The sequence below is a fragment of the Lineus longissimus genome, chromosome 19 (genome assembly GCF_910592395.1).
Source record: "Lineus longissimus chromosome 19, tnLinLong1.2, whole genome shotgun sequence".
In the NCBI taxonomy this organism is placed as follows: Eukaryota; Metazoa; Nemertea; class Pilidiophora; order Heteronemertea; family Lineidae; genus Lineus; species Lineus longissimus.
In genome coordinates this window covers 9,263,967-9,336,055 of record NC_088326.1, presented here as the reverse complement: position 1 = coordinate 9,336,055, position 72,089 = coordinate 9,263,967, and the positions used below count along the sequence as shown (strand labels likewise).

Genomic DNA, 72,089 nt, shown 5'->3' with positions numbered 1-72,089 from the left:
GGTGAATACCTACATGTAGTGCAAAGTGGTTCATGGTATCAAAATAGGTACCGTGCAAATGACTTATAATTTTTTAAAGAGGACGGTGATAAAACCTTTTGCTTCGTGAATAATTCTTTGTATCCTCTTAGGCATGTAAGGGAGTTGGGAGTGTCCTCCTAGGCATTTCATAAGTACAGTTTTTAGTGGCAATTTTAAGATGGCTTCTTGAATAAGCTCCCTGATAACTTGTTGACTATTATTTCAAAACGTCTGATAGATTCTCTGAAACATTCTGTATTATTATATCTTTCAGATATTATTCATTGTCATACAGATTGCGTCGTACCAGGATAAACAATACGCAACTTGATGCAGTTGTCCACACCATCTGTTCCTTCAATAGACATCTCGGCTACAGATTAGTTCACGCCAGGCTTGTAAGCGAGAATATCTATGTTTCTCGGCAGCGAGTTAGAGATAGTATGCTTCGAGTTGACCCGACATCGGTGGCATTAAGGTGATGTCATTCAATAAGGAGGCGTTCACACAGGGTTGCGGGACCAAATTCCCTTTGGCATATAGATGGGAACCATAAGTTGATTAGGTATGTACCATCACCAAGTCCATTAACTTTTCAATTTCCGTTGAAAAGAGAACCATTGTCTGGTAAAGACATTTTTGGTATGTATTTTGGGTGTGACTCGAGGATAGTTCATTTCGAAAAAGGGACTTGTTTGATTCTTGATATAACACCTGGGCAGCCACCTTGAAAAGGGTTTCTGTCAATTTGAAGTAGAACCATTTGTCAGGTGAACAAAAAAGCTCTTCGGTGGCTTGTTCACTGTGAAACACAAACTTGACTCAATTCATTTGCATCAAGCCCGCACACCGTGCGATTTATCTATGTGAAAACATCGAATTGAAGTTCCAAGTTAGCACAGGCTATCATGTCAGCCATTTGTGCCACATCTCACTCTGTATCAAAGAGGAGCATTTGACATTGGAGAGGGAAAGAATCAATCACAGCTGAAAAAATGCAATCGAAAGAAAGTAGGCCATGCCCACCGGCCAAACTGCATTTTTCCTGGTAAGCTGTTGGAGTTGAATCCCATAGGAATAGGAGCAGGAGTAAGGCCCTCTGCACACTGTAAACCTGTCCTTACAGTGCTGTATGGCCTCCACCGATTCCATAAGGACAAGGCATTAATATCCGAACAGACTTGCACAACAGTAAGTATATTGGCTTTGCCCCTCCCTCTCTCGTACATTTCACTTTGGCTGCCCATTATAAGTAAACCCCCCCCCCCCCCAACACCACCCCTACGCCCCAATTTTAATTAGTCCGTTAGTGCCTAGGGTCTTTGACTTTCGCAGTCGGGGACGCAATGAACCTTTGATGCATAGACCTGGGACTCATAAAATCTGGGACACAGAGAGGCGGTGGACGAACCTTGATTCACCAGCTTCTCTGAGGACTACTGTTCAAATGTTTCCCGATAGACCAGGGTTAAATTGTAAAGTCTGATGATAACCAGTAGACTGGCATTATTGATATCGGATCATCAACCAAAAAATTAAAACTTAAATATTGATGCAATAATAATATCAGATTTCGATTGTAAACATTTTAGGTTTTTCTCACATGCTCTGTCCTCCTTTTAGGTGTTACAAACCTTTCATAAAGCCAAAGCATATAAAGGCAGTCTAATGCTGTGTACAACACTGCAGACACTCCGATCCAACCAAAACTTGAACTATGATGCAAGGCCTGCGAGTTTAAGGAACTTTCCAGTGAGACAAAATGAATCGTGTCAAGAATCTGTGCATCAATCACCAGGTATTACTATTATTTCACTGTAAGGGAGAAATATTGGCTCGAATATAGTGGCACACTTGAAATCAACTATGTCAGATAGAACACAGACAGAGATAAAGTTCCAAGAGCTACTTGAATCATTCCGGTCAGATTGCCTACCGTTGTGTATGAAGAACATGAATGTAATTCATAACTTTTTCTGTGGAATATGGAATAATGGAGTGTTGAGTGGAGTATAAGGAATATGGTCCACAACTCGCACCCAATTCCATCAACAATAGTCACTGCCATCCCCAAGAGGTCAGCAGTTAACACATTTCAGCCAATTCCAACAGTTTTTGTGGATATCAGTGGCGAGAATGTGTAGAAGTATCATGGAAATTGGAAAATGAGCAAAAAAAGAAAATTCTCAAATTCAACCCCCCCCCGTCCTACAGGGCTTTTGAGTGAAAATGCCAAAAAAGGAAATTTGATTGTTTTGCATGTTATTTCCATTTTAGGAGGTGTCAGGCACACAGCACGCTGGGTGGCAGGGTACCAAGCTTTCACTATTTTTTTTATTTCAGCAGGCGAATTCAGGAGAAAAGTAGCTGCCATAATCCACTGTGCGTGAAAGTTGAGCACTTAACATTAGAGCAAGAACGGGTCAATCAAAGTAGAAAGAAGTGCAATGCCAAGAAAGTTTGTGCAGGCCATGGCCACCGGACTAAATGCATTTTTCCTGGTAAGCTATGTGTTAAAGTTGAAAGAAAATATCATTATATTGAATTGACATTTGAAAGTTTTCTTACCGCGATGGCAAGTAGGCCTACAACCCGCATGGAGACGACTCGCGCCCCAGGAGTATGGACAGGTCACAACGATGGGACACGACGGCAAAAGACATATACCAGACATTAATAACCGTACTGCCAAGAATGTGAACTGACTATGGGTCAACATGAAAGAAGAGACTGATGAGATAGAAATACCAGATGAGACCATTCAGCATGATCACGAGAGTTTCGTTGTTCAGACAACCAAACTGATGGATGTACTCAATGACATTAACAGGGCCATAGTGAATATCAGTTCAACTGTCTCCCGAATAAGCAAGGTGTATGTTGTTTAGTTACTATGGTGTGTGAAAACTGTGGTTTTGAGTCGAAATTGTACAAACTTTGGAGGACACAGACACCAGCAAGCGCGGCCAAAAAGCCGCCCTTCCAATGTTGCATTACAGATTGCGTTGCAGGACACAGTGACCGGCAATGACAGTATGAGTTACATACTAAGCATGATGGGAATCCCCTCCCCCCCCCCCCCCCCCTGTAAGAGTACTATGCCAAAGCAGGCAAATAAAGTTGGCAAAGAAACAGTTAAAAAGAATGTGGCTGATATGGCAGACATACGCGAGAACTTGAAAAGGATATTGCGGCAAAGAAACCAGGACAAAACAGGAATCAACGTTCAAGCCAACGGACGCTATAATAGTTTATAGGGCCTACATGTGGAACACTTGACTGCAGACCGTGATTCTAGTTCAATTCGATGTTTTCACAAAGATAAATCGCACGGTGTGTGGGCTTGATGCAAATGAATCGAGTCAAATTTGTGTTTCACAGTGAACAAGCCACCGAAGAGCTTTTTTGTTGCATCGGTCAGCCTTTGAATGAAGTTCCAAGTTAGCACAGGCTATCATGTCAGCCATTTGTGCCACATCTCACTCTGTATCAAAGTAGAGCATTTGACATTGGAGAGAGAAAGAATCAATCAAAGCAAAAAGGACAGTAGGCTTTGCCCAACGGCCAAACTGCATTTTTCCTGGTAAGCTGTTGGAGTTGAATCCCATAGGAATAGGAGCAGGAGTAAGGCCCTCTGCACACTGTAAACCTGTCCTTACAGTGCTGTATGGGCTCCACCGATTCCATAAGGCAGTCTAATGCTCTGTACAACACTGCAGACACTCCGATCCAACCAAATCTTGAACTATGATGCAAGGCCTGCGAGTTTAAGGAACCTTCCAGTGAGATAAAATGAATCGTGTCAAGAATCTGTGCATCAATCACCAGGTATTCCTATTATTTCACTGTAAGGGAGAAATATTGGCTCGAATATAGTGGCACACTTGAAATCAACTATGTCAGATAGAACACAGACAGAGATAAAGTTCCAAGAGCTACTTGAATCATTCCGGTCAGATTGCCTACCGTTGTGTATGAAGAACATGAATGTAATTCATAACTTTTTCTGTGTAATATGGAATAATGGAGTGTTGAGTGGAGTATAAGGAATATGGTCCACAACTCGCACCCAATTCCATCAACAATAGTCACTGCCATCCCCAAGAGGTCAGCAGTTGCCACTGATATCCACAAAAACGGTTGGAATTGGCTGAAATGTGTTGAGAATGTGTAGAAGTATCATGGAAATTGGAAAATGAGGAAAAAAAGAAAATTCTCAAATTCAACCCCCACCCCCGTCCTACAGGGCTTTTGAGTGAAAATGCCAAAAAAGGAAATTTGATTGTTTTGCATGTTATTTCCATTTTAGGAGGTGTCAGGCACACAGCACGCTGGGTGGCAGGGTACCAAGCTTTCACTATTTTTTTTATTTCAGCAGGCGAATTCAGGAGAAAAGTAGCTGCCATAATCCACTGTGCGTGAAAGTTGAGCACTTAACATTAGAGCGAGAACGGGTCAATCAAAGTAGAAAGAAGTGCAATGCCAAGAAAGTTTGTGCAGGCCATGGCCACCGGACTAAATGCATTTTTCCTGGTAAGCTATGTGTTAAAGTTGAAAGAAAATATCATTATATTGAATTGACATTTGAAAGTTTTCTTGTGTCCTTCAAAGTTTGTACAATTTCGACTCAAAACCACAGACACCAGCAAGCGCGGCCAAAAAGCCGCCCTTCCAATGTTGCATTACAGATTGCGTTGCAGGACACAGTGACCGGCAATGACAGTATGAGTTACATACTAAGCATGATGGGAATCCCCTCCCCCCCCCCCCCCCCCCTGTAAGAGTACTATGCCAAAGCAGGCAAATAAAGTTGGCAAAGAAACAGTTAAAACGAATGTGGCTGATATGGCAGACATACGCGAGAACTTGAAAAGGATATTGCGGCTAAGAAACCAGGACAAAACAGGAATCAACGTTCAAGCCAACGGACGCTATAATAGTTTATAGGGCCTACATGTGGAACACTTGACTGCAGACCGTGATTCTAGTTCATTCAAAGGCTAACCGATGCAACAAAAAATCTCTTCGGTGGCTTGTTCACTGTGAAACACAAATTTGACTCGATTCATTTGCATCAAGCCCACACACCGTGCGATTTATCTATGTGAAAACATCGAATTGAAGTTCCAAGTTAGCACAGGCTATCATGTCAGCCATTTGTGCCACATCTCACTCTGTATCAAAGTAGAGCATTTGACATTGGAGAGAGAAAGAATCAATCAAGCAATGAAACGGCCAGGGGCCATTGTGCTCACCGTATACATCTTTTAGTAGGCAGGATCATGCTTAGTTTAGAGGTGAATATGGTGAACACAATCAGGCATGAAGCCTTTTTTTAGATGTGTATTGATGTCAAGTAATAAGACAGGGCAGTAAGTTTATGATCCAACCAATAATTGTCTATGACATCAACAAGATCAATATCGTGTGATTGCTAAGAGTCCCTGCAATGAAAAATTCATCGAAAAAAAGTCATTAATAAGCGAGATATTGCACGTCCTACTTTTTCAGTTTTGACCCCCTGGTGGCCAAATCAAGAATCAGATCAGGCCAAAATTCGGTGTCAGAGATTATCTGATGTAGGGGGTTACATGTACCAACTTTCAAGTTCATAGCTTCAGCAGTTAAGAAACGTGCCATAGTTACACTCTAATGGCCAATTTACGCCATTTGACTCTGTGACCTAGAAAAGGAGGTCAAATCCAAAAATCGTAGGACATGTGGTGTATCCTTGCTAGAAGTCCCTGCCATAAAAATTTTATGGAAAACAATTCACTCAAATAAGCAAGATATTGCACTTCTTCCTTTTTCCATTATGGCCCCCTGGTGGCCGAATAAAGAATCAGATCAGGCCATAATTCGGCATCAAAGGTTATCTGATGCAGGGGGTTATATGCACCAAGTTTCAAGTTCATAGCTTTACTGGTTAAGAAACGTGCCATAGTTTACACTCTAACGGCCCAATCCCAATCCCACGCCCTCGGTACCCTTCAACGATTGTTTGACTTTAACGGAACATGAGAGGCGGAGTTACAAGCAAGTCAACCTGAAGCGAGGTTTAACCTGGGATGATGATTACGAAAGACATGGGATTTACCTAACGAAACCATCGGTTCCTCATCACCTGCCTGCCTACCAGGATAGACATCTCCCTGGGGACTAGATCGGGTATATAACAGACGAATCAGGGAGCTCCTGTCATAAAACTGACAACATGGCAACCTTTAAGAGCGACGTAAGATATCAAGCGCTTGTTTGGAGTATTCCAAGATTGGCAGAGCATTGGAACGAGACGGAGTTAAAACCGAGTGGTAAAGATAACAAACTCGGGGAGTGGATAGTCCGAGAGGGGATCAAGGATGAACATTGTTTGTATAGAGACGCTGTAACCTGTTTCAACAAGTTGGATATTATTGCCTACTACCATCCACGTGACGAGGACCAAATATACGATGAATGTAACGAGTTTCCACACAGCCACATCCACTTTATTGTCCGAATCAACGGGCGCCCTGACAATTGTCGGCCTCTGGCTCGGGTTAAGCGCCTTGCATCTGATATGCTCGGCTATAGTAAGGCGGCTCCCTGCACGTCTCCAAAGGGCCTATTACAGTATTGCGAACAGGAGCCTCGAGTGTTTTCTGGAACAAGGTCTCAGGGTTGGCTTAACAGAAGAGACGAAGCCATCAGCGACTTCAACGGGATGTCAAACGCCAAAGCTAAGCAGAAAGAACGAGAGATGCGACGTAACGGATGGGCTGATGACGTCACCAAACAGGAACTTCAGGCTAGTCCTGTTAAAGCCTGGAGCATGCTGAACGGGGACGCCAAACGTAAGTTTACGAACGAGGAGTGTATCGCAATGCTTCTGGAGTTCGTACGTAGGAAGCACTGCTTCGATCGTGAAGAATTCATGAGGTATCTAAGCGGGGAGTATACACTACCGTATCATACGAGGACCAACTTGAAACGTGTCTATGCTAGGAGTAACTTTGAACAAGTGTTCAACAAGGCCGTGGACATTGTCTGTGAGGAACAAAGGAATGTACCTTTCGCAAAGAGGATTAACGATGCAGATTCATCTGGGATTTACGCCGATAATGAGAAGTACCTGTCCATTGAAACGTCTATCACCGTCGTGGAGAAGATCTTGGAGGCCTGGGGAGTTCCTCGCCAGGAGTTCTTGGCCAAGGTGTTTGGAATACTATGCAAGATTAAACCGAAAAGAAACTGTCTCGTGTTCGAAGGGGAGAGTAACGCGGGAAAGTCTTACTTGGTAAGGTCCCTTCTACCGTTGTACCTTAACTTGTACGGGGAGGTTCATCCCCATTTGGCCAACCAGTTCTGCTTTATGGACTGTATCAAGAAGGGGTTGGTCATTGCCGAAGAGTTTGTCATAACACCAGAGTTGTGCGATATGACGAAGCTTCTGTTTGAGGGCACGCAGTTCAAGACTGCGGTTAAGTTTAAGAAAGATGCCATGGTAGACCCTACTCCGGTCATAGTGACCACCAATAGGCCTATAGATAGTTGGCTTGCCGGGGAGGATAGAACAGCTATCCATAACCGTTGTTACTACATCCAGTGTAAGGTTTGCGATTACTTGAGAGATATAAAGAAACCATTGAACCCAGGCGTATGGTACCATCTGTATAACTGTTATGAGGCCGAACTGTTCTTGCGTGATACAGAGTCCGATGATGAAGAAATAGAAAACTTGTTTAATACTCAGAAAGAGGGAGAGAGGTTGTTGCAGGCCTATGATTCCGATGAAGATAGGTTACAGGTACTTAAAGATTGTCGTGATGTTGCAGATGCCGAGGAGCTCGAAGCCCTTAGAGAGGCAGAGGAGCTTGATGCCATTAGAGAGATGGAGAACATGGGGACGACTCCCGATGAGCTCGAACATCTTGCTAAGCAGGCCCGTGAAAGAGATGACTCTGATACAGATACTGTTGTATTGTCACCTATGCAGGCCTATAACGAGGAGAGCCCCATCTCGTGTTCCCAAATGTACAAGGTGCCTGGTGCCCCAAAGAGGGTGAGGCCCAAGTTGAAGAAGCTTCGTTTTGATTGTGACCCTTGCTTCAAACCAAAGGTGTTAGACTACGGTACTGTGAAGTCTCCAACAAAAAAAAGTACAAGAACTAGATGTATTAACGAGATACAAAGGCCATGTAATGGTAAATTCAGTAGACAGTAGATTATTGTTCCAGATTAAGAGAGAGGTTAACAAACATATGTATAGACGTAATGACCTCTGTACTTTAATATTTTGAGTGTATAACTTGTCTGGTGTTGGTGCTATTGGTAGAACTGTAGACATGTAGTAGAAGAGCTGGTCTCTAGTCCTAGACATTGTAATCTCTTAGATTTTCTCAGAAATAAAAGATTGCTTGGTAGTTGTGCCTAAACTATCATAAAAATGTTTGTACGATTTATTCATGACTGACGGCCACAGGAGGCCCGAGTTGAAGATGGATGACATTCCTTGCTCGAGGACTTCAATCCCTGAAAGTTTCAAGTCAATCGGCCCAAGGGTTGCGGAGTTATTCACGAAAGTTCGCCGCCCCAATGCATTTAAGCTTTTTAAGGTTTAGTTGATCACTCCCGAGGCGGTGGCTAAGCTGGTTCTCTATGAAGGAGGGGTCGTAGCCCTTTATTTTTTTTTTGGTTGAGTATCGGACCCTTAGGACACTAGACCCTGAAGGGCTCAAGTCAATCGGCCCAAGGGGTTCTGAGATATTTACTTGATTTCACCGCCCGTAACGGTTAAGCCCTTTAACTTTTGATTACACTCCATAAGCGGTGCACGGATTGGAAGAGCGGCCCTTACCTTAGGAGTGTACACTCCCCTTGCAATAAATTAGAAGATGAATGGACTTTCTTTAGGGCCTGCACCCTGCACTGCCTGCCTATTGGAGTGACCTTGACCTTGACCTTGGCCCAGTGCGGAAAATGGAGACAATGGAATTGTTATGCAGAAACCATTAAAACAATGGAATTCTTCAGACAGTGGAATTGTTGAACTGTGTAATTGTTGTTCAATGTAATTGGTGAGTCCGAGCTTGACATGTAATCTGTCAGGTAGTTTTGACATCGGGGGAGTATACCCCCCGTAACACAAACTACCCAGATTACATAACAGGATCGGATGAAACCAATGGAATTGAACAACAATGGAACTGTTCAACAATGTAACTGTCTGAAGAATGGAATTGTTTTAATGGTTTCTGCATAACAATGGAATTACAAATGGAAGTCACTTTGCAGACAATGGCAACCACGAGACCTCCCGCAAGAGAAGCATCTGCCACTGCTAACGACGTAGACTATCTGGTCGATGATGAATACATGAACTCCACTTTTGATGACGATCACACGAAAATTTCCTCTTCATATGATGTGATTATGATCAAACTCTTTGGATGCTTTGCAGACAATGGCAACCATGAGACCTACCGCAAGAGAAGCATCTGCCACTGCTAACGACGTTGACTATCCGGTCGATGATGAATACATGAACTCCACTTTTGATAACGATCACACGAAGATTTTCTCTTCATATGATGAAGGAACCTGGTTTGACGATGTTGGATCTTCGTGGGATACCAGTGCATCCCTATCCTCTCACCAACCCAGGGTACCGCCTCGAAAGCGAAAGCTGTCACCATCCCCATCAACATGCGCGACCAGTCATGACAGTAGATCCTCATCACTGCAGGCCACTGCAACTTCCCCTGGATCGACCCCGTTGCGCGGAGTCTCGCCCTTGCTTTCTTCCATCAGTTCGTCTGTGCAAGACCAACTTCTCAAAGTCGAGCAGGAACGGGATTGATAAAGAACGACTCGAGCTTGACAGGAATCGGGCCCGGGATACATCAAGGATCGCCACTCTACTTGAAACACTTGTCCTTCTTCATCAAGAAAAATCTGACGGAGGTTCCAGGTACACGGAATTGCAGAACGTAGTACCAGTGTCGGAGCGCGAGATGCCTCCTACAGGTCGCCAGAACATATTTGATCACATCTCATCATTGTAGATCAATCATAATCCGTTGTATTGCGACTGATGCTTGGTATAAGCTATATTGCTGCAGTGATTATGATCCTCATAACTGGTATTTCTTTTCGAATTCTAGATCATCCATGATGAAAGTTAGTCAGTAATACATTTTGTAAGTTTTATTGAACTTTTACTGCATAATTTGCATCTTACAATATCGTAATACATGTACAGGTAATGTATGTACTGAATGTGTTTAGGCCGAATAAGGTTGTACCATTACTAGCACGAATGTCTTAGAGACAAGTTTTGTTTATATGGAAATATCTTGTTTTTACTGAATTCTGGCAAGAATCAAAAACCATTTTTGTGGGGTGGAAACAGTACATCCCTTCCAAACGTGCACGGTTTGGGATAAAGTCGCTCGAGATATGCAAGTCCAGCTCAGCCTACATCTTGGACTTCTTTGTTTACACAGGGGCGGGTACGGTGTGATCCAGGGCTTGATGAGGACCTACCAATGGGTTCAAAAGTAATCCTGACACTTGGTCGGCAGTTCTTCAACAAAGGTTACTGTATCAATATGGACAACTTTTTTAGCTCACCTGGTCTTTATAATGAACTTTGTGCAAGAAGCACTGATGCTGTTGGAACCATCAGGCCTAACCGCAAAGGTCTACCCAAAGACTTTCTGAAGCAGAAACTTCGTAAGGGAGAGATCAAAGCTGTGAATAGTGAGAAGCTGATGCTTCTGAAGTGGAGATACAAGAAGGACGTCCACATGCTCAGCACCATCCATGATGCCAGAACCAGGCAAGTAGCAAGAGCAGATCCAAATAAGCCACCAGTAACGAAACCACAAGTGTGCTGCGATTACAATGATACCATGGGTGGTGTTGACCTGAGTGACGCCTTCTTGTCTGCCTACCCAAGTTCCCGGAAAAGGTTGAAAAAGTATTATATCAAGCAGTTCCGTCATATCCTGGATATGGCTGTACTGAATGCCCATATCTTGTTCAAGAAGAAGGGAGGAACCAGTCCAAGACTAAGCTTCATTCTGTCACTGGTGGATAGGGTAGTTGGGAAGTACAAGGTGCAACAGAGAGAGAAGAGAGTGGGGCGTCCGTCCCATAGTGACACTTCGTTGCGCCTCACTGAACGTCACTTCCTTACCCGCATCCCCCCCAACACCCAAGGAGGAGTACCCTCAAAGGAAATGTCATGTCTGCCTATCAAAAGGCACCAGGAGAGACTCAAGTTACATGTGTAACAAGTGTGACAAGGCTTTGTGCGTTACTCCATGCTTTAAAATCTACCCAACCTCGCTAAGTTGTGCCGAGTTGTGCAGGACTGATATAGTTCCTCCCATCCCCCTGGATCATGTCTCTCACCCCCCAGTAAAATTTATTGCACAAAGAGATGTCGAAGAAAGTAGTATGTACACTCTTCTGTCCCAAAAAGGAGACCAATTGTAAAATTGAATTATAGTAGGGAGTTCAAGGCCTAATGCATTGCAACCGGCGAACGACTGCAAAACACCAAATTTTCACACTTAAACCACCCCAATTTTCTCCACTTTAATGATAATATACTTGTTTTAAAAACATATTCATAAATAGAAATATGTGTCTTTTATTCAAATATACTAACGAAATTGTCATTAAAGAATGTTAATGACGCTAAAACTGACTTTTGTTGGACGTTTCTTTCGTTGTTTACAAAATTCTGCGTCGCGACGGAAAGAGGGGTTCCCCACTTCGGAGATCCCATCCGGCCGGTTCCTGATTGGCAATCACTGGGAAACTCTGTCAGAATGACGTATGAGGAAGGCTCCAAATAAGGTAATATCCGTCTTTCCTGGAAATTTAATGACAGCTGACCTTCGACCTTTTTCCAACTTTGGATCCCAAAATTCGCTAAAGTCACGATGTTTTCATCAAAGACGCATATCTCATAGGAAGAGGATATTATTCACGAAGAAAATGAGACCATTTTTGTAAATAAATTCGACTGGGAACCGGCCGTATCGAAGAATTTGTTCCAACTAGGTCACTGCGAAATTAACATATCCAACGCGATCGCGTCAACATGGCGGCGCGTTGATATTTTTCGAACTGTCATGTTAACATTTCCGGAGATATCGGCCGCTTGTGGCTGGCAACCTGCCGAAATTTGTTCAATTGTGGAACAACCAGCATGTATAGGTTCGTAACTCTTTATTCATATATCCTTGTAGTCCTCTATGTCTCTTTAATCAGCTAAAAATCTTCGTCAAAACGGATTCAACTAGATTGACGGGGGGATAAGTAATGAGTGGCACAGCCGCTAACGGGATTTTCCAGAATATTCCCAGCCAAAAGGCTGTACGCCTCGTTTTCGTTTGCTGATCCGTTTAAGGGTTGCACCCCCGCCGTGCATAGTTCAACGATATTAGATTAATACAGCGTATCCCAAAAAATTTCAACCCAAAATATAATGAGTTTTTAAAAGCTGCCTTTGATGGAGTGTTCATTGAAAATAGACTAACTGATCTTGTATATTGTTTCATATTCTACATTTTCTGACTTTTTTGTTTGTTTTTCTAGGTGATTTTTTGTACCAAGGCCACAGTGTGGTTGATTTGGATGACGCTGCTGTGGGAGATGGTGAAGTTGCAGCTGATGATAGTGATAGTGATGGTTAGTATTTATGTCTTAATACTTAGGCACACTCTGACATTGTTCAGTTCAAGTAGGAGGCAATTTATTAGGTTAAACTTTATATTATGCAAAGGCTCATCAGCTACTACAGGGTGTTACCACTACCAGCCTCAAAGAGGTCCAATTGTTTTCCAGTTGGAGAAAGATCAGATGGTGATGCAGTTGTGATGGTTCAAGATGGTGATGGTGATATGCATGTAGGCATCAACTATGGGTTCATATACCTTTGTCTTGAAGCCATAGAAGAGAAGGGACTTCCCCAGGCTGTCTTGCGAGACATCCTCCGATGTTCAGGATTATTGGGAAGTGTAGAAAATCTTAATCTGTCAAGTCTTGTGCGGTCAACAAGGAGATGTTTCAAGAGATCTTCAGTTGAAGAACTTAGAAAGCTGCCTCCACAGCTCAATGCCTTTTCAGTTGGGCCCCTGTGTATGGAGGCTGGTATCAGCCTCCAATGGCTGATGAACTCAAATGAGCCTCTCCTGACTAAGCCTAAACTAACAAATGGACTTCTTCTCGAACTGAACAATGTCAGAGTCTGCCTAACTAAGACAATAAAGGACCTTGCAACATGGGTAGGGAGAATAGTAGGTGTCAACTCCCCTAATGTGAACAGTTTGAACAGTCAAATCAAGGCTATTTATTCTCAGAAGGAAAAGTTACGCCATAAGCCTGTGCAGCAAAAGGAGTTCCTTGAGAAGCTTTACAAATTACCTTGTAATAAAACAAGCCTTTTGCAAGTTCCACTGTCACTGTCAGTGCTTTGTACCAAGGTATTGTCAGATACTAGGCCTAGTTCTCATGTACATGTAGATGGTCAGCAATTAGGCCTACCTCTTAATTATGACTATGAGGTTTCTTCAAAAATGAGAGAAATGAGAAACTTAGAAAGGCAACTTGTCTATTCGACTAGCAAAGTCAAAGATAGAAGTTATGATCCAAAAAATGTTGATAGACGCCTTGCCAGGAGGGACAAGATCATTTCTGAACAGACACAAACCATCAATGTATACCATGAGTGCTTTACATTGGCCGATGAAATCCTGATAGAACAGCGCGAGAGGATTAACCAACTGGTACATGAAAAAAAGAATGCTCAAAAGCTTTACAGCAAGTGGCGCAACCTGCATCTTGATGACAACCAAGCTAGTTCCTGTTCAAGCCATGACGATCTCCCCAGTAGAGTTTCCGAACTTGAGGTAGAAAATGATATGTTACAAGAGCAGTTGAAACAGTTGAATGATGAGCTTGTCGCAACCAAGTGTAAGGAAACTGATGGGCCTGGTGGTGCATACAGTGCATCTGTACGAGAAGTCTATTACAAGCTTTTGGGGATGGGCCTTGCGATCAGTAAATGTTCAGATGCATTCAAGGTTGTGAGTGAGTTCCATGGAAAGAAGGTTCCGACTCTACCAAGTAAATCTACAATATCCAATTTCCAAACTGAGGCTCAAATCCATTCAGAAATGCAAGTTGCTGAAACCCTCTTGAAATCCCCAGACTCCACTCTTCATCTTGATGGAACGAAGAAGAATTTTATAGAATATGGAAGCTTCCAGGTGACAACTCTCGACAAGGATCTCGAAGCACAAAAAACCTACTCATTAGGAATTAAAGAGATGGTATCTGGCCACGCTGACTCCTACTTGAACACCTTCAAGGACTTTCTGAGTGACATGGCTGAGACCCTTGCAGATGAAGAGACTGAAAGGGAAACTATTGCAGCTAAGCTGCTCTCATGCATCCGAAATATGATGACAGACAGGCACGTTGTGAACAAGTGCTTGGGAAAGAAGCTACAGGATATGAAACTTGCCATGTTTGAGGAATTCTTGGAGGGCTTCCAGGGCAAGAGCGAACTTGAAAAGGCCAAAGATGTCGCGCTGAACGTCTTCTTCTGCGGCCTCCACGTGATTGGCAATATGGGAACGTATGCTGCGAAGGCTTTGAAAGCAGATGAGAAGAACTTTGTCAATTTCCCCAAACCTAAGTTCACCTTCAAAACTGGGAATGCTCGATCCTTCGACTTTATGTACCAGGTGTCCCAAGCATTCACCTCAGGTGGTAACAAGAAGGCTGGCTGTGCTCTTGAGTGGGAGGCCTTCCTCTTGAGCAGGGGTCGCATGAATCATATCGTCCCATTTCTACACCATCGGTTCAACGTCATGTTTGATGTCGCTGCAGCTTGTTATTACCATCGCCAGGACATCCATGACTTTCTGAGTGGGCCATGTCCTCTTAATAACAAGCTGATCCAGGCTGTTCGAGAGAACATGGACTTAGATGACATTCATTCCACGTTACGGGCGTTGGGGATATTTGGTGTTCTCGTGTCAAGCCCCCTATGGCGGAGGATAGAGGAGAAACAGAAGTCGGTTCTCTTGCTCAATGACATGTGGGCCGAGTTGAAAGAGGCAGTGGCAGAATGGAAGACAGATGCGAGCCCTCTCCTTCAGCAAAGAACAGTGTTCCAGCCAAGGTCAATCAAGGTGGACAACTTATATCGATGCCTCTTCGAGGAGGAGTTTCAACCTGAAAGTGGAACGAAAAGGTGCTTACAAGAAATCTGTAAAGAAATCGACATCCTATTGCAGCGTCAACTTGAGGACCAGCTGCCGGGTGGCAGTCACCACAACCCATCGGACGAACTTCTTGCCCAGTCAGCTTCTTGTCCAACCCATAACAAGGCCAGTGAAAAGGACTTTTCAGACCTTGACAGAATTGTCAACCGTGCTCCACAAAAAAGTACCTCGTCAATTAGTGGGAACATTACATTTGTCAATAACAAAACTGGTGACTATATTTCGAAGCTCACTTCAGAGGAAAAGGAGAAGAGAATGTGCCGGGCCCGTAAACTCCGTCCAAAGCGTCAAAAGGCAGCATCTGAAAGTAGGAAGAAGATTCGTAGGTCACTGTTCATGGCTCAGAATCAAAGAAGAGAGGCCAAGGAAAAGAAACAGAAGGATGTTGATGACGTTATTAAACGGATAGACTCATCAGGTGGTTCTTGGGCAAGTGGTACCTTATTGGATCGGTTGGGTGAAATTGGACCAGATGAGAGTTTGCAACTGGCTGCAGTACGGGATCAGGTCGCTTTCCACAAACTGGTATTGAAGACTCCAGGAGCTAGATTGCTACCAGCCAAAATATCCATCAATGCAGCTTTGAAGCGCCTCCAGAAAATACTTGGGGATACAACAGCAGTACCCACCACTACAAAGAAACGCCCCAGGAAACAGCCGCAGCTACTGACAGCCGATTCCAGCTCTAGCTCCGATTCAGAGGTGGACATATCAGATGTCGACTATGACAACATTCCCTCAAGTTCTACAGATGACACCGGCAGTGATGTTGACCTAGATGAATCGTTCCATTTCACCACAGACATGATCGGTACCACAGTGGCTGTCAGCTATGATGATCCTCCGAAGTTCTTCATTGGTAATATAAGCGTAGTCCAATCAGGTTCAGCAGACGGCACTGCAAAGTCTGCTAAGGTGAATTTTCTGGAGCAAGTGAAAATGACCAACAAATTCAAAAGAACAAGTCTTGTTGAAGAAGTCTCAGATGAGTTTGTAATCGCCCACAGCTTTGACATCTTGGCGATGAGTATGTATAGTGATAGGTTCTGGCACTTGGAAGAAGGGGTGTTTAAAAGTCTCTGTCAGAAATTTAAGGCGTATGCCAAGAAATACTTTTGAACATTTCATGCAATGTACTAGTATTGTAATTGTTTGGTGATACGGTCTAGCATGTTTGTAATTCAAATGAATGTTCAGAAGTTAAAAAGTTAACAAAAGTTTAGTGAAAAACCTATCGTTTGTTTTTATTTGAATAACTTGCCCCCCCTAGAACTAGCAAATTACCCACAAGGGGGCACTTAAATGTGTTAATGGACCCCACAGACATATTCAGCATGAAAAGTTACCCTCAAGGACCAAGTTTCATGAAGCTGGTGACCTTAGTTTGGAAGATGTTAAGCTTTTTCTGTATAAGAGTTGTTGCCGGGTGGCGCCTAGTTACCAAATTCGCCACCAGGGGGCACTTTTAGGGGGAATCCGCCATCACGGATAGATTCAGCATGAAAAGATACCCCCAGGAACAAAATTTCATGAAGCTCTAGTGGTCTTAGTTCGGAAGATGTTAAGCTTTTTCTGAAAGAGTTGTTGCCGGGTGGCGCCTAGTTACCAAATTCGCCACCAGGGGGCACTTTTAGGGGAAATCCACCATCACGGATAGATTCAGCATGAAAAGATACCCCTAGGAACTAAATTTCATGAAGCTAGTGGTCTTAGTTTGGAAGATATCAAGCTTTTTCTGTATAAGTTATCGTTAGGGGCGCCTTGTTACCAAAATTCGCCACCAGGGGGCACTTTTTAGCGGAAATCCGCCATCGCGGATAGATTCAGCATGAAAAGTTACCCCAAGACCCCGAGTTTCATTGCAGTAGTTTAGGAGGTATTGATATGGTGGACTTTTTTGTACCTTATTTTTGAGAGTTTTGCAAGATCTCTAAATTACCATCATTAAGACATCATTACATGCAATTAGACGGTGCTTCCTAAAGACAACAGTTCACCGAATATATTGCTAATTACCGAACTAAAAACGCCATAAAAAACTAACCACTCAACCAATTTCAAAAATTTTTGCACCAATATCTTTGTTTTGATGTGCTCTATGCTGCAAATGACTTTAAACACACTCTTTCTGAAATTCTAATTAGGCCTTGAACTCCCTAATTATAGTTTTCAAAAATTCATCAAATTTTCAAAAATTCGTCAAAAATGTGTAAAAAGGGACTCAAAATACAATATATAAAAATAAATTAAATTTATTTTTATATATAATATTATTTATAAAGAAATAGTGAAATTTTCACTATTTCTTTCATTATTTCACACTTAGAACAAAGGAAGAACATATATTTGACATACAAAATGCAACAGAACATGTATAGGAGAAATAAAAACAGTGCTATCCAATCAGGAATAAAAATGTCCAAAAATTACGTTTTTGGTCATATTAATTACACAATAGGGGATAGTTAACGTTTTAAAAACTACACGCTTAACGGGTTAAACGTCGCCAACGCAAGAAGTACCGACAACAACAGGGACAACTCTTCACTCTGTGGGATGCATACTTGGCAGGAACGAAAACGGCAAAGCAGTTACTTCGAAAATGTGCACACCTTGTCCGAATATGGACAGTCATGAATATTGAACATTATTTGTAGATAACTGACATTGTCATAATATCTAATCTCCGTCCGTACCGCCACCAAGTCTGACTCAATGACCTACTTTACAGTTGCATTACCTCAACCACTTCCAGGAGCTATGTTTATCTTTAAGCGCAACATCAAGTAATTTTTTGTCCTTTCTTGTGTTTTTCAGTCAGATGTCTGTTTTGGGATGGTTCCTTCATCAGTTAGGAGTAAGATTCTGACCAAAGACAAGTTACGAAAAGACAAGATGAGGACAAAGGAGAAGAAGTTGAGAGAGAAAGGGAGTGGCAGGAGGTGCCATAGAGCATCGAAAGCAGCAACGAGATCAATGTTCAAGAAGGGACACGTGCGGAGCGGAGGTGTCGAGATGGTGAGCGACGATGAACAAGAAGTAGGCCTACAACCCGCATGGAGACGACTCACGCCCCAGGAGTATGGACAGGTCACAACGATGGGACACGACGGCAAAAGACATATACCAGACATTAATAACCGTACTGCCAAGAATGTGAACTTACTATGGGTCAACATGAAAGAAGAGACTGATGAGATAAAAATACCAGATGAGACCATTCAGCATGATCACGAGAGTTTTGTGGTTCAGACAACCAAACTGATGGATGGACTCAATGATGTTAACAGGGCCATAGTGAATATCAGGTCAACTGTCTCCCGAATATGGAGAGGTACAGAAGCAAGGTGTATGATATTTAGTTACTATGGTGTGTGAAAACTGTGGTTTTAAGTCGAAATTGTACAAACTTTGGAGGACACAGACACCGGCAAGCGCGGCCAAAAAGCCGCCCTTCCAATGATGCATTACAGATTGCGTTGCAGGACACAATGATCGGCAATGACAGTATGAGTTACATACTAAGCATGATGGGAATCCCGACCCCCCCCCCCCCCCCCCCCCGTACGAGGACCATGCAAAAGCAGGCAAATAAAGTTGGCAAAGCAACAGTTAAAATGAATGTGGCTGATATGGCAGACATACGCGAGAACATGAAAACGATATTGCGGCTAAGAAACCAGGACGAAACAGGAATCAACGTTCAAGCCGACGGACGCTATAATAGTTTATAGGGCCTACATGTGGAACACTTGACTGCAGACCGTGATTTTAGTGCATTCAAAGGCTAACCAATGCAACGGTGGCTTGTTCACTGTGAAACGAAAACTTGACTCGATTCATTTACACCAAGCCCACACACCGTGCGATTTATCTATGTGAAAACATCGAATTGAGGTTCCAAGTTAGCACAGGCTATCATGTCAGCCATTTGTGCCACATCTCACTCTATATCAAAGTGGAGCATTTGACATTTGAGAGGGAAAGAATCAATCACAGCAGAAAAAATGCAATAGAAAGAAAGTAGGCCATGCCCACAGGCCAAACTGCATTTTTCCAGGCAAGCTGTTGAAGTTGAATCCCATAGGAATAGGAGCAGGAGTAAGGCCCTCTGCACACTGTAAATCTGTCCTTACAGTGCTGTATGGGCTCAACCGATTCCATAAGGACAAGACATTAATATCTGAACAGACTTGCACAACAGTAAGTATATTGGCTTTGCCCCTCCCTCTCTCGTACATTTCACTTTGGCTGCCCATTATAACTAACCGAACCCCCCCCCCCACCACTACCACCACCACCACAACCACCACCACCACCCCTACGCCCCAATTTTAATTAGTCTGTTAGTGCCGAGGGTCTTTGACTTTTGCAGTCGGGGACGCAATGAACCTTTGATGCATTCAGGAGAAAAGTATCAGAAATGAGAGCGAGAATGCTAGCAAAGACGAAAAGTGACGGTTTTTGTTTGGGCTAGACAAAATTAGAGGGGGGTAACATACGGTTTTGTTAAAGTAAGTTTTTTGGACAAGCCGGTCACAATGACAGCACACCGTGCGATGTTTTTATGTGAGAATGATGAATTGCAATTCAAAACTAGTGCAGGCTATAATACCCTAGTTGAGTTATCAACGATACCCCGGTTGGGGTATTTTTGCGTCGTTGGCTTTAATTTGCTCAGTCTGACCCTAGAACATTTTCATTCGTTGAATCAGTGGAGCCAACATCACCAAACCAAAAGGAAAGAAAGAAAAGATCCACAAGGAGCACCCACACAGTCAGGCACCATCTAACAAGTCACGGTCCACAGTTGGAGGGTATGTCTGAGGGGAGGACCGTCGTCGCAGGGACCACACATACTCCAGTGATCCAGTCAAATCTACGTCGTCACAGGGACCAACTGTCAGGAAAAAGGGACCAAAGAAATATCAAATGAAACGGCCAGGGGCCATTGTGCTCACCGTATAGATATTTGGTGCTTTGTAATTCATCCAGATTAAGAAACATTGTACATGTATAGTATATAGGTCAAACCAAAGTCGGTATGACATGTGATGTATCGTTGCTTGGAGTAAGTACCATAAGAATATCATCAAAAACAAGTCAATAATAAACGAGATATTGCACTTTTTACCTATTTTAGTTTTGGCCTCCTGGTGGCCGAGTTGAGTACCAGATCAGATCGAAATTCGGTGTCCGAGGTTACATGACGTAGGGAGTCATGTGTATCAAATTTCAAGTTCGAAGCTTTAGTGGTTAAGAAACGTGCCATAGTTACAATCAAACGACAAATTTACGCCATTTGACCTCTGTGACCTTGAAAAGCAGGTCAGATCAAAAACTCATATGATATGTGATGTATCCTTGCTAGGAGAACCTACCATAAAAATGTTATTGAAAACGAATCACTAAAAATAAGCAAGATATTGCACTTCTTACTTTTTCCATTATGGCCCCCTGGTGGCCGAATAAAGAATCAGATCGAGCCAAAATTTGGCATCAGAGGTTATCTGATGTAGGGGGTTATATGCACCAAGTTTCAAGTTCATAGCTTTACTGGTTAAGAAACGTGCCATAGTTTACACTCTAACGGCCAATTTACGCCATATGACCTCTGTTACCTTGAAAAGTAGGTCAAATTGAAAACCCGTAAGATATGTGATGTATTCTTCCTAAGGGTACCTACCATAAAAATTTTATCGAAAACAAGTCACTTATAAGCGAGATATCACACTTTTTAGATTTCCACTTTTGGCCCCCTGGTGGCAAAGTTGAGAATCAGATCAAACTGAAATTCAGCACCAGAGGCTATGTGATATAGGGGGTTATATGTACCAAGTTTCAAGTTCATAGCTTTAGTGGTTAAGAAACGTGCCATAGTTTACCCTCTAACGGCCAATTTACGCCATATGACCTCTGTGACCTTGAAAAGTAGGTCAAATTGAAAACCCGTAAGATATATGATGTATTCTTCCTAAGGGTACCTACCATAAAAATTTTATCGAAAACAAGTCACTTATAAGCGAGATATCACACTTTTTAGATATCCACATTTGGCCCCCTGGTGGCAAAGTTGAGAATCAGATCAAACTGAAATTCAGCACCAGAGGCTATGTGATATAGGGGGTTATATGTACCAAGTTTCAAGTTCATAGCTTTAGTGGTTAAGAAACGTGCCATAGTTTACACTCTAATGGCCAATTTACGCCATATGACCTCTGTGACCTTGAAAAGTAGGTCAAATTAAAAACCCGTATGATATAAGATGTATATTTGCTATGAGTACCTACAACAAAAGTTTCATCGAAAACAAGTCACTAATAAGCGAGATATCACACTTTTTAGATATCCACATTTGGCCCCCTGGTGGCCAAGTAGAGAATCAGATCGGACAGAAATTTAGTGTCACGGGTCATCTGACCTAGGGGGTCATGTGTACAAAGTTTTAAGTTCATAGGCCTAGCGGTTAAGAAACGTGCCACTGTTTTTGAACTAGGATACGACGGACGACGACGACGACGACGACGACGACGACGACGACGACGACGACGACGACGACGACGACGACGACGACGACGACGGACGACGACGGACGACGGACACTGCGGTATTGTATAGACTCCCCTACGGTGAGCCAACAAAAAAGTAAGTTGGTTTAAAATGTATGCATCAGCCAAGAAGGGGTTAATTCGTTAAATACTAGCATGGGGTGGGATTAGCTTAATAAGCCTGGGTCTTTTGAACATTTTGTAACACAACAATAGCATGTGCCTACCTTGACCAGCCCCCATATGCAAATTAAGTATACATGCAGGGTATGATGTGTGCCCAATACACAGTCCTCTGGCCAGGCAACGCTGCCGACTCTTGTTTATGGCACTGGGCTCCAGGGTCAAATGTTCCAAATTCACACACAGCGAATTGTGGCTTATTTTCATTATTCTTAATATGGTGAGAATAAGTTCACGGACACGGTTGTTTTCGATCTCATAAATATTTGGAGTGATCAATCCATTCAGTGGTATGGGCGGTTATTACCGCAAATAAAGACAAACCAAAGCAAAGACACTTGTGTAGCATATCAAGGACACGTAGATTGATACTCCTATGTGTGCCACATCAAACGCATCTGGAATGCATGTTTTGTTTTTGTTTGATATAGCATAGATAAAACTAGACCGCAACCTCTCTAGGATGGACAGTTGTTTTCATGAGCCATACACAGCACAGATAAGACATGACCGCAATACCTCTCTGGACCATACACCACGTCAAAGATAACGATGCGAAGTCAACAGACGGCGCCACCGTCTTGGGAAAAGTAAAAAGTTGAAGGAGGTTGACACAGTTTTCTAACTTATCTCTATCCATGGTTATGATATACTAGTATGATTAATGATGTTGAAAAGAAAGGGGATCTCAAAATACGACAGTATACTACGAATAGATGCAATAGTGACATAACAACACATGTACATTTTCCCGCTAGTCGCTTATATCAACAAAAACCTGAAGTTGTCGATGTCGTCTTTACTTTTCACAAGACGGTGGCGCCGTCTGTTGACTTCGCATCGTAAGATCGTCTTTGATGTGGCACACATAGGAGTAACAATCTACGTGTCCTTGATATGCTACACAAGTGTCTTTGCTTTGGTTTGTCTTTATTTGCGGTAATAACCGCCCATATAGGGTCGATACTATGCTGACCATATTTTGATATCTCTGTCATTGCCTTTAGAACTTAGTCAAGATTCGAACTCTTATGCCATGTATGAAGAGGTATGATTTTCCCAGTCATTGTGGGTTGCACTTGTTGGTCTTGAGGACCTAAAAGGGCTAATTGCAAATCTTTGTTGAAAATTGCAAAATTAAAAAATAAATTGTTCTATATGTTTAGTCTAATGCTCTCATCAAAATAGAGTTTGAATAAAAAAAAATTGTTGTGCCATTTGGCCTCTAGGCCCATAGCAACGCCCTTGACAACCATTTAATTACATTCCATATCAGCCATGTTGCCTATGTCACACCATTAGAAAACAAACCGCACGTGCTTCAGTCATTGAGCATTAACACCTTCGGTGCTACATGACGGAGATCTCCGCGACCCCATCACGTATACGCTTGGGCGCTATATGACGGAGATCTCCGCCAAGATTCAAATCTCCCGCCCAGTGATGACGAAAGCAATCTCCCCTCCACTATGTCATCTGCTACGGTTCCACCGAGATCACACAATAGGCTGGAGTTATTTTTAGCCCCGCAGACGATCCATGTGATATATAGAATTGAATATAATGGGGAACACAAAGAAACTCGATATTTTTGCAAAAAGTGCCAAGTTCCACTACACAAGGGAAAATGCTTTGAGGCCTACCACTCAAACAAACAATACTATGATTAGGACTAAGGACAGAAGAAACAACACAGAAAGTTTCAGGTAGATATCTTTATTATTTCTATTTTTATTAATTCTTTGAAAAACGGTAAAAAGTGGCGTAACCTTAGCAAACAGGCGAAAATTAGGAAAAACGCTCAGCACCTAAGGTGTTAAGAAGAGGACATGGCATCTATGAGTGCTTACCCTAAAGACCATGATGCTGGTCGTAGGTGTAAGATTACGGGTGCTCTCAATTAAACAGGCTCATACATCAATTCCCCACCAATGATAAGAAAAGGGCAAGGAAATGGACTGTTTTTATACAAACTAAAAGGAAGGATTTTGTTCCTAATAGTGATCCAAGATGTGACTTTTTATGCAGCTGGCATTTTGAGAAAGAGTCATTCACCAACCTTATGCAGTTTCAACTTGTATTTGGAGATAGGTAAGTACAGTCAAATTACCACCTACCTGAAAGTGTTATCCTTTCTGAAGGGCCTAGCTATGGTTAGAATGATTGTATAGTGCAAATAAATGCACAGCACACATACGCCAGCCAGATTCTGTCTCAATCCCCTCTGTGGCTACCAAAGCACACATTTTCGACGCCCTACTTACAGATCTATGGCCATGCAAGCCTGTCTCTTATCTGTTGTCTAAACTAAGTCACATTTTTGCTGACTGACGAGTCTGCTTAAAGGAAATGTCGCATGAGATCCACTCTGGTACACTAGGCCTATACCAAAATCAAAGTATTGATATTTTAATGCTCATTTAGGCATCTTTGTAATCAATGTAGGTAAGGCCCAATTTGTGGGCCACAGTGCCTGAATGATGATGATGATGATGTAACTGTTAGTACCAATATACTAGGCATATCTGTGAAAAGGCAAATAACTCATTCATCAAGCAGTGCAAAAATAAGAAATAATTTGTGTTAGTAGTCAACATTGACTGTAGAAGGTAGTGGTATATTTTGCAGGCTGCTCTTGACTAATGATGCAATTCCTAACATCCATGAGCCGGCGCCTCCTGATCAGGACAGGAAGTTTGAACCCCAGACGAAGGCTGCATTCTCAATGATTTCAACACCCACAGCAAGCTCTTTCCGGCCCGTTATAAGAAAGTGTAACGGCTAGCAATCCGTTGAAGCATGATACATGTACTTTTAAGTTTCCAGATTCCTCATTGACAGAAGTGTCTTTCAATGAGTCATCTCTTTGAACTACCGCCTAAACAACAACATCCTGCCTGTTTACCAGTTTGGTACATATGTATGCTACCTCAATAACTTAGTCCTATATCAATTGATTTTGTTTTCTCGACTTACAGTACCATGTCTCTAATTGACTTTGATTTTAGGGTATTCCGAATTTCTGCCTTTAAATGGTATATGATTTAGATTAAATAACTTTCGATTAGTTTTCTTGACACGTGGAAAGGAATTTCTTTGTCTAATGCGCATTTTGCCATAAGATTTGTTTCGAGAAGAATACATTTCTTCTACTCTGACAAAACTTTCGATTTTTGATACTTTCCCGTGTTTACCCAAAGGCAGCAACGAGGTTTATACTAATGTTAATATCAAAGATTCTTTCGATCTATTTTGTGTAATGATATTTTATGTTGGAACTTCGTAAAACAAGTTTTAGATCCTGAATTTGGGTCGGATGACCTGACCTGTTAAGAACAATGGTGTCGGACAGCAATTCTTGTGAAAAGCTATGTTTTATATCATTTCTATTGGTTAAAGTCGTATATCAGACCAAAACCCGACTACCATCTATCTTCCACACACAGGAAAGTGATGTTATTGCATTTTATCAGATGGTATTGTTCATTTATGATTCCAAGGCGATTTTTCGGAAATGGTTGATTTATCTGATGGAAATTCCTCCTCCCCGAGAAATCTCAATGCCGCCCTAGAAATAGCATGAATATAGGTCAATATGTAAATGAGAGCCGTGACGCGTTGCAGGGAATCAGGTTTTCAAAATGGCGTCGATGTTTAGTGAAATCAATTGGAGCTCGGACGAATATAACGAATTTGACGAGTTAGACAGTGCAGAATTGGATGAGAACCAACAAGTTGCTGAGCTTGGGATATCTCCGTACCAGTATGAGCCAGAGACAGATGAAAGTGGAGAGGAATCTGCTGACGAGTCGGAAATGGATCAGGATGAGGATGACGAGCCCCCGTTAGAATTGGATAATTGGCAAGTAAAGTAGGCCCTAAACACTCTGCCTCTGTGGCTCTGGACAGCTCACAATCACACACTGATCCTTCAGATTCCCTCACATCGCGACATCCCGTACATAGCTGCTGGCTAGCTATATTGTACCCTTTTGTGGAATCATTTATTTCCTTTGTTGTCGATATGACGGTGTAGGCCTAGCCTAATACTAAATATACACCATGTACACATGCATTGCATCTGTGCATGCATGCCATAACATGCACGCAACGAACAGCCAACACATCATGACATGTCATCTCATGATCGTGATGGTAGGCCCCATAAATCATGTTTAAGCTACACACTGGTTAAAGGACCCCTGCAAATGAATTCAATAAAGAAAGTTGATTGTTTTTAATCATGTCAGAACTTGTTTTTATTTACATTAATTACTATAGGCTATGCATGCGCATAGAGATGACAAGGCTATGCATGCGCATAGAGATGACATGTTTGCTTACATCAGAAACATTGTCTATCATTCCAGGTGCTCCTGTGGCAAATGCCAGATTCTGCCTTCGAGGACAGAGTGTGTATGCTGTAGAGAGGCTATACGGGTAAAGGATATGGTTGACGTTGGTTGTGTCACAGATCATACAGGCTTCGATGCCATTTGCCTGCACACTGGCGTGTTGAATGTTGCTTGGTTGGCATACAAACAACAGTATGGACGTAACGCCTATGAAGGACCTGAACACAAGAAGTTGCGACATATAGCATATCATCAGTTTGTGCGATGGTCTCACGGATATCTCGGCAAGGACATTAGACATTAGAGTTGTAGTGCCAGCATGTGTAGTGTGCAAGATACGTGCTTTCTATCCACCACCTGGTATCGAGGAGAACATGAACTTCGAGGGTTTTCATCATGTTGATGAGTGATGTTAGTCCGATCGTCATCGCGGTGGAAGTAGTTACAGCACCTAACAAAAGGAAATCACATGACCACTTGGCATTGTGCCCAAAAGTCTAACTCCTGGTATGATATGAACGCTAATTTGGCCCAGTGACATTATCTTTAGTAGCGTTTATGCGACTTCATCTGCTGTATTGCTTCTGCTTTTGTAGGGCGTTCAAATCTTGAGCACACTGGGGCTGGGTCCTCGGAGATGATGTAGTCCTTTCCGCTGATGACCAACCTTTTCACCTCCACAGAAAGTTTGTGTGCATAACCTACATACAGAAGTTGAAATTATGTATTGATGATAATGCAATAATTTAATCATACATGTACATTATACGAGTTGCTATTGCTTGTTTATTTATTTACATAGTAATTGAAGCCATCATGGCATAGTGTAGGGCCTTTGGTGGACACTATGCTGTATGGCAAGGATGAGATCAGGCCTCTCCACTGCACAGATACCTTTACACACTTTTTTTTTGAAGCCTATTTTGGGCACCCCATTTCAGCATAATTTGGGCACATTTTGCCGCTTTTTGGCGCAGTCATGCATAACCTGAAGGATAATGCCTCGATGGTCATAGCCCTTAAGCGCCGACCGCGCTTTGTCGGCGCGGTTTTTACAGCAGTTCCATGTATTGCTATCAGATGGCCTAAACTGAAATTGTTGTATAAGATATTGAATTCATTTGTTTTCTTTGATTAAGTTTACAACTTGTTTCATGGATGTTTTGGTTGCATTTAATTGTGTTCACTCGTGTGTCGCGTGGCATAGGCTACTTGTCGCCATGTATGAGTCATCGATAGGCCTATCCTTTTGCATCCGGTTGGCTTCATTTAACCGAGCATGCTGGAAATATGTTAATCGCCCCCCTCTCTCTGAAGACAGGGTCGCCCTCTTTTATTGTAATAGTATAATAGTTTGGAACATGAAGTGGATATTGATATGTCATTTAATTCTTAGCACAGCTTTTATTTAGAAATTTGTATCAATTGTATCGATATTTTACTTAGTGTGTATACAACATTGTGTCGTTACAGTTTTTACGACGTAACAGCAAACGACTTAACAGCAAAAGGCTGTTTAACCAACATCCAATAAAGATGCTGTGCCAGTAGATACAACCTAAAACTCATTGACTTGTCGTTCATGATTGGAGACAACGGGCTACAGTTAAAACTCGCCTACCAAAAGATCTTCTCGCCAGAGGAGAAAACGTAAAGAACGACTACCAATCGAAACTCGCCAGGAGTGTGAGTGATGATGGAAGAAAACGATTTGACGTCTGTCGCGTGCCTGGTGTAATGATGCTTTAACTTCCTCCACGTGCCGGTCAACCTTCATTACAGACGTGGCCTAGCAAAACAAGATCACGGACATGCCGTGGAAATAGATGTTAGGATCTACGGTTGTTGATGAGAGCAGCGGACAGTATTGGAGTTGCGTATTTATACGACATTGCAGCAGCACGTCTTCAGAACGAAAGGAACACAGAAGTTAGAGACACTTAATGTTTATTATGACATCCAAAGACAGTCTTCACGATTTGATAACTTGATGAACATTGTGCTTGGACTAACATGCGAACTCTTGCTACATATTGAAACATGCGTATGCATCTCGCTGTAGAGAGCTTTACCTGCACAGTATCTAGGTCACCGCCTTCCAATACAAATCTGAGGGATTTGCAGCGTTTTTGTCACAAAATCTTCATTATCTCAGAAAGGGTTAATGGCATAGAGCCAGTTACGGTGGCAAACTACACAGAATCTTCTTGTGCAGACATCATGTGCTGGCCTTGTGGAATTCCATTCATAAACTTCCTCGTAAAACCACCAAGTAGGAACACGTGTCATGTACCAAATTACATACAAATCACCCAGGTCAGGCCATTTTCGTCTGATCTTGGATGGGTTTAGACATGCTCTTGATAAGGTGTTTAAAACAATGGATCCAGTTACGGTGTATAACAATTCTCCAGAGTTCAAGCTGTCAGCTCGTATTTAGTATGTGACACTTTGGATGAGAAATCACCGGCAGCATGAAGTTCCAACACGTGGTCACTTGGCTTTTCTCAGTCATCTTTTTAGCCTACAACAAGGCAGTCCCATTTTTGCCATTTCCTCTGATTTCAGAATACATATTTGAGAAAGGTGAGTGAGATTAATCGATTTTTCTGATTTCTGAAATTTTCTTCTGCTTGTAAAAATGTAAGTTTGTATGTCTCTGTACTTTATATGCTAAAACACCCCCATTTTCTTTTGGTTTTGTTGAATAGGAGTCTGCAGCTTCATAATTTGACAGGGCCAGATCATTAAAGGGACTATATGTCATCAAAGACACTTCTTTCTATAGTCTTTGATTTGATGAACCATTGGGCCAAGAGAGGGAAGTTTGGGAATTATAAATAGTAGGTCTAGACGGGACCCATAGGGCTCCCATGGAAAATGTTTTTTAGTGCACTTAGTGTGGGTATTGTTTCTTTTATAGGGATGCCCATCGTTCTACGACCAAGGGCTAGGGTCAATTACAGTGAAGAATCTGTATCCTTGAGGCATCTTAGAGTGACCACACCCAAATGGCCGATCTCCAAGCTTTGGGATATACGCATAATCCAAGAAAGGGATAGTGATGCTGGGAAGGAGGTTTTAGTCCATTACGTTGGTTGGGACAACAGTTTCAACGAGTGGAAAAAGGAGTCCGACATAGTTATAAGGCCACAATCCGTTACCAAGGCAGATGCATTTGAACTTCTAAAATCGCAGGTGACTGCTCAAATAAAAGAGCACTTGCAGGGGCAAAGAAAGAAGGACTCGGCGGTGGAAATTCGTATTGGGTGTCAAGAAGAAACGGCACTACCGTTTCTCCAAGTTGGAATTGACTCTGGTGTCAGAAATGAGCTAAATTTGAACAATGCGCATGACTTCGACACCCTCCTTGGTTCTGATTGGCACTACTGTGTGACAAATCCAGCTGGGGACTTTAACTACATAGTTCCAAATACCCTTCGCTTCTGCCTTCATGAGAGGAAACAACTGAAATATTTCGATCTTGACTGTAGGGAACATTCACTTCACAGAGGATTTTGCCTAGTGATAAAATTTGTCTGGGCATCAGGAACACGGGCCACTCTTCCGGCTTTCAAGGAGGGACTCAACTACTGACAAAAAATAGGTCTAAATCATGAACATGATGGGATCTCTCTCAGGGATGTTGTTCCTCCGGGCTATCTTGAACTTGACATTCACAACAGTATTTGCATTTCCAACAAATGACAATTACTATGGATCAGCTAATGAAGGCCGGTTTATTGATATCTGCGCATTTGATATCCCTGTGAATATGTTTTGTCAGTATGAAATGTCTGATGGGCAAGCGAATGAATCAGTGGCAAGCAAAGTTTCTGAGAATCTGTGCAGAAAACATCGACTTGATTTCGCTCACCTAGACTTGCCAGCAACAGAAAAAATATCAGTGAGCTATTTGAAAAAAATGCATTCAACGTATAAAAGGGTGAAAAGGGCTGGTGGCTTGCAATTTAGAAAACTGATAGGTGGTTGGAAAGAGAAAGAATACAAGTTTGTGTTGAAATTTAAGAGGGGCACACCAGTAAAACGCAAATTACAGGCAGACATTGATAGGGAAATGGTCAAACGTCAACGTGTTGAGGAACTGCATGCACGAGCAATGAAAAGAGAAAAAGAGAGCCAAATGATGAAGAAAAGAGCAAAAATTTTCAACCTTTCAGTGTGAAGGTCAAAACGTCCAAGGGTATTGAAGAAATAATTTTAGATGCAGAAGCAATGACAGCCAACGACCAAGTAGAAATGACTGATAGGGATATTGATGATATTAACATGATTTTATATGTCAAGGATTCGTTTAATGTCTCCAACCGTGCTCTCCAAGAAATAATTGGTGCATCTAAGTCTCCGATTAGAGCTCATAAGGTGTTTAAAAGAATCAAAGAACTGAACAATAGCTTTGACATAAAACCTGCTCCAGAGCCCATTGTTGGGGTGCAACAGTCTATCACAGAACGACTGAAGGAGGTGGTAACGCAGGTGAAAGAGACAAAGTCTCTTCCCCAAAAACTGCGAGTCAAATTGTCAGGTGATGGTACCAACGTTGGTAAACGCTTGCACTTGGTTACCTTCTCGTTCAGCCTTCTGGAAGAAGACTCTTGCATGAGCTACAGTGGACATCATATTTTGGCCATTTTCAAATGCCATGAAACATACAAAGAACTGAAAGTTGCTCTCCAGGACATATATGAAGAAAGTAAGAATCTGCATTCTATTGAAGTTGATGGTGTGACCTATGACATTGATTTTTATGTAGGGGGCGATATGAAATTTTTGAACTGCGTTACTGGCATAGATGCATGCAACTCAAAGCACTGTTGTTTGTGGTGCAAATGCCCCAGTGACTTACGATATGACATGGAGAAAGACTGGTCAATGATGGTCGGTGGGAACGGGGCAAGAAGTGTTGAGGAAATATCACTCATGGCATCCAAGAAAACTGGCAATCGGTTCAATTGCTCCCATGAACCAATTTTTGATTTCATACCAATCCAAAATATTGTTCCAGACACATTACACCTGTTCATTAGAATTGCTGATCAGCTATTCAACCACTTGTTATTTGAATTACGGAGATTAGACAACATAGAAAAAATTGTCCCTTCGAAATTTCAGAAGGACAAATGCCATAATATTTTGAAATTGGAAAAGTTTCTGAAAAACGAACTGAAAATCCCCGACTTCAGCTTCTACATTTCTAGAGGAGGTCTACTTGAACATGGAACCATCACTGGGCCAGATCACTGGAAAATCTTCCACAACATCAATTTAGATAATTTTATCCCTGACCATCCACAGCTAAATGATATCAAATGGTTGTGGGCAAGCTTTAAAGACTTAATGATGGAAATTTCCTCAGGTGTATCTGATTTCAAGGCTTTTGATGTGAAATGCAAGGCATGGGTCACAAAGTTTGCTGATGCTTACCAAACAAAAAATGTCACACCTTACATGCATGTTTTGGCATTTCATGTCAGTGAAGCCTTTGAACTCCATGGTAATATCCATCACTTTAATCAACAGGGCTTAGAAAAACTCAACGACAGGGTAACAGTTTGGTATTTTCGTGGTTCGAATCATGGAGACATGGCCCTAAAACAAGTTATGAGCAAACAAAATAGACTTGAGAAGTTGTCACAGACATGTAAACGGGAACTGAAATTCCAAGCGTGTGGATCTTGTGGGAAGGCCGGGCATAATAAACGTTCCTGCATCCAACAAGACCCTGAACCACCCAGCAACCCTGAGTCTGACAACTCACAAGTCTAAATTATTGCCCAATACTGTTAAATTTGTAACACTGAATAAAAACTGCAATAATTTCTGCCAAAATCGTAGACGAACTGAACATGTAGCATCCATTACAATATATCATTGATCATTATTATTCAATATGTTGTAATTTGATTTTACATATTGATGGGTCTGTAAGAGTAGAGGTAACAAATCGATCCGTCCCTACTATATTCCCACTTTAAAATTACGAGAGTTACAGGCATCAATGTTTCAACTGCTATCCTTCCCCTCAGTGTAATGCTATGATAAAGTGTAGATAATTGATATTTATCTACTCTATTCCTTAAAACCTTTTTGTTTCATAAAACCTTTAAAATGTCTCATTTACATCAGCAGCGCAAGGCCGAACTTGAAGCTGAGATACAGTAGATAAGAAGTGTAATAGGGAAGTTGGACAAAGGGATTGCGACTGCAACAAAGGTGAGTGAGTATAAACAGCGGCTTCGAAGATCAGGCCGGATCCAGAAGTTGAGTGAAAAGGCTGTTTAACCAACATCCAATAAAGATGCTGTGCCAGTGGATACAACCTAAAACTCATTGACTTGTCGTTCATGATTGGGGACAACGGGCTACATGGAGGCTTGATTGTAAGCGTGATATGACCAATAAATTAACCCATATCTAATCTCCCTGCCGCAATCAAGTCTGACTCAATGACCTACTTAACACTTCCACAACCTCAACCACTTCCAGGAGCTATGTTTATCTTTAAGCGCAACATCAACATCCACCCAGAAGTAATTTTTTGTCCTTTCTTGTGTCTTTTCAGTCTGTTGCAGGAACCATCCCAAAACAGACATCTGTTAGGAGTAATATTCTAACCAAAGACAAGTTATGAAAAGACCAGATGAGGACAAAGGAGAAGAAGTTGAGAGAGAGAGGGAGTGGCAGGAGGTGCCATAGAGCATCAAAGGAGCAACAAGATCAATGTTCAAGGGGGGACACATGCAGAGCGGAAGTGTCGAGATGGTGAGCGACGATGAACCAGAAGTGGGCCTACAACCCGCATGGAGACGACTCACGCCCTAGGAGTATGGACAGGTCACAACGATGGGACACGACGGCAAAAGACATATACCAGACATTAATAACCGTACTGCCAAGAACAAGAACTGACTATGGGTCAACATGAAAGAAGAGACATCATCAGAGACCATTCAGCATGATCACGAGAGTTTCGTTGTTCAGACAACCAAACTGATGGATGTACTCAATGACATTAACAGGGCCATAGTGGATATCAGTTCAACTGTCTCCCGAATAAGCAAGGTGTATGTTGTTCAGTTACTATGGTGTGTGAAAACTGTGGTTTTGAGTCGAAATTGTACAAACTTTGGAGGACACAGACACCAGCAAGCGCGGCCAAAAAGCCGCCCTTCCAATGTTGCATTACAGATTGCGTTGCAGGACACAGTGACCGGCAATGACAGTATGAGTTACATACTAAGCATGATGGAAATCCCCTCCCCCCCCCCCCCCCGTAAGAGTACCATGCCAAAGCAGGCAAATAAAGTTGGCAAAGAAACAGTTAAAACGAATGTGGCTGATATGGCAGACATACGCGAGAACTTGAAATGAATGTGGCTGATATGGCAGACATACGCGAGAACATGAAAAGGATATTGTGGCTAAGAAACCAGGACGAAACAGGAATCAACGTTCAAGCCGACGGACGCTATAATAGTTTATAGGGCCTACATGTGGAACACTTGACTGCAGACCGTGATTCTAGTTCATTCAAAGGCTAACCGATGCAACAAAAAATCTCTTCGGTGGCTTGTTCACTGTGAAACACAAACTTGACTCCTGGCAAGCTGTTGAAATTGAATCCCATAGGAATAGGAGCAGGAGTAAGGCCCTCTGCACACTGTAAACCTGTCCTTACAGTGCTGTATGGGCTCCACCGATTCCATAAGGACAAGACATTAATATCCGAACAGACTTGCACAACAGTAAGTATATTGGCTTTGCCCCTCCCTCTCTCATACATTTCACTTTGGCTGCCCATTATAAGTAACCGAAACCCCCCCCCCCCCACCACCACCACCACCACCCCTACGCCCCAATTTTAATTAGTCTGTTAGTGCCGAGGATCTTTGACTTTCGCAGTCGGGGACGCAATGAACCTTTGATGCATTCAGGAGAAAAGTATCAGAATTGAGAGCGAGAATGCTAGCAAAGACGAAAAGTGACGGTTTTTGTTTGAATTGGGATGGGGCTAGACAAAATAAGAGGGGGTCACATGCGGTTTTGTTAAAGTTAGCTTTTTGAACAAGCCGGTCACAATGACAGCACACCGTGCGATGTTTTTATGTGAGAATTATGAATTGCAATTCAAAACTAGTGCAGGCTATAATACCCGAGTCAAGTTATCAACGATACCCCGGTTGGGGTATTTTTGCGTCGTTGGCTTTAATTTGCTCAGTCTGACCCTAGAACATTTTTATTGGTTGAATGAGTGGAGCCAACATCACCAAACCAAAAGGAAAGAAAGAAAAGATCCACAAGGAGCACCCATACAGTCAGGCGCCATCTAACGAGTCACGGTCCACAGTCGGAGGGTATGTCTGAGGGGAGGACCGTCACCGCAGGGACCACACATACTCCAGTGATCCAGTCCAATCAGCGTCGTCACAGGGACCAACTGTCAGGAAAAAGGGACCAAAGAAATATCAAACAAAAAAGTAAGTTGGTTTGAAATGTATGCATCAGCCAGGAAGGGGTTAATTCGTTAAAAACTAGCATGGGGTGGGATTAGCTTAATAAGCCTGGGTCTTTTGAACATTTTGTAACACAACAATAGCATGTGCCTATCTTGACCAGCCTCCATATGCAAATTAAGAATACATGCAGGGTATGATGTGTGCCCAATACACAGTCCTCTGGCCAGGCATCGCTGCCGACTCTTGTTTATGGCACTGGGCTCCAGGGTCAAATGTTTCAAATTCACACACAGCGAATTGTGACAAAGAATGTGAGACATCACCCTGGGGGTCAGTGACCCCAGTATTCAAAATGTACAGCAACCTGTGTACACGAAAATTCTTAGACTTCTTTGCATTTGGCAGTTTGGCACTCATTTCTCCATATATCATACACCCCAGCTTCCGTTTGGCCCCCCAAGTTCATATCCGGCATTCACGATTCTTACCAACCCGGCTACGGGCCTTTATTCTTTCCTTGTACGTGTGTTTCCAAGCTTCATCGGCCATTTTATCTACTGTTGTGTCCCTGTGGGAGACAAAATTCATGGGCGTACGGTCCAACTGAATGTACCTAATAGGGACAACACCGGTGATTATTTGCAATGCATTTTCTATTAAACTTAAAAATCTGCCAAAAATAGGATACCGTGTTTTTTAACAAACCGCCACAAGGGGTTAATATCCAAGGTCTGGGACATCCCTCACTGCAATGGCGTATAGGGTTCACCACAAAAATCTAGAGAAAATCCTATTTTTGTAAAACAGTTCTCAGATTCTCACTTTCTGGTGCTGCCCTCCTGAAAATACCCGGGGAACCATAGAACTGAAATCAATATTTTATGAAAGGTTGAATACTAGTCTATAATTCAAATCAATATTTTTCTTGATTACCTTGGTATTAACCCACGCCATCCCAGGGTCAACTTTTTGTTTTAAAGACCGACCCCGGGTATAAAAGGCTCTTCACCTGTCACTGATCCAGTGCTCAACTGATATCATTGCTCCCAGGACCTCCAACGGTCAAGATTAAAATATCCCACATAACTTTGGCATCAGGCCTCAGAATTTCCTGGAAACTGTCAGTCAAATCTATGAATGCCTCAGCAACAACATTCTCAAAGTTCAAGTCCTATCTCCCAGCCAATAAGGAGAAATTAGAAGCTTTCAGGGCCTGCCCCTCTATTTTTTGAATATGATTGGCACTATGGAGGCGGGGCAAGTAGATAGCCAGAACGAATCAGGGGCAATGTCAGCCTGGCTAGGTAACATCAGAGGGAAAGCTATATAGGCCACATGCTGTGAGCACTCAAGTTTATCACTGCATATGTCAAGTGCAATTAGTTTATTGAAGCATAGGTTTGGCCGGGTATTATAGTCTGGTAGAATTAGAATTCTCTGAATAAAATATTGAAATATTACAGGATTAGGTTTACATGTAGATTTATTTTCAAATATTACTGCACACCAAAATAGTATATCGTACATTTTATTTCAACAATGCAGGAGAAAAAGCATTTTCTAAATATCAGAAAATGAAGGATATATATTACCTCAGACATTGAATTGTTTGTTGTGTTTCATTCGACTTTATCAATCAAAGCACAATTTATAGTTTCCCTTGGTTTCTTCCAGACAAGGTTAATCCACAAAGTAAAATAACACATTGATTTATACTAGTATTCCTAAAATCCGAATTGAAAAACTTTTAGTGTACAGTGTCCATTACGCATGTTATGATCACATCCTCAAGCTCTATTCCCACTTGTGTCCCATGTAGGGGACTTTTTCTGGGTTGGGATACCACTTTCGTACAAGTTCAATGCAGAATTTGGCATGATGTCCCGCCGATGGGTTACAAATGTCTTTCCCCTGGCACGTCTTTGTTGCAGTGCCAATGTTTTTTTCTCTTGGTACCTTGGATCATTCCACACATCTCGATGCAACATCATTGTCCAGAATTTTCGGTAGGTCGATTTTCTGGAACTAGAATGGAGATAATCCGGTTCTGCATTAATGGTTTCCCACCACAATTGTTTGTTGGTTTCATCAGTGATGCATGGACTGCAAAAACACTGGGGACATTCAGTCTGATTGTAGTCCTGGTTTATTCGGAAACCAGGATTTTCCGGAGCATCATCAGTGGCATCATTGGCATCCACATTTGCTGCTGGGGCAATCTCAACGTTGATATCACTGAATTGCATATATCCTCTTATTTTTTCTTCTTCCTCAGTAGTGACGAGAATCGCAAATACATGACGATCTTTTGAAGAAGCATGGGCTGGGGCAATCTCAACGTTGATATCAAAGAATTGCATGAATCCTCTGATCATTTTTTCCTCCTCAGCAGTGACTATAATTGCAAATACATGCCGATTTTCTGTATTATCTGTGTCTATATTTTCTAAAGATGCATGGGCTGGGGAAATCTCAACGTTGATATCACTGAATTGCATGAATCCTCTGATCATTTCTTCCTCCTCAGCAGTGACTATAATTGCAAATACATGACGATTTTCTGTATTATCTGTATCCTCTGTATCAGTGTCTCTATTTTCTGAAGAAGCACGGGACGCTTGTTCCATTGACGAGTCCATGATTTCATTTTCTCTTTCATCAAAGCTGCTATCCATTTTACTTGGACTGTGTTACTGCACAGGAAGAACTGATGGTAGGCACATAGCAACACTAGATATAGTACTCACAATCTGTCCCAAATAAGGCCGATTATCTTGCCAATGTTTCAGGGCTTCCTGTAACTAGGCTGCCCTTCTGCAAGCATCATTTATCTGTTTATCCTGTCCATCCTGTCCATGAGAAAACTACAGTCCAACAGCAAAGCATATACTAGTATATTCATTCATACAGTTTATTCTCACGAGGTAACTTCGAGGTATCATAATGGCTGAAAAAAGTGTGCGTCCAAAAAGTTTCAAAATTGAAATCCCAGGGAATAATAATATAAAAGAGTCCATTCGAAAGAAGATGCAGCTAGTACGTGATTTTTTGGTGACGGAGACTGAACGCCCAGTGAACAATGCGATGATCATTGAAAATGCCTTGGACTTTTGGCTAAATCATCATTTGGAAGAGGACAGAACAACAGCAACTCCTACTTACCAGCCTGTCGAAAGGAACGATTTGAAGCAAGAACTGTTTGTGTGTAGCAAGGATGCGCTTCAAAAAGTCATTGAAATGTCGGAACGCCATGGACGGTTATGCAACGCAGGACTTTCTATAATCGAGACACATTATCTTGGGCATGCAGTCAAAACTAAAGTTCGATGTGGAAGACGGCACGGTCATCACAAATATGAGTGGATATCCTCGTCGTGCCTTCCTGACAATAGACTTTTGGTGAATACAAGAATGGCACATGGGTTCTTTTCGAGTGGTCTTCTACCAGTTATGTACAGACGTTTTGTGGATACTTGCAGCATTGATAAGTCTCGCGTTTTCCTTCTGACAGACAACCAAAGATTGTACTTCTTCCCTAGTTCAGAGGAAGAGGAGAAGAAAAGTACCCACCAGGCACTTTTGGAGGAGATCGGGAGCTACGACTACGTAACTGTTCCGAATGACGATGGTGAGGAGGAGGAGTATCATCCAGGCATAAACATTGCAACTGATGCTCGCCATGGATGGCGAAAAAATGCCAAGGATACGAGTGTGGTTGGGATGGGTGAGAAAACCCAAAAAGTGCTCCGATGTGAGCATGTGACAAAGAGAGACGATCCTGTTACGCGAAGACATGAGACACTGGGAACAAAGAGGATATACGATTACTTGGAAAATACAGAGGATGGGGGAATTGGGATCAATATTCATTGCCATGACTTCAATGGGGCAGTAAACAAACTGGTAAGGGATAAAAACTCAACAATTAATCAAAACGATACCTGGCATGCGGTAAAAAACATTACCAAATCAGTAAAGAAAGTGGCAGAAGGAGCGAAGAAAAGGCACAACAAAACCTGGCATGAAGAACTGCAGGACAAGCCAATGGGTATTGCAACGCACATAAACTGGGCAATCAGAAATTGTGATCATGACAAAGACAAATTGAAAGCTATGACGGAAAATATCACCGAACATTATAAGAATAATCATGGCAATTGTCCACCAACCTCACGTTGTCGCACGGATGCGAACTACGAACCATCGCGCCGTGTCATCACAAGCAAGAAAGCAGAGGATCTATTAGAAAATGCTATCAAACAGTCATCAGTATATAAGTACCCTCAAAGTTACGTCCATGCAAGGGATAGAGTAGAGCGGGGCAAGACGCCCCCCAGAGGCAAGTCGCCCACCCCTCCTATTTCCAATATTCAACGCCCAACAAGTGCTGCCGTCTATCCACAAATTCTGTAACTTGATGTCAAGGTCAGATCAGCATCCCGGTTGAAGCAGACAGCTCGCTCTGGAAATTACGACCTGAAGTTGATTTTCGGTCATTTTGATGTGATTTTACGTAGACGAGTATTTCGTAGCCACCACATAGAATCACGAGGTAAGATTTAATCACATAAATGACAAAGATGGACATGAGTAAGAAGATCATTAGTCTCCGTCAACCTACGTATGTAGGGTTGAAAGGAGACTCTTGGTTTAGCTAGGCAAATTCCCCCAATTTATAACCCCGTTCCATGTGACTACGGTGTATGCAATGCACTGTGTATATCATTAGTGATTGGAGAACCCAGGTGGATTCGTGTTCGCGAAGTTTAGGGAAAACTGGACATTAAGTAAATCAAATAGTATAATGAGTTGTTTATCGAAACATCAAAGGTGTGCAGTGCGAATTTTCAGAATTATTTAGCGAGCAATAACGACATATTTTAGGGGACGAGACAGCCGTTTGGCGATGGGCCGTGAAAATTTGATCCGCCATTACACAATCTCCAAACGAGACGTATTATGCCACCATATTCCCTGCCAATTTCGATTTCCGCCATTGCACATTCTCCAAACGAGACGTATTATGCGACCATATTCCCTGCCAATTTCGATAGCTTCCATGTTGATCAATTCGTACTTAAGAGCAACGATTACAGGAACACACTTGCTTGGACATAAATTGAAATCTTTTATGATTCATTGTTGTTATAAGTTATTCTTGCTACAAACAAATTTTCGCGGCAACAATAGTGGTCAATACAGGCAGGGCCTTGGAGCGAGGCGACGGCGTTGATAAGACGATCAAGTTCCGGTCATGCGCAAGTCGCATGTGCAGAATAGTGTTTAAGGCACATGTGAATCACAAAATCACCATCGCTGCTATCCCAACACAGCGTTAACACAGCAGCAACATAAACCCAATGCAAACCTTGCCAGCGAAGACAATTCTCATACCAAGGTCTACAAACCAGTAACCCGACTTTTAATCTCCAACTATGTATATATGTATATATCTATTTTCCCAATAAACTTTTAACCAAAACATACTGCCTCCTCCACTTCCTCAACAAACAAAGCACCCCACAGTTGACGGAGACTCCAGAGTCTGCCTGCAGACTCAACCGACAATTCTAGTTCTTGTCTGGGCTCCCAGGCCACATGCCATCGTGGTACGAAAGCGAGGCTGTTAGAATTGGGCGTATGCCTATGGGGTAAGACGCCCCTCCATGGCGGGGCAAGAGGCCCATCGGGGGGGGGGGCTTCTCGCCCCAGAGAGGGGGCGTCTTGCCCCACCCTTTGTTAACATATGGTTGCACTCGTATTAATAGATCTGTATAGCATCCATTTGTTTATATACGCCTTCTGGATAGGTCGAACAGCAGTAAGTATATAGAACTAGACCTTCCCAACAAAGATGGTGGCCTGTTATCCCGATATCATGTGGTTAATTGTTCAGTGGCCATCCACACAAAAGACGAAAACAAGTAGGCCGCCATCTTTATTGGAAAGGTCTATACCAATGATACGACTGTGGATCTTGCTAGTCCCAACTATTAGCTACATTCATATCAGGCCTATATGCTCAAATGTAATAATCAAATTTTTTCAGGTTTAACAGATCTACCACAGGTTCCAAACATAGAAGAAGTTCACAACTCCATGTCTCCACCTCATGCCAGTGCCAGTAGGAAACAGAATAAAAGAAAACCGTCAAAGAAACAACAGGCAGAAATCCTTACCTCATCTCCATACAAGGCTGAGGTTGTGCAGAGGTTGCAACAGAAGGCAGAGAAAGGAAAGGGAAAACGAAAGGGAGTGACACTGTCTGCTGGAAAAGGGAAAAAGCGAAAGGTCGAAACCAAAGACAGTCACCACAGTGCCAAAACAAAAGGTAAAGGTAAAAAACCAAAGCGCAAATTACTGGAGAAACCTGGCTAGTCTAGACGGGGCTTAAAACAGTTGTGTCTTAATTGAGTTGTGTCTTAATTGAGTCAACGGTCACAAACCCTTTTCCAGCCGTGGGGCAAGACGCCCCTCCAGTGTGGGGTAAGACGCCCCCCAGTGGGCCTCTTGCCCCAACTAGCGGGGCAACTTGCCCCATATATGGGGTAAAACGCCCCTTTTGAACTTTGTTATAAAAGATCCCCTGCACCATTAAACCAATGAGAGAGCTGAATATTATTATGACCTATTGGTGGTACTTCCAAGTGTCAGTCATCACGAGGTGCAGTTCGCTACTGGTAGTATTACTATGCATCCTACGTGACTTTATCCCTTAAGGGGGGCGTCTTGCCCCGCTCTACTCTACGTTCTTTGTGGAGTCATTCAATAGTGTGATGAACATATTTCAGGACAAACGAATTTCATTTGGAGATACACAGTATAAACTCCGTTTAAATCTTGCAGTGTGTCACTGGAATGAAAATGTTGGGCGACGATATACCAGCACGTGGTCAGCCTCGGAAAATTCACAGGAAGAGAGGAAAGGAAAGACAAAGAGAAAGTATGTCAAATGTTCTTATGAATACAGGAATAACATTTGGGATCGTGTTGTTGACAGGATGTTTGGTGTTGTACCACTAACACCAAACATCACTGATTCTGAATGACTTTTGGACACTGTCATTAGTCTTGTGTTTCTGATCGATAAATTGTAACTATAACTTCGCAACGGATATGTTTGAATTTGTTTCATGGGTGACAATAAATCAGTGGACTATTCACTATACATTGTAAATATCATACCCAAAATGTAAGTCTGGTGTGGGTAAAATATGCATAAAACGAAGCAGGTCTATAGGCCTTCATTGAGTAATTTGGATTGTGAGTCATGAATAAATTTAGGTTTGCTCACATGTTCTTAGCTTTTCATTTCATAAATATTTCTTTGTTTGCTATTGAGTACCTGCATGATCACTTTGAATATTAGGTGGCAAAAGAAAACTTGAAATGATTTCAAAAAATGTCTCTTTTAATTCTTTTTTCTCAAACATCCGAAATTGGAGTACATAAACCCGAAATCTAATTTTGGTAAAGCACCAAGATATGGAACTGAAGCAACCTCTTGAGATTGTTTACACTCATCACACTTCAGTTGTCAAGCCACATTAGCCTTATCTTGCCAGCATGGGGCCAGAGCTCAGGAAGCCTGCATCTCGCAAATGTGGGCAGGCCATAGGTAAATTGCTCTCCACCCGGTGTTTGGTATCTGGAAAAGGTCGGTCTTTAAGAATCAAATTATCATGCTATTGCACAGGCTATTTCACATTATCAACAGTCAATTAAAGACAGTATCTAGGTAGATATGGAGGCTGACCCCATGCTCCCGACCATCATATTGCTAGAGGCTCCCCACTGTGATTTGAACCTCAGATCATGGCAGCTAGCCAGAATGAACGAGCAGCATCCTCCCTGAGCTAAATCTAAAAATAGATTCAATGGCTACAGTGTTCAGGGAGCACATGTTATTTTAAATAGAAAGTTCCTGTTGCATATTCCTTCATATTCGAAATTATGCCTCTGTGGAAAGCTGTACATTGAAATTGGCACAGGGAGGAACGTGGACAGAGTGGTAATTTTTCATGTTAAATGTTTGGGGCCGTAGCTGGTAAAACTGGTCAGTCTTTGGAAAAAGTTGCAGAGGCTGAGTCAGCTAAACTGTGCTTGTCTGAAAAACCCTTGTTTGCCATGTTGACGGTAGCCCACGTACCTCTGAACTCAACACCCCAAGACTTTTTTCAGATTGGTATGCCAGGGGGCTTTCTCATCATCATTATTCTTGAAATGATTCTTAAAAAGTCATGAGAATAGCCATCTCAAAATGTTCATATTACCATGTTGATGAATCATCGAGAAGCCAATAGTACTCTATGTTTCTGATGCCACAGAATTATAAACTGGCAAATACATATATAAGCCTTTTCCGTAAAATAATGTGTGCTCTATCATTTCATATCGATGAGAATTTCCCTTTGAAGCATTGGTTCATTTTCAATGGAGGGGTGAACAACCTGTATAGAATGGCCAAGAATCTATGCTAAAAAAGAAAGACCGTAGCTCTCACCCCTCCACAGAAGTGTGAAATGCTACTGACAGGAAAAGGGAGCATTTAATATGTGATGGAACACCTCTGGTAGATACCATGGTCCAAACTCCAAAAAGTTTCACTAAAACGAATGCTCCCTCGCTTCCCTTGGTTACCATGTACACAAAGTGGATATTTATAAATCTCCATCAAGGTGAACAAAACTTCCTCGTTCAGACCTGAGGAAGGCGCTCAGGTAGCCAGCTGATGATTATGCAAAACCAGCTGTATAAGCAGTATGATGGTCGGGAGCATGGATGTATTGGCCTAGTACAGACCTAGATACTGTCTTTAATTGACTGTTGACATTATCAATGTTCCTCCTTCTCACAATAACGTGGTACATTCAGCGGACGATTTCGCTTTACTAGGCCAGAAGACCAGGTCACCCGTGCTGGATATTTGTTCGCTCCACGATTGGCCGCTAGGCGGCGGGTGTTAGCGTCAAGGACTGAAACATCGGTGAAAAATTACTCATATCTGCCAGGGGTGACGTCAGGGTATTCTGGTGATGCAGGGCAAGCACTAATGACGTCAGAATAGGTTTTGGTGACATAGTTGTGACCTCACAAGACTCACTTCTGGTAGATATGAGTAATATTTCACCGATGTTTCAGCCTTTGATATTATACCTGAATCTTGTGAGGTCACAACTACCAGCGGTGACGTCAGGGTATTCTGGTGATGCGGGGCAAGCACTACTGACGTCAGAATAGGTTTTGGTGACGTAGTTGTGACCTCACAAGACTCAGGTATAATATCAAGGGCTAAAACATCAGTGAAATATTACTCATATCTACCAGCGGTGACGTCAGAGTGTTCTGGTGATGCAGGGCAAGCACTTATGACGTCAGAATAGGTTTCGGTGACGTAGTTGTGACCTCACAAGACTCAGGTATAATATCAAGGGCTGAAACATCGGTGAAAAATTACTCACATCTACCAGCAGTGACGTCAAGGTACTCTGGTGACAGGTGACGTAGTTGTGACCTCACAAGACTCAGGTATAATATCAAGGGCTGAAAAATCGGTGAAATATTACTCGTAATACCCTGACGTCACCGGTGGCAGATATGAGTAATGGGTCTTGTGAGGTCACAACTACGTCACAAAAACCTATTCTGACATAAGACATTCTTGTGTTGCATCACCAGAATACCCTGACGTCAACCCTGGCAAGTATGAGTAATTTTTCACCGATGTTTTAGGTCACAACTACGTCACCTAATCCTATTCTGACATCATTAGTGCTTGCCCTGCATCACCAGAGCACTTGAGCAATTTGCACAATTTGCATTGACTATAAATCTTACATATTGCCGTTATCTTCCACAGATGATGACGCGGTGGAGTATAGTGTGAGATATAACAACAGTTCAAAAGAGATCTGTGACCAACTGATGAAAATCTCCGAAGCCGTCGACACCTCCAAGTTTGATGAAGTAATGAATAGCATGAAATGGAACGACGATACTGATTCGTGGGGCTTCTCGAAAAAGGGTAAGTCGTGTGTTCTACTCCTGACTTGTGCCCCTGGGCAAGGCGATTTCAGACATTATAAACTTTACATTTACATTAAAATTCCAATGGGAGTCTTGAGAATTACGTCAATGTGTAACCTTCCAGCTTAGCACACAATGTCACAGACATTTCATGGATTGACCTGGTTTAGTATGCAAGTTAATCTGATTATTATACCCCGCATACGAAGTATAGGGGGTTATAGGAATTGGCTTGTCCGTGCGTCCGTCCGTCCTTCCGTGCGTGCGGCTGAAAATGGTTTCCGCTTATTTCGAAGAGAACGGCTTGTCCGATTGAATTCATTTTTGCTGTGGTTGGGAGTGACCATAGGATGGCTGCTTTTGAAAATGGCCGCCGTGCGATATCCAGTATGGCTGCCACGGCCGCCATCTTGAAAACGGTTTCCGTTCATTTCGAAGAGAACGGCTTGTCCGATTGAATTGATTTTTGCTGTGGTGGAGTGACCATAGGATGGCTGCTTTTGAAAATGGCCGCCGTGCGATATCCAGTATGGCTGCCACGGCGGCCATCTTGAAAACGGTTTCCGTTCATTTCGAAGAGAACGGCTTGTCCGATTGAATTGATTTTTGCTGTGGTTGTAGGGAGTGACCATAAGTGGCTGCTTTCGAAAATGGCCGCCGTACGATATCCAGTATGGCTGCCACGGCGGCCATCTTGAAAATGGTTTCCGTTCATTTCGAAGAGAACGGCTTGTCCGATTGAATTGATTTTTGCTGTGGTTGTTGGGAGTGACCATAGGATGGCTGCTCTCGAAAATGGCCGCCGTGCAATATCCAGTATGGCTGCCACGGCGGCCATTTTGAAAACGGCCTGTTCCTCCTCACCATGTGCTCGGCACTATCGGTCATACAGGGTGCGGGGGTATCTCAGTGATTGCTCGCAATTACTGACCATGTCTATTTTTTTTTTAACTGCAGTTTGGAAACTCGAATACCAGAGGCTATTGATGGAAGGTTTCACTGACCAATTTGGGAACAGCGCAGGAAGAAACTGCATACATTCCCTGCTGAAAGCCCTGATGGAGGAGTCCGATGACATTAACATATACAATATGGGCGGTGGCAGTGGCAAAAACAAAAAAACTGAGAACATTGGCGATACAGTACAATTACTACCAGGATGATACCTCAGAATCAGACTCGGACTTGTCAGAGATGTCCTCGCCAGAGAAATCCATGCCAGAGAAATCGCCAAGCAAATCGCCAGGGAAATCCTCGATAAGCTCTGGATCTTCTGATGGTACCGCTGTTGACTGGGACCATATTCACAAGCCTGTTCTTGATGTTTTGATCTGGGGGCCGGAGTCCTACCTTGTGGCAGAAGTGAAGTCAGGGCGCTTACGTCCTGAAGATAGAGAGCAGCTGCGACATCAGCTTTTGTCACAGCTTACACTTGATTCGTCTCCCTGCAGAGTGGTTGGAGTTTTAATATGCTACCTGGGAGCTGAACTGTTTATAGCTGCGAAGGACGATGAGGAAATTACCATCATAGACGTGAACAGGTACCCATTTAATATGGGGAACCACAGGTATGTGTTCGCCAACTTCTTGAAAGACATGATGAAGCTGCTCAAACTATGTGAGACCAGGCCGGACTTCGCATATTAGCCTAGGGTCGAAAGACACCAGCATATATCTCAAAATTTGATTATAAGATATCGAAATCTTACTTTCTTAAAATCAGTGTTACCTGAAAAGGGCACATGAAACGACTATGCTGGTGTCTTACGACCCCATAATGGTTTAAACAGAAATATCAGTCCATTGAAGGGACAGAAATGGGTCACATGAAACGACTATGTTGGTGTCTTACGACCCCATAATGGTTTAAACAGAAATATCAGTCCATTGAAGGGACAGAAATGGGTCACATGAACGACCCCATAATGGTTTAAACAGAAATATCAGTCCATTGAAGGGACAGAAATGGGTTTTAGTGATTGCTTGAAATGCACACTACTGTAATCGAAATCTTACTTTCTTAAAATCAGTGTTACCTGAAAAGGGCACATGAAACGACTAGGCTGGTGTCTTACGACCCCATAATGGTTTAAACAGAAATATCAGTCCATTGAAGGGACAGAAATGGGTTTTAGTGATTGCTTGAAATGCACACTACTGTAATCGAAATCTTTGAGGGCAGTGGATTAGCAAGAGGTTCGACCATCTGTCAACAGGTGGTGTGTTTTCTAGGTCATCAGTTCATAGTTCATAGTTCATAGTTCATAGTTCATTTAAAATCACCATGCTATAGTGTTCAAATTACATAGATAAAACTATCAAAATTTAGATTACAATTCACTTAGACAAAACAGGAGGCAGGAATGGGAGAGGAGGAGGCCAGTGACAAGAAAAAGCAAGAGACCAAGCACACTGTTGGATACCGGACGGGGGTAACTTCAGTAACCCCCGTCACAATGGCGGACACGCAGAACTCACTTCGTTTTTTAAAACATCGATATCTCCGTTGATACTATAATTCAAGACCTAAGTTTTCACTCGAATGTAGTATGAATATGACACTATACACTGGTATAATCACCTTTTGTATACTGCCGATAGAAATCTAGTAATTAGCCGTTAAATTTCAGTCTCAAGACGGGGGTAACAAAAAACAGACATGTGTTTCAAGTTCAACGACTAATTCCTAGATTTCTGTGGGTAGCATACAAAAAGCGATTATACCAGTGTATAGTACCAAGTTCATACTACATTCGAGTGAAAACTCAGGTATTGAAGGTCGAACCAAGCACCAGCAACGAGAAGAAAGAAAAGGAAGAAAATAAGAAAGGAAGAAAAAGCGAGAGACCAAGCACCAGCAACGAGCAGGAAGGCGAAGGGGAGGAGGAGGAACCTGCGGAGGAGACTCTTAAAGAGCTTAAAGTATTGGCCAAAAATATCTCCGCTAAGCAAAGATTATCGGACTTTAACAAACTCTTCCAAATGCGTTGCAAATATGGTCAGCAATATGATCAAGGCCGAGAAGGTGGGAAATTTAGTGCCATTGAACTTTGGGAGATGCGCCCATCGTCTTTGATACGGTTTTATTTGAAGACCTATAACTTGTCGTACACTTGCTCATGTGGTAAAGACTATAAAGTGGCGAACAGTGCTGTGACCCACATCAACAGAAACACATCACATGTGGGCACTTTTCATTAAAGGCCAGAAGCCGGTATAAAAGGAGCTCCTAATGGCTGACATCCAGTCACGTGACCAATAACCGGGGCATTCAAACCTCCGACACTTTCTCCAACAATCTCACAGATATCTCTGGCACCAGTCCAAAGTTTTCCTTCAGACTTGTCTACCAAACTCATGAATATCTAATCTGCATGTCTGTCAAAATACAGCCCTCCCTTTGGTATGGTTGATGAGATATTAAAACATTTTTATCTGTAATGACCGTTAGTACATCAGGTTGATGGACAGATGAGGGAGGAGTCTGCCATATTTGGATAGTCAACTGACAGATGAGTCAGTCACATGATCTCTTACGCTGAGGTTATTTCTACAGAGGGGGAATTCCCAACAGCCCGGTTTGTACTATAGTCTGGTTCAAAAGTTAGGTATTCATGTTGTACTCATCACATGCAATAAGAAAATAAAGACAACATACCCAAGTCAATGCTCAGCCATCAGTGATAATATTCCTATTGATACAAATCACTTATATCAAATAAATGAATCCATTTTCTCAATCTTTTTAGTAGTAGTGACTGGGTCTTACTAGAAGTAGTGACTGGGTAGGGCCTATAGGCCGACATAAGACAAGTTGATTCCTATACACTCCTTCAATACACTGGTTTATGATAGCTGCACATGGTGTCTCTGAAACAAAACGTTTTATTGCCACTCCCACATATGTCCCATGTACGGTATAGATGCTGGATTTGGAAGCCACTGACGGATCAATTTTACCACACAGTTTGGCATAATATCCCTTCTACTGTAGACATGCTTTTTTCTCTTCGGATCACGTAGTATTGCTGCAGTTTTTCGCTCCCTATATCGCACATCATCCCACACTCCCCTGTGTAGTAACATAGTCCAAAAACGTTTGTAGAGTGGTTTTCTCTTATTTGAATTTTCCACGTAGGGTCCGTGGTTTTCACTTTCCCACCACATTTGTCTGAAACGTTCATCCGTAATACATGGGGAGATCAAGCAGTGTGGGCACTCATCTCCCTCCATATGTTGGGGCAGCCGATAATTATTAATGTATGGTTCTTCCCCATTTGCCGCAGCTCCTTGGTCTTCAACTTCCATGTTTTCTGCTGCATTTGTGCTTTCATCAGGAATTGGTATTTCTTGGAAATCCCACTCATAATGTACAAATAAAGCCTTGATTGTTTCTTCCTGCTCCTTTGTGACCTTTACTGCAATCACTCTCACCTCTTCTGGGTCAACTGGCTCTGAATTTTCAGAATCGGATTCCATCATAAATGCCAATGTTGTAGCCTTCTCCTATTCTGATATATGTGCTTTCCCAACCAACACAAAAGTGATTCAGGAACTGCAAACACTGTAGAATATACATCATTGAGGCCATGATTTGTTCTCATAGACCAATGCTCATAAGCCTATATAATCTGTATAGCCATTTCAGTATCCAGGCTTGACATCTGTTTCAGATTATTAAGACATTACATTGTAGATGAAAGATTGAATCAGGATTATCCTGGTTAGTAGGCAATGATAGCGTATCACTGCATCACTTGTACTGATAACATCACTTCATTTCAAATCATACTGATCACAAGTACTAAGTTAGCGAGCAATACGATATATATTGTTATGTATGTATATGCTAATCAGGTCATGACATGGGGTCAGTGACCTCCTCCCCCTGCTTTTGGGCTAAGAGGGCTAGCTGAGCCCCTTGTAGTTAGAAAGAGTTTAGTTAGTGCTGGAGTAGAGAGAGTATCAATACAGTGTAAAAGAGAAACAAGCGTTATCATTCATTGATCGAGTCTCAACAGGATCCCCTCCCCACACGACATGGTGGAGAACACCGGCCTTTAGACTCTATATGAACTCTATATTAGGAGTTCCATCCTTTGCAAGGACATCATGTTCTCTCTCGGAGATCAGAAGAACTAAAGCAGTTCTCAAATTTCTCAGGACACTCCTCAATTTCTCAAGTTCACGCCACCTATTCGCACATGCAACACTGATGTAGATGTGCAGGGAGCTACAAAACAGCCTATACAGAACAGCGCTATCTTGCTCCTCTTCATCAGGAAAGGAACGAGTGACACTTCAGAGGAGTAATGAAGGATACATCTGGAGAGAGTGTAACGAGTGATGTATAAGACCACCTATCAGAGGAAACGTAAAGGATACTGTTTGTATCATTGAGAATCATAGCAGAAGTCAAGCCACGCCATGACACAGGATATTGTTTGTATCATTGAGCATCATAGCGGTATCCAAGCCACGCCATGAAACAATCTTCCTTTCCACAAATGTGTGGCCTGTCATCAGAAGGAACGTCCAGTGCCATCCAACAAATGCAGCGAAGATAAAAGTTTTCAAAGACGTCCAGTAACTAGTACATGCACTCCTAGATGAATAGTCGAATAACAGGGAACCAGCAGCAGACTTTACATCTTTAATGACTTTAATTAACTTTTATGAACATTTCAAAGGACTGAAAAATTTTCGAACTAACATGTCAAAGAACTCATTTTCCCTCTTCACTGACTTTTATAATCAATTTGGATGACTTTTCTTGTGCAATGAACTATCATGACAGATCGATACCTGCATTTCAAGCTTAATTCTTAAAAGGAAGAAAGAATCTCGTCTGGCAGTAATGGTAAGTGACACACTTTGCTACCGACTTTCATTTTAAATGTACTGAGAGGTGTATTTTCAAGTTTCAAGTTATTTTCAGACAAATCGGTATAATTACATCAGTTAGGCCTACACTTTTAATTTTTTCATCACGGCTGCACTTCGTACAGTGGATTTTTTACCGTCAGGTTTTTCGGGTGAGACTCTGAAACGGGAGGATGCTTTAGCCCATTGGTTGAGTTTTACCGACTATCTACGTATACATGATCTCCACCGTCCTGCAGATGCTGCTGCAGTCGCCAATGTTGTGCGTCGTTTTCAGCTCACCTTATGTAAGGCTGCCCGTTTATGGATAGACGGAAAAACATTTGTAGCGGTAGACCAATTGAAAACTGCCTTTATAGCACGGTTTAGTGCACAAAATTCACACTTTGCGAACGTAAAGGTATTTGATTGTCTGACGTACACCCCAGGTGAGTCAGCTCAGGTGTACCACAACAGGGTAAAGATTGCGGCTACTGCCATAGGGTACGGTGATGGGGCTATCAAAAACAAGTTTATAGCAACCTTACCGTCAACATGTCAGGCTAATGTGATCATGTCTGCTCCGGAGGACGCTACGTCCGAACAGATTGCGCTGTTAGCACAGCGTTGCCTTGATGTCACAGGTGACCCCACCCGTGAGGTGACATTTGCGGCCACTGAGGCAAAGCCAGGCATCGAGAAAGATCTCGATTTTATCAAGGAGGAACTGCATAACCTCCGTATATCTCAGGATAACCCGCCCGACGACGACAACAGTCGCCATAGGCCCAGTAGGTCACCCGGTAGGCGTAGTCAACCCTATAATCAACGCCATTATGGCAATAGGCGTTCTTCTTCGCGTAGTGATTCATACACTAGGCCTAGAAACAATCATAGGGACAGGTACGACAGGAGCACCTCACGCTCCCGCCACAGTAGTGACAGGAATAGGAGCGATTCGCGCTCACGACAGTCTGGCAGAAAGGTGATTTTCTGCGATTACTGCAGGTACCCAGGTCACAAATGGCGGAACTGTAGGAAACGGGATGTTGACATGCGACAGCCACAAGCTGTAGGCCCACCTCAACATCATTATGCCAACGCTGGTGCACAGAATTTTTAGATCGGAGTCCTGCTGCTAATGCCCATGCAGTCTCGGCTCCGTGTCAAGATGATTATGTAACAGATAAATGTCAGAAGGAATCAGAATTTTTAGGCGAAGAGCCTGTTACCTTATATCTCAATAGCAAAAATTTTGTAAAGGGTAGTTTACCGACAGGTAAAGGTGTAATATTATTGTTCGATAGTGGTGCCACTCAAAGTTTAGTGTCAGGGTCTTGTGTGCGTAATTCAAAGTATCTGTCGAACCAAAAGGTGATCCCTATTGCACCATTGAAGTTTAGGATGGGAAATGGTGACTTCTTGTATGCAACCAAGGCATTGAATTTTCAAATGTCAATCCAGGGACATAAATTCAAAATCTATGCAGTAATAGCTGATAACTTGACTGGTCCTGATATTTTGCTTGGAACCTCCACGTTGAGTGAACTGAAAGGGAGTTTGGATTTTGAAAGTAACACTTTCACGGTGAGGCCCAAGAAGGCTTGGTTTGGGCCAGTGGAGAGTGTTGTTTTGAGACCAGGACAGACCAAATATATTTCAATCAAGGGTAGTGTGCCTGGTATTTTCAGAAATACCGAACTTGTGATTGAATCTGGAAGACAGTTAGATAGGGTTTGTCCACACAGCATGCTTGTGAAGTTGAAGAAAGGCAGGACATATATCAGAGCAATTAATACTTAGTACCCTCAAGTTGCACAAGGGTCGTCCAATTGCATCGGTTCATCTAGGTCATTTAGCGCAAGCTAGTCATGCATTACCAACATGTGTTCTCTCACATGCTCAAAGCTCCAATATCTCTTGTAAAAAGGATTTAACAGAGATTCAGCGGCAAAATCTCACAAAGTTTTCACATCTCCAGGAATCAGATTCAGTTTCGTGTGTGGTTGACTTTAGGTTTCTAAATTCCAAGATTAGGAAGATCAATGGTAATTTTCCACTCGTGTCTGAGACCCTTGCTAAAATTGGACATTCTGGAGCAAAGGTGCTCAGTGTAGTAGATCTCAAAAGTGCTTTTCATAGTTTATCTTTGTCTAAACATTCACAGCAGTATACTGGTATAACTTCGTATCCAGGTGGTGATAGCTATTATTTCCGTAAACTACCCATGGGCTTAACCCTAAGCCCGGGGATTTGGCAGCAACGCATTAATGAGATCTTGAAAGAGATTCCAAACTCGCGAGATTTCTGCGAATGCATCCATGACGACATCATTTTGTTCAGCAAAAGCAAGAAGGAACATTCAGAACATCTTGCTAGTTTGTTCCAGGCACTCGAGAAACATGGTCTGAAGATTTCTCCACGTAAGTGCTTGTTGTTTCGAAATAGGGTGAATTACATGGGTCATGTTATTCTGATAGACTCTGATGGTCTGGTGAGTATTACCCCTATGGCAGACAAATGCTTGGCCATTCGGAATGTCGCAGTTCCAAAATCGCCAAAAGAGGTGCGAAGGTTCATAGGTGCGGTCAACTATTTAGCTATGTTCTTGCCCAGGCTACAGGAGATTCTGAGACCATTACATCAGTTGACAAAGAAAAAGGTAGTCTTTCAGTGGGAAGAATCTCACCAACAGGCTTTTGACGCCATCAAATCATTACTGTGTCAACCACCGGTCTTGGTAGCACCACAGAAACACGGTGAACTTCGGCTTTACTCTGATACCAGTAGAGTGGCTACTGGATGCCATTTGATGCAGGTGATTGACGGGAAAGAGCGTTTGCTAGCATATCATTCAAAGCGATTGCCGAATGCAGCGCAATTCTATTCTGTCAGTGAGTTGGAACTTTTTGGTCTCTTTTTGAACGTATCAGCATTCAAGCATATTCTGAAATCTCAGGTTTTCCAGGCATTTGTGGACCACTCCAGTTTGGTACAGATATTGCAATCCAAACATGAACCATGCACAACTAGGTTACAAAAACTAATTGAGAGGCTTTCTGAATATAGCTTCAAAATTGGTTATTGTAAGGGATCCGACTTACAACTTAGCGACTTTTTGTCTAGAGCGCCTAGAGACGATGACGAAGACTTTGACAGGATAATGCCCATTGCTTTTCCTGTGACCAGCAATCAAGACAATGAATCGTTTGCGTTCCCAGCAGTCAGAACTGAGCCGATAATTACACGTTCTTATGCAAGGCGGATGGGAATACAGGTGCCGCCAGCTAATACCTTAACAAGTTCCATTGTGCAAACAAGGTCCAAATCAAGCTCAGATGAAAGGACAACAACGCCCGCCCCAGATCAAAGGAATAATCCGGTGACAGTCCTATCCCAAGGCCAACAAACAGGACAAAGAATAAGGACCGATGAGCCTCCTGAGAATTCGAGTAATTGTCCAGTAACAGGAAATGGCCCGGCCAGGTCAACAGTAATTCTGCCTAACCCTCCTTTACAACAACAGTTGGCCAGGATTCCGACAATTCCCAATTGTCCTGAACCAAGATTAGTTGATAGGGTAACGGAGCCGCCTGCTCATACTGTAGTCAATAATCTAAGAAAGCCAAACACAGGAACAATCGAGGTCGAACATGAACACTGTCCACCCACAAAGGAGTTACTCACTGTGCCAAAGCCGCTAATCACAAGGATTGATGATGTCATAGCTGGCCACATTCCTCATCAAAGACAGTTGGACAAAATCATGTCAATTATCAAACGGAAGATAATCAGGGATTACCAGTTACCATTTGAGATCCAAGAATTGAGATTGGCACAACAAGCATCTCCTCACTTCAAGCCAATATATGATTATCTGGCCCACAACATAGTACCAGGTGACAAGAAAGCTGTAAGATCAGTAACGCTTCGATCACAAGAATACATCTTGTGTAATGGTGTCCTGTTTCGGTTGTTTCTGCACAACAATGATGAAGATTTCACTTTTCAGTTAGCAATTCCAGAAGCTTACATTGACCAACTGATCAGTCTTTATCATGATAACATCACATCCATGCACCAGGGGTACATTAGAACATATCTCACAATGAGAAGGAAATTCCATTTTCCTGCAATGTTCAGTCGCATTTGCTCGTATATTCAGTCTTGTTCACGTTGTCAGCAGCACAAAGGCAAACCAGATTCTGTAAGACCTTTTCATCCAAGGGTTCCTGACAGATATTGTCCATTCGAGACAATAAGCATGGACTTCAAATCCATGCCACCGTCCTTATCAGGATTTCGACACCTCATGGTCGTTTGCTGTGCAATTACGCGTTACACCATTTGTATCCCGTTGAAGACAATCGATGCAGAAACGGTATGTGAAGCTCTGATTCAGAAGGTCTTCACAATCTTCGGTATACCTACCATGCTGGTCACTGATGCCGCAGCATCTCTGACAGGTAAACTGTTGACATTGTTATGTAAAACGCTAGGCATAAGTCAGAAGACCATCTCTGTTGAGAATCATGGCAGTCTACACACAGAGCGCCAAATCAAGTCCATTGCTGACCTACTCAAGGTCAACCTCGCACAATTAGGAAATGATTGGGTAAGTAGTCCAGTCAATCTAAGCCAAATATGGGTCGAACCTCACACTAATTGCAAGAGAAACGAAACCACCCGTATTTTGTTCCTTAGGGTCTACTGTATCACATATTAAAAATCCCAAAAAATCCTTGTAGTGGAACATGGTGAATTCTTAGCGTGAATATGTGGCTATCAGAACTTGAAATTTGCAGATGAGAAATCAAAAAAGACAGATTTCAGGTTGATATTTTATATTACACCATTCAACTTGGTGTCCAACTATATGTTTTTTATGCTGATCTTTCAAATAAACTCATCAGGAGCTACCTAGAACCCATCTTTCTGCCCTAACTAGGGGTACCCCCCCCCCGCATCGTTTATTTTGGACCCCGCGACTAACATCCTCGTCCATTAGAAAGAACAAAACCTATTCTACACCACTGAAATCAAATTGGTAGGACTCCACAGGCTAAAACAATGAATACTCCCTGCAGGAGAATTCAATAGATGGCAGCACTTGATCTAATCAATAGTTTTTTTGTGTTTGTTCTCAGCAGCAGTGTATAAACAATACAATCACCTGGCCAGGTGATAGACTTTTTGCGAAATGAACGGTGTGTGATTGAACTAGGTAAGTCATAGATTTAAGTGAATGGAAGCAGAACTGAATGCTTAAAAGTAGGCCCTACTAGAGGTCTTTAAAAGTTATGTAAGGTGCATGTTTTTTTGTTTTAGCTGCTCATGAGAAAGGGAGCGGTCATTAATTTTAATACACACATGTAAAATGCTGTCCTCAATGGCCAGGCATTGTTTGGTTTTTCCTAAATAATAATTACACAACCCTGTTTAATCAGACAGAGTGTGACTGATATGCAGTGATTTTAATTGCGGCTCTGAACCCACTTATCCTTTTCTTGTAGCAACAGTCATGGATACTTGTGGCTTCTGCGAAAAGGTACCGAAGGAGAATGACTCTGTCGCAACTTTAACACAGCTGGGTTGTGACGGAATCAAGAAAGCCTGTCTGCTCTCAGGTATAACCGTTGATGTTAAGCCAGGCCAAAGGGTCCATACAGACTGCAGAAGGGATTTCCTCCGAGATGCAAAGCGGAAAAAACGTAAAGGGGATGTGTCCCCATCAGAAGAACGGCGACAAAGTTTACGGTCGGCTGAAGACAGTTTTCTTCCCCAGGAACAATGCTACTTCTGTGGAACGGGTGACAAGTATGGTGGGAAAAAAAAAGAATTTGTCCTCATACCAATTCGGACTCTTGGTATTAAGGACACAATACTGGAATTGTGTATGTCGCGACGTGATTCATGGGCTGACAGTGTGAGGGCCAGAATAGAAGCTATATTGAGTGATTTGCACGCAGGTGATATTGTTTATCATCTTTCCTGCGATAGCAACTTTCGCACCGGCAAACAGATCCCAGTTCGTTTTTTGGAAGATAGTAGCGAGGCAAAGAGATTCAAAGCTGGACGACCAAAGGATGTTCGTAGACAGGAAGCCTTTCTTAGGGTTGTAGAAGATCTACAGGATCACGATGAAGAACAAACGACCGTGTATGATCTCATTACTGAAATGACTGACATTCTGAATGATCCTGACTGCGAGGCCTATGGACTGACTCATATGAAAGACAAACTCCATGAACATTTTGGCGATAAAATCATTATCACTGAAATAAATGGGAAGAAAAATGTTGTTACATTCAGACAAAAGGCTGCCTCCATTCTAGATGAATATTTCCATCAGGCTAAGGCAGCCAATAGTGAGGGCGAAAAACTTAGGCTTATTGAGGCAGCAGCCAAGCTGATAAAGACAGACATCAAAAGTGTAGAGCAATTGAGAGGCATTTATCCAACATCCCTAGAAATGTCTACAGTGGAAGATTCCACTGCTTTCTTGCCTCAGTCTCTGTTAACATTGCTTGACCGTCTGTTTGTAGGAAAAGAAAAGGGGCTAAAGGTAGCATCCATTGGTCAGGCAGTCATGCAAGCTACTCGACCAAGAGTTTTGATTGCCCCATTGCAACTAGGTCTTGGAGTTCAAATGCACTCCCACTTTGCATCAAAGTTCCTGAATGATTCATTGTATAAGCATGGTTTTGCTGTTTCATATTCAGAGGTTGCAAGTTATAATCGCTGTGCAGCTGTACAGCAGGGAGTAGATGTAGATGTACGGGGGTTTACTCCAGATCACTTCATGCAATATGCTGCAGACAATGTTGACCACAATGTCCGAACCTTGGATGGCAGTGGCACTTTTCACGGTATGGGCATAGTTGCAGACATCACGCCGAAGCTGAATTCAGCAAGTGTCATAAAACGCGTGTCTATATCAGCTGATGAGATATCCAAAATTGGTCGGATAAATCTCAGATATTACTCATCATCGAAGGATGGAATGAAGAATCTGAACTATGAAAGACTCGAGTTACCACGTTATGGGGAACACTCTCCAAATGTTGACCTTCTTTGGGAGTTGGCATTTGCTGTTAGGCCTCAGAGACCAAATTGGTCTGGTTTCATGCAGTTGATTACAAAGGGCGAACACCCAGGTCCAGCATCAGTGATGCTCCTCCCCATGATTGACTTGAACCCATCTGATCTGACGTGCATAAACTCAACCTTACACTTTGTATTTGAGCACAGTCACAAATATGGTGTTGAGCCGGTCATAACATTTGATCAACCTCTCTGGTTCAAAGCAACCACAATCATTGAAAATGAACCTGATAACAGTCATCTCAAAGCCATTGTGCTCCGGCTTGGTGGCTTCCATACTTTGATGAGCTTCCTGGGGTCTGTTGGTCACCTAATGCAGGGTGCAGGTCTGCGAGAAATGCTGGAGAGGGTCTATACGGCCAACACTGTCACCCACATCATGAGTGGAAAGGCTGTCTCCAGAGCTCTAAGGGCGCACTTCCTTCTTGATACGGCTCTGAGCAAAATACTGTTGTTTGAATTGCTTGGTATTACACCCAAGCCTAGTGAACAATTAGATGTCATGGACGGAGAGAGCTCTGATGCAGAACACGAAGATGATGTTGATGATGGGAGTTACGAGGATGCTGACGAGGACGACTGTGCAACTCACTGTATTGATAATCCGTCTGACTCAAAGCAATCCAGTGCGGTCCCAATGGATTCCGAGTTCCTTGATCCTGTGTTGAAGGATCTTGCTGAGATGTTCGACCAGTTAGTGGCGGGTGAGATTTCTCCCGAAGACATTGAGTCGTCTGCAACTATGTCGTACATCAAGGACCTGATTGACGATAAGCTGAACCACCCAGACGGAAAGACAAGCCAGTTATGGTTCATGTACATGAAGATGATTTTCATTGTTAGAAAGTTCATCACTTCTGAGAGAACGAGCAACTGGCCTCTGCACTTAGAGGCTATGCATGACATGCTCCCATTCCTTGCCGCTGCAGGCCACAGTTTGTACACCAAATCTGTCCATATATATTTGCAAAAGATGTGCAATCTGCAAAGTACAAATTCTGTTGTGTATGATCATTTCTTACGTGGACTTCATGCCGTCAGAAGATCAGATCGATATTGGGCAGGGCTTTCCCCGGATTTGGTGATTGAACAAGTTCTTATGCGAAGTTTAAAGACCACCGGAGGACTGACAAGAGGAAGGGGAATGACCGAAACACAGAGGATCGTTTGGGCCTTATCAAGTCCGGTTTGTGCTGAAGTAAATCAGGCTCTGCAGAACCTTACATCGGTTGCATACAGCACAAGTGAGCAGCATAAAGACCTCTCGTTGGCGCGCAAAAAACGTGATGCAGATGATGTCAATAAGCTAGTTGCATTCATTGAGGACAAGGCACCCTTTGGACCATCCCAAAACCTCGTAAACATTGTCAATGGAGTTTCAGCAGCTGAAAACGTGAATGTGGAGGAATCGAAGGATGTTGGTGGCAAAGTTCTTGAGGGAATGGTAGGGAAACAGGTTCTGAAGTACACTTTCAAGAAGAAAGACCAGGCAGTAACAATGGATTCAAAGTGTAAAATTTCCATAGATGGTGAAGATTTGAGCATTGACCCTCTCCTACTCTTTCAGAGGCTTGTGATGGTCGGTACACAGAAGGAAAGTCTTCCGGAGGCATTTCAATATGAACTATGCGCTTACCCGCCAGCTCTGTTCGAAAAGAGAAATGTCCTCCTCGAAGCAAATAAGCCTGGCCTTGCCAATGCCATACGAGACCTTGCCGGAGATATCAGTGATGAACAGCAGAAAACGATTGAATCAGGTAAAGTCAAGTATGTACTTGATGGAGGTGCTCTCCTGCACAAGGTCCCCTGGGAAATTGGAAACACTTACAAAGCTATCTGCCATAGCTACATTGCTCATGTTGTGAAGCAGTACGGGAAACCAGTCGTCGTGTTTGATGGTTACCAAAGTGGGCCAACCACCAAGGATGGGACGCACACAAGACGCAAAGGTTCCAAACACACTGTAGATGTCCAGTTCAATGAGAACATGCCTCTAAACATGAAGAAGGACGACTTTTTGGCAAACAAGGAGAATAAACAACGCTTCATCCATCTTCTCGGAAAACACATGGAAATGGCTGGTTGTGAAGTCATTCATGCCAGAGGGGACGCTGATCTAATGATAGTCAAAACTGCGCTTGAGGTGGCCAGAAAGAGTGAGACTGTACTGGTTGGCAGTGACACTGATCTGCTTGTGCTGTTGATAAAGTACACGACGGGGTCACACAAGAAAGTCTACTTAATGGCTCCACCAAAATCTGGTTCTTCCGCCCGCTATCTTGATATTCAAAGGACACAGCGGGCCCTTGGCGATGATGTTTCACAGAACATTCTGTTCTTGCATGCAATTCTAGGTTGTGATACAACATCAAGGCTGTTTGGACATGGTAAATCTACCGCATTGTCTTTGTGTGCAAAAAACAAGAATTTTCTCAAGGCAGCCAAAACGTTTAACAAAGGTGGAGCTACAAAAAAGGACATCATTGCCGCAGGCGAAAAGGCTCTGTTGTGCGTGTACAAGGCAAAGCCAGATGACAACCTGGACAAGCTGCGGCATCTGAAATATATTGAACTGTTGGCAACACGGAAACAAGTCATTCACCCCAAGTCACTACCCCCAACTCAAGCAGCTGCAAAGTACCATTCCTTGAGAGTATACCATCAAATACAGGCTTGGAAGGGCTGCGACCTCAACGCAGAGGAATGGGGATGGAAGGCACACGGAGGTGCTCTGGTTCCGGTTGCTTCCGACTTGGACTATGCCCCCAAAGAACTACAAAAGGTTGTGCGATGCAACTGCAAATCGGGTTGTGAAACTAAACATTGTGGATGTCGACAACTTCACCTGCCTTGCAATCCAGCCTGTGGGCAATGCAGAGGGATCTGTGCGAACATGGGTGAAGACACACCAGGCAAAGATGACCTTTGATGCACGCATTATGTTGTGCAATGAATTAAGATCCTACTTAACTGTTATATTGAATCATGCTACAGGATGATTTCCCATAATTGGCCGCCTCATTACCAAACACTAGAAACCCTTAACCTGTCTGCAACTATGCCAATACATGCTACGTCCACTTAAGACCAAAACCGCGTGAAATTGGTGGCCCTGGGGTAGGGGACCCCCTAGTTTGACCACAAGAAGCATGGATACCATGTAAAAACAACTTCCAATGGGAAGGACTTTCATAAAAAGGTACACATGCAACTGTTCAGCTTAGAGAAAATTGATAAGATACCAAATCTGGTTGTTCTCTATAGGGCGCCTGGCCCCTGACCATGCAAAACGTGATGACCTAAAAATAACACTGTTCCACTAAATATTTTTTTGGGGATTTTTGATATGTTTTTATATAGGCATTAAACTACTGAATAAAACTGGTTTCGTTTCTCTTGCAATTAGTGTGAGGTCAAACCTTATTTTGACTGGACTAAAGGTATGGAAGCGTTGCGCAATATGCTTACAACACGTTCTCTTCTGCACATCTTGGAGGTTACTCTCCTCATTATTTGGTGTTTCTCCGTGAACCTACTGATGTATCTGGTCTGGAATTCAAGCTAGACTTGGGATTGTCCAGGACTTATAGAGAATATGTGGAACACCTCCAGGCAAAGTTCAAACATGTGTCCAAGACAATGCTAGACATACAGAGGTCTCACCAGGAAACACAAAATGAGAAGATTTCACAAAGGCTTAAGAAGTGCCCACTGTATGCCGTAGGGCAGTTGGTGTACTTGAATAAGCCTAGTAGCACGCATCTCACGGCGCCCTCGCGAAAGTTCAAAGCGATATGGTGTGGTCCATTTGCCATTTACAAATGTCTGGATCGCACTCATTACTTGTTGTCCACGCTAGATGGAAAGTTGTTGCAGGATGTGTTCAACTTCAACAGGTTGAAACCAGCTTTCATTCGCGCCACCTCAGAGAAAGAGAATATTACCAATCTTCAGAAGCTCAAGGACGTTTTGAAGAAATCGGACGAGGTTACCAAAGCTACTAGTGTACCTGGTAATGGCACTCCACGCTTTATGGATGAAAATGGTAAAGCATTGGACAACATCGGAAATCATGTAATGCACACATGTAAGACAGAACCGGTTGATCTAGCAAAACATATGCAATTTGCAGAAGTCAACAATGGCTTTGCCGCCCCTTGCGAGTTGAGCAGTGCACAACAAGGAAAACTGCTGGCAGCACTTGAGAATGCGCCTTCAGAATCTGAAGTGAGCATTTCAAGGGCTCGATTCAAAGCAGGCAATTTGCAGGTTTTGGTGTCAATACCGCTCAACAACGGTGATTACAGGTACTGGTGGTCTCCTCAATGGTATCCCGATAGTTTACCAATTGTTGAAAATGTCTTAAGCAATCAGCTTCTAATGTGCACAGGGACGCCACGTAAATTGATTCAGCGTTTGGCCATGTAGATGGCAGATATAGTGAAAGATGACGAGTCATCATACGCCTGGATGGATGTCTGACAGGACTTCAATCTCCTTTTGTACATAATATTAGCAGTATTGCTCAATTTGTTTTGTTTTGTTTTTTTTTTGATAAATGAGATATTACTGTTTGGCAATTTAATTTGCATGTAATGATGGCCAGGTAAAAGCCACAAGACTGGCTAATGGCAGTCAGGTTTCCTTAATCAATCATACACCTAGAGCATATAGATGGTACACGTATAAACTATCTATATTTCAGGCCTTAATTAGTGTAAACATATGCATTAGTTGTTTCATTAAAAGATTTTCGCACATCTTCTTCTAGATAAGTGGCGTTAAAAGCAACATTAAATAGGCATGCAGGCTTTATAGGCTAGGTAGTATGATACTGCAAGTTAAAACCATGTTTCAAATACCATAGATGACAGTGAATGGTCCTTTAAGTTTCGTTGTGTAGTATACTCTTTTTCTGTTCAGAGTAGGTCTATGAGGATTAGCATAGAGTTCAAACAAACTTCATTCATTTGTTGATGGGCTTTCTAGGGTATTTGACACTTGCAGATGGTCAACAATAAGGATAATTAGGATAATCACAGGAGGCCAATCTTGGCGGATTATTGTAGTAGCAGGAGTATTGGTTAGATTAGTTTTGATTGAATTGTAATGATAATAGGATTTAGGTTGTTCTAGTTTTGACAAGTATTTTGATTCTCTAAAATCACAAAAGGGGAGATATTGGATTTTTTGTTTGATTGTATTTTCGTAGGAAAATCGATACAGTGTAGTTTAGTAGCAATTATTTTTATCGTTTTTGGTTTTACACCCTCCCATTGCATTTGAATGAGACTCGTTGGCGGACTGTGTTCACTTACAGGTATTACTAGCAGATGGTACGTCAACGATGTGTTTACTCGCCTTAAGATGGCAGTAAAGAAAGTTTTATTTTGTAATCATGATATGATAATGATACCTTATCAACTGACCTTAAGATGGCAGTAAATGTAACGTGTGTTTATAATCTATCATAGTACGTGCCTTAAGATGACACGGTTTTATATCGACTGAGAAAGATTTGCATCATACTGATTAATCAACTTGATACAAAATTTTGTAAACCAAAATTTCTTAAAATAACAAAAGGGGATGTTATGTATGTATATGCTAATCAGGTCATGACATGGGGTCAGTGACCTCCTCCCCCTGCTTTTGGGCTAAGAGGGCTAGCTGAGCCCCTTGTAGTTAGAAAGAGTTTAGTTAGTGCTGGAGTAGAGAGAGTATCAATACAGTGTAAAAGAGAAACAAGCGTTATCATTCATTGATCGAGTCTCAACAGGATCCCCTCCCCACACGACAATATGATGGCATCAAATATGGCTGATCCTAAGAAATCTTCCCGTGAAAGACCAGCACGATTCAGGATAGACATCCCAGGTGATGAAGGGTTAAAAGATGATGTTTTCTCCAAAATGCAACGTGTGAGGGACATACTTAGGAATAAACTTCGGGCCCCTGTCAATAATGCAGATGTGATTAAATCTTTGCTAGATTTCTGGATATCGAAGCATGATAGTAACAGTATTATTGATGGACCAAACATCAATATGTATTTGCCAACATCAAGGGAGGACGCAAACCAACCTTTATTTTTAACAGAAAAATCGGCCTTTGAAAAAATGCTGAAAGTTTCTGAGGAGCATAGTAGATACTGTGAACATGCATTATCAGTTTCTCATATAAAACTGTCAGGACACTGTGCAATTATCAGACTGGAATGTACGAAGAAGAAGCACAAATACAACTGGTCATCATCACCATATCTACCAAATGGAGACTTTCTTGTAAATTATCGTGTTGCACATGGATATTTTACTAGTGGCATCATGCCTGTACAGTATGAATGGTTTTTGACTGGTTCTAACATAGGGTGCATTAACAAGAAGAAATTAAAAGAAATTGAAACCGGTTGATATTTTGACTGCACCGAAAGAGAATATCCAGGCAGCATCGATAGTGATCTTCAAGCTGAAAGATCAAAATCGCAGGATGGTGAAATTGACATCCAACTAGATGCCAGACATGGTTGGCGTAAAAATGCCAAAGATTCAAGCATTGCTTGTCTTGGAGAAATTACACACCGTGTGCTACGCTGTGAACATGTCACCAAGAAGGATGACATTGTCTCACAAAGGCACGAAGAACTTGGAACAGAACGGGTATTTGAACATTTGAAAAACAAAGACACTACTGTTCGTGTTGTAACACACGACAGAAATTTGTCTATCAACAAACTGATTAGGGAAGCCGAAGATAATCTTCAAAAGAAAATGATGTTTGGCACGGTGTCAAGGGTGTCAGTAAAGTCGTGAAAGCAGTTGGAAATGGTGCACAAAAAAACCATGATAACACATGGCATGAATTAATTAAAAGACAAGCCTCAGCCAGTAGCCACCCATTTCAACTGGGCAATTCGGAATTGTGATGGGGACACGGCCAAACTCTGTGAAAGACTTGATAATGTTGTGGAACACTATAAGGATGACCACAGTAACTGTCACACGTCATCAAGATGTCGTAAGGATACAAACTATACTCCATCAAGAGCTGTAATTACCAGTAAAACCGCTGAAGAACTTCTGAGAAAGTGCATTCAGAACAATGTCATCTACAAGAATCCACAGGATTATGTTTTAGGTAGGGGAACATCACATGTGGAGAGTTTTAACAATGTTTTAACATTTTCACTGACAAGCGCATCTGCATGTCTTCCGAAACTTACAAACTTCGTTCAAACCTGGCTGTCCTTCACTGGAACGAAAATGTCGACAGAGAGTACACTGCTGTGTATACCACTGGGGGTTACGGTGCATCCCAACGACAACGACAGAAGAAAGGCTACAAAAAGCTTACCTATGCTTATCGTGATAACATTTGGACTCAGTTAATGGATAAAGTATTCAGTTTGTAATACAGCATGCTATGACATACTTTTGGATTACTTTTTTTCCTACCGACTCAAAAACAATGTGTTTGTATTTTTTGCGATTCAATTCACTGCCGGATTTTGGAAATAACTATAGTGATAATTTTACTGAACTCCACATGGGTTATAATTTGTTTACAGACAAGGCAAAGGGTGAGTAATAGGTGTAATGTATTCATAGCACAGAGAACTAGGACAAGTGGGACTGGCCTGCTGTGCTACATCACACCCTGAGATAATTGCCATACCCGGTAAATCCGAGCGTGGGGCTTCTGGCCTTTAAGACCGACCCCGGGTATAAAAGGCTCTTCACCTGTCACTGATCCAGTGCTCAACTGATATCATTGCTCCCAGGACCTCCAACGGTCAAGATTAAAATATCCCACATAACTTTGGCATCAGGCCTCAGAATTTCCTGGAAACTGTCAGTCAAATCTGTGAATGCCTCAGCAACAACATTTTCAAAGTTCAAGTCCTATCTCCCAGCCAAAAAGGAGAAATTAGAAGATTTCAGGGCCTGCCCCTCTATTTTTTTAATATGATTGGCACTATGGAGGCGGGGCAAGTAGATAGCCAGAACGAATCAGGGGCAATGTCAGTATGATGCAGCCTGGCTAGGTAACATCAGAGGGAAAGCTATATAGGCCACATGCTGTGAGCACTCAAGTTTATCACTGCATATGTCAAGTGCAATTAGTTTATTGAAGCATAGGTTTGGCCGGGTATTATAAGCCGCACTTACACCACCTGAAAATGGACCACCAATCTTGGTTCGGGAACCAATGCCGCACCATCGAAAATCCACCAAGCGCTTACACCAGCGCTGCAGCTAGTTATAAAATCCGGCTACAGATGGCGCGCAAACAATAAGCCGAACGCGGAAAGCCTTGGCAGAAAGCGCCATTTCGAAAGCGCCGCCTGGAGCCGAACCATCTAACTAGCTAATTGCCGATCCATTTGCGCTTACACCACGACAAAGCCGAACTTTTAACAAGCCGGGCGAATTTGGACCATCAAGCTTGGTGGGACAAATTCGCTCGGCAATTTGTATCGGCAATGGATTGCCGAACCAATTTGTCGCGGCAATGTGGTGGTGTAAGTGCAATTGGTCCACCAATATTTCGTGGTGTAAGCGCAGCTATAGTCTGGTAGAATTAGAATTCTCTGAATAAAATATTGAAATATTGAAGGATTAGGTTTACATGTAGATTTATTTTCAAATATTACTGCACACCAAAATAGTATATCGTACATTTTATTTCAACAATGCAGGAGAAAAAGCATTTTCTAAATATCAGAAAATGAAGGATATATATTACCTCAGACATTGAATTGTTTGTTGTGTTTCATTCGACTTTATCAATCAAAGCACAATTTATAGTTTCCCTTGGTTTCTTCCAGACAAGGTTAATCCACAAAGTAAAATAACACATTGATTTATACTAGTATTCCTAAAATCCAAATTGAAAAACTTTTAGTGTACAGTGTTTTGAAATTCCATGTCGCATGTTATGATCACATCCTCAAGCCCTATTCCCACTTGTGTCCCATGTAGGGGACTTTTTCTGGGTTGGGATACCACTTTCGTAAAAGTTCAATGACACAATTTGGCATGATGTCCCGCCGATGGGTTACAAATTTCTTTCCCCTGGCACGTCTTTGTTGCAATGCCAATGTTTTCTTCTCTTGGTACCTTGGATCATTCCACACATCTCGATGCAACATCATTGTCCAGAATTTTCGGTAGGTCGATTTTCTGGAACTAGAATTGAGATAATCCGGTTCTGCATTAATGGTTTCCCACCACAATTGTTTGTTGGTTTCATCAGTGATGCATGGACTGCAAAAACACTGGGGACATTCAGTCTGATTGTAGTCCTGGTTTATTCGGAAACCAGGATTATCCGGAGCATCATCAGTGGCATCATTGGCATCCACATTTGCTGCTGGGACAATCTCAACGTTGATATCACTGAATTGCATATATCCTCTTATTTTTTCTTCTTCCTCAGTAGTGACGAGAATCGCAAATACATGACGATCTTTTGAAGAAGCATGGGCTGGGGCAATCTCAAAGTTGATATCAAAGAATTGCATGAATCCTCTGATCATTTCTTCCTCCTCAGCAGTGACTATAATTGCAAATACATGCCGATTTTCTGTATCATCTGTGTCTCTATTTTCTAAAGAAGCATGGGCTGGGGAAATCATCAACGTTGATATCACTGAATTGCATGTGTTACGGTCAAATTCATATTACTATCTTTGTTGTTTATAATTAGTCTTAGTATCTGTCGGAAGCTACACATATTCAATTGCATCCGTGTTTAACCTTTTTAGCCTTTACTTAGAATTCGTACCAAATGTACTATTGGCCATCCTGGTTGCTTTGACATGTTTAAGTTAGGTTCATTTGTCACCAAGATAGGCATATGGTTTTAGTTAGCTTTCTGGGGAGTAAGGGCCTCTCCCTCACATGTTTTCCAGGGAAACAGGAATATGACTAAACGAGTTTTTGTTTGAACTTTCTATAGTATTTTCTAATTAGTATCAGTGAGGCTAGAATCATCAAGGCGGCAAGACGTGCCCCTTTTCTTTGTTTGGACAGAAGGTCCAAACTATGTATAAATTCGCCTAGTAAACCCAGCTTTGTAAGTAATGTTACAATTGTCAATTTCTCGGTTTGTCGATTGATTCCGTAATTTTTAGGTAGTTATTATATGATATGTATTTAGGATTCTTTGTTTCAATTACAGATTGAACCACTATCACCATCATCATTATCATCACACCACTTTGAAGTTCATCACACTTTAAAGACGTTGATCACTTGTATTGTAAGAAGTTGTGCGTCTCAATAAGCTGAATATTTACATCATCGTTGTTTCGTTCGTCTATCATGGGATAGTTTTGTTTCGGCAGCCTCACTCACGCATGTGGACATCAGCCAGGCCCACAGCATGAATCCTCTGATCATTTCTTCCTCCTCAGCAGTGACTATAATTGCAAATACATGACGATTTTCTGTATTATCTGTATCCTCTGTATCAGTGTCTCTATTTTCTGAAGAAGCACGGGACGCTTGTTCCATTGACGAGTCCATGATTTCATTTTCTCTTTCATCAAAGCTGCTATCCATTTTACTTGGACTGTGTTACTGCACAGGAAGAACTGATGGTAGGCACATAGCAACACTAGATATAGTACTCACAATCTGTCCCAAATAAGGCCGATTATCTTGCCAATGTTTCAGGGCTTCCTGTAACTAGGCTGCCCTTCTGCAAGCATCATTTATCTGTTTATCCTGTCCATCCTGTCCATGAGAAAACTACAGTCCAACAGCAAAGCATATACCAGTATATTCATTCATACAGTTTATTCTCACGAGGTAACTTCGAGGTATCATAATGGCTGAAAAAAGTGTGCGTCCAAAAAGTTTAAAAATTGAAATCCCAGGGAATAATAATATAAAAGAGTCCATTCGAAAGAAGATGCAACGAGTACGTGATTTTTTGGTGACGGAGACTGAACCCCCAGTGAACAATGCGATGATCATTGAAAATGCCTTGGACTATTGGCTGAATCATCATTTGGAAGAGGACAGAACAACAGCAACTCCTACTTACAAGCCTGTGGAAAGGAACGATTTGAAGCAAGAACTGTTTGTGTGTAGCAAGGATGCGCTTCTAAAAGTCATGGAAATGTCGGAACGCCATGGAAGGTTATGCAACGCAGGACTTTCTATAATCGAGACACATTATCTTGGGCATGCAGTCAAAACTAAAGTTCGATGTGGAAGACGGCACGGTCATCACAAATTTGAGTGGATATCCTCGTCGCGCCTTCCTGACAATGAACTTTTGGTGAATACAAGAATGGCACATGGGTTCTTTTCGAGTGGTCTTCTACCAGTTATGTACAGACGTTTTGTGGATACTTGCGGCATTGGTTGTCTGTCAGAAGGAAAACGCAAGACTTATCAAAGTTTGTACTTCTTCCCTAGTTCAGAGGAAGAGGAGAAGAAAAGTACCCACCAGGCACTTTTGGAGGAGATCGGGAGCTACGACTACGTAACTGTTCCGAATGACGATGGTGAGGAGGAGGAGTATCATCCAGGCATAAACATTGCAACTGATGCTCGCCATGGATGGCGAAAAAATGCCAAGGATACGAGTGTGGTTGGGATGGGTGAGAAAACCCAAAAAGTGCTCCAATGTGAGCATGTGACAAAGAGAGACGATCCTGTTACGCAAAGACATGAGACACTGGGAACAAAGAGGATGGGGGAATTGGCATCAATATTCATTGCCATGACTTCAATGGGGCAGTAAACAAACTGGTAAAGGATAAAAACTCAACAATTAATCAAAACGATACCTGGCATGCGGTAAAAAACATTACCAAATCAGTAAAGAAAGTGGCAGAAGGAGCGTAGAAAAGGCACAACAAAACCAGGCATGAAGAACTGCAGGACAAGCCAATGGGTATTGCAACGCACATAAACTGGGCAATCAGAAATTGTGATCATGACAAAGACAAATTGAAAGCTATGAAAGAAAATATCATCGAACATTATAAGAATAATCATGACAATTGTCCACCAACCTCACGTTGTCGCACGGATGCGAACTACGAACCATCGCGCCGTGTCATCACAAGCAAGAAAGCAGAGGATCTATTAGAAAATGCTATCAAACAGTCATCAGTATATAAGTACCCTCAAAGTTACGTCCATGCAAGGGATACGTTCTTTGTGGAGTCATTCAATAATGTGATGAACATATTTCAGGACAAACGAATTTCATTTGGAGATACACAGTATAAACTCCGTTCAAATCTTGCAGTGTGTCACTGGAATGAAAATGTTGGGCGACGATATACCAGCACGTGGTCAGCCTCGGAAAATTCACAGGAAGAGAGGAAAGGAAAGACAAAGAGAAAGTATGTCAAATGTTCTTATGAATACAGGAATAACATTTGGGATCGTGTTGTTGACAGGATGTTTGGTGTTGTACCACTGACACCAAACATCACTGATTCTGAATGACTTTTGGACACTGTCATTAGTCTTGTGTTTCTGATCGATAAATTGTAACTATAACTTCGCAACGGATATGTTTGAATTTGTTTCATGGGTGACAATAAATCAGTGGACTATTCACTATACATTGTAAATATCATACCCAAAATGTAAGTCTGGTGTGGGTAAAATATGCATAAAACGAAGCAGGTCTATAGGCCTTCATTGAGTAATTTGGATTGTGAGTCATGCATAAATTTAGGTTTGCTCACATGTTCTTAGCTTCTCATTTCATAAATATTTCTTTGTTTGCTAATGAGAACCTGCATGATCACTTTGAATATTAGGTGGCAAAAGAAAACTTGAAATGATTTCAAACAAGAGGCCCAAGGGCCTGGCGCTCAGCTGAGTTAATATCATTAATATCTTCCCGGTGTTTAGTTCATTATGCATGAAAATGGCATGCTCCATGGTATTTGATATCCTTTTGCGTTCACTACGGTACCAATGTTTTTGGTTGACATAATTATGCCACTGTTCATTCCTCAATCCTGACCATAATTCGGGTGAAATCATCGTATGAAAATATTTACCGAAACATGAAGTTTATGCCATGAATGAGGATACTCATTGTCATAGCCTCGTTTACAAGTACGAAGTATTTTCCCGCGAATATTCAAAACTGCTTGGCTCCTTGCCAGTTAAATAACATGTGACTATACACAAAATAGAAAACGTTGATGGAAATTGTAAATCATTTTTTTATCTATCAGGGGAAACAAGCTGATGATGATCAAATAAATCATTCATGAGAAATCGTTTGGTTGCTGAAGCTTGCATGACGAAGTTAATGCTAAACCTTTTCTTGTGCTCTACTGCGCCACCGTAGTTTTCTATTTAGACCAGCAATGACGTCATTTCTGGTGATTCCCTACGTTGTCCAATGAGCGCTTTTTAAAATGTGCCATTTGGTATTGTACAGTATGCAATGTATTTTTTCAGCGCTGCCAGTTGCCGAACAGAATGCCGTAGCTCCCTCAATTTCCAATCAATTTTTATGGGAGTGACATTATTGTATTGCTTAGAATGTCTACTTTTTACTCATGAAAGAATCGTAGAACTAAAACTTAAAAGGCGAACAGAATCATGCCGATTCACTGCACATACTGTGGGAATTCTCCACTTCAAAATACATCGGCGATGTCATCGCGAACAGAGCATGCACTTCCGATATCGTTTTCACAGAAATGTGGCCAAATTTTCAAGAACTAATTTCTGAAAGTAGTCCCTAAAGACCTTATGACTACCACTGAAACGAACTGGTGATAATATCGCCTACCAGACTACTTTTTAAGCAGAAAATTGGGTACTTGAGTGTCATTGAGCTCCAAGCCTGAACAACATGCCGCCATTTTGTCTCCGCTTCGGTATTTCGTAGGCCGCTTTTAATGCACCTTCTCAATTAAAACCAACATAATAAGGCCTTACATCGTTGATTGAATAGGAACACCACACAAAACACAATAAAGTGGGGGTACAATCGATTACGAAGCTGAAGTGAACAGTGATTTATTCCTGGAGCTACTGCTTTTGTTGTGTAGCTGCCATGTTTTGAGAACTGGCAAATAGGAGACTTCATTGATGGCTGACGTCATCGGGCGGGAATTTGAATCGGCTTAAATAATTAAAAGGCAGGTAGCGCCCTCTCCAGTTAAAATTTTGAACTTTTTCTCAATAAAATAGATTTTCAAGAATTTTATCATAATATTAGAGCATATTT

At 42.2% G+C, this 72,089-nt stretch overlaps 2 protein-coding genes across 2 annotated transcripts; both read left to right on the top strand.

The window, feature by feature from the left end:
• The first annotated feature begins 25,680 nt into the window (after nt 1-25,680).
• On the top strand, nt 25,681-26,698 carry LOC135502802 (uncharacterized). The gene is made up of 2 exons (XM_064795907.1): nt 25,681-25,901; nt 26,410-26,698. The coding sequence occupies exons 1-2, from the start codon at nt 25,681-25,683 to the stop codon at nt 26,696-26,698; spliced, it is 510 nt and encodes a 169-aa protein (XP_064651977.1).
• Nucleotides 26,699-46,091: 19,393 nt separating this feature from the next.
• LOC135502801 (uncharacterized) lies at nt 46,092-62,327 on the top strand. The gene is made up of 6 exons (XM_064795906.1): nt 46,092-46,465; nt 47,588-47,922; nt 51,209-51,550; nt 52,955-55,374; nt 59,621-59,625; nt 61,304-62,327. Exons 1-6 carry the CDS (start codon nt 46,092-46,094, stop codon nt 62,289-62,291), a joined length of 4,464 nt encoding a protein of 1,487 aa, XP_064651976.1. The 3' UTR covers nt 62,292-62,327.
• The last annotated feature ends 9,762 nt before the right edge of the window (nt 62,328-72,089 follow it).

Excerpts from the sequence above, each read along its gene's own strand:
- LOC135502801 (XM_064795906.1), top strand. The coding sequence starts at position 46,092 with ATGTCCTCGCCAGAGAAATCCATGCCAGAGAAATCGCCAAGCAAATCG. Across the intron at positions 46,466-47,587 it reads TTTAATATGGGGAACCACAG|ATTTCTGTGGGTAGCATACA; the intron begins GTATGTGTTCGC and ends ACTAATTCCTAG. Across the intron at positions 47,923-51,208 it reads ATATGATCAAGGCCGAGAAG|GTGAGTCAGCTCAGGTGTAC; the intron begins GTGGGAAATTTA and ends CGTACACCCCAG.
- LOC135502802 (XM_064795907.1), top strand. The coding sequence starts at position 25,681 with ATGGCGTCGATGTTTAGTGAAATCAATTGGAGCTCGGACGAATATAAC. Across the intron at positions 25,902-26,409 it reads CCGTTAGAATTGGATAATTG|GTGCTCCTGTGGCAAATGCC; the intron begins GCAAGTAAAGTA and ends CTATCATTCCAG.